Below are 54949 nucleotides of genomic sequence, written 5' to 3'. Positions count from 1 at the left end.
AAAGATGTCTCAAACAAAATCAATCACACTAGGTAAACATCAACTAGTGGAAACTCAAGAAGATTTTGAGACAATTGGAGACCATCCATAACAATGGTAGCAACAGTTGCGGTTTTGCAGCAAAACCTCTTACTGGTATTAAATTTAATTATTTACTACATTCTGGAGATAATGCATTCTTAATAATTATTAATACTCATATTAAGTACGCGTATCCAACCATAAGAAGGAATTTCCGCTTCCGTGCTTGATAGAGTTATATGTGATCCATCTGATCATTTTACTAACTAAGTCATAATTTCCCTAAAAAAAATCGAATCTTCACATTCTCATTTGTCATTAGGTTTTCAACATTTGCAGATTATTTTAATAAGTTAAATGACTTCTTTTTATCAAACCTTTTTTATGAAAGTTTTTCTACTAATCTGTATCTATCTAATGATAATAGTTTTGTTCTTATTAGAAAGAATTTTTGGGTTTAGGGCTTGAAGCAAATGTTGAGTTTTGATGTTAAATGAGCATAGCATTGTAGAGCTATTTTAGTTGATCATTTCTATTAGTTTAGTTTTATTTTTGACTGACCTAATATTTTTAAATGAATTATTTGAGTTAAACAGATATTTATTTGTGAAAAATATGATATTTCTACTATGAAACTGTTGACTTAATTATTTTACTTAACTGTATTTGATGTATATTGAATTTCTAATGACTGGTTTTTGAGATTTAAACTTAAGAGAGGATTTTTAAATTTTAAATATAATAATTTTATATTTTTAAAAAAATTGAGAAAAATCTGTATTAAAGTAAATATTTTGAAAGGTTTAAATGAAATTATAGATTGTTAGGATACATGAATTTTTGTGGCAAAAGACTTAATTATGGGTTATGAGAGGTTTAGGTTTTAGCATAAAATTAGAAACTTTAACTTTTATATATTTATATTAGCTCAGGTAATTAATTAAATAGCTTGTGTATTGATATGTAAATGTATTGATTGTGTAGATTAAATTATTGGATTGTTTGTTTGAGCACGGGTTAACCCTGTGGTAATCCTTTTCCTAGTGGGTGAAAGGTAACCACTTTCTACTTATTATTCATACTCGTAAGTTGTTTGTGATTGATTTTGAATTATATGGGATTTATGAAATATTACTGAATTATGATATGAGCTATGAAATTATGTTGTTATCCAAATTTGTCTTGTGAGACTTTCTTTACAAAATATATATGTGTTTACAATTATGATGATCTCATGTATTATGAATTAATTGGGAATTGGAAATTTGAATTGATTTTGATATGTTGATTATTTATTATGAATATATTATTTTGAGTATTGATATGTGAGGGGTGGCGGATGTTGATGATGGGAACTATATCAAACAGGATATAAGGAGGTGAACTATGTACATTTAAGGATATAAGGTGATAGGTCCATTAGGTGTACACTGATTGGTTCTTTGGCTCAATTACCCATTGTAGGGCATTGACACCCCACTGGTAGACTAGAGGGGGAACCCATGGTCCGATCTTGTGCTATGTGGATTTTAGCTAGTCCATATCACTTGATCAGTGAGCTTGTTTAATTACCAGTCACATGGATGAGGATTTAGCCTATGAGTTCAGTCAGAGGATATAAGGTGGGTGGATATAAAGGAGGTGAAAGGATTATTGATTGTACTTTGTTATATGCTTTGACAATATGAAATTTGTTTGAATACTATGAATTTGCAATTGTCTCACTTGACACATCACGAGTACTTACTTGTATGCTTGATAAATAGGATTATTGGTTACTGAGGCTTTGTCTCACCCCGTTGATTTAACTTTTTTTTTTGTCAGGTGATAGTTCCCGTTCAGGTCAGTCAGGGAAGGCTCTAGAAGCTTGAGCTCCTACTGAAAAATACTAGTGCTTCCACCCTTTTGATTGTGTTGAATAGATGTATATTGCTACAATATGGCCCATTCCACATACTCTGATATGTTTGAGATTGATTATTTTGACAGTATACTTTTGATAAATGTTACTCCCTCCGTTCCTTATTATAAGAGACAAATAACCGAAGTACGTTGATCAAAAAAACAGTTAAAGTTAGTTAAGAACAATTAATGTATAAAAAGTATAATTTTTTTCCAAAAATGCCCTCATTAATAAGGAGAGAGAGCATGAGAGAGAACAATTAAATTATTAAAAGAAAGAGAAGTGGGAGGGAGAGAGAGTGTGAGTTGGAGATAATAAATATGGGTAAAATAGTAAATCAACACAAAAAAGTAGAGACAACTTGTAAGTGTCTCTTGTATATAGGAACATGGCATAAGCATCAAGTGTCTCTTATAATAAGGAACGGAGGGAGTATTGAATTGCATGCTGGTAGAAAGCTGAAGACCTCTAGGTATTTGCATGTGATTTTTTTTTTGTATGAGTTGTGAATCCACAACGATCCTTAACATTAGATGACTTTTGATTTTAGGAAGTTATGAAAGGTATTATTCAGTAATTCGTGTTATGGGCTTATAGTTGAAAATAACATTTTGGGTTCATAATGTCCAAAGCCCTATTCATTGTGAATCTTGATTTGCACGAAATTGATTTTGAAGGACTCTTTTAACCATGATAGATATATTTATATATTGGTTTAACTCTTTTATATCATAGTTAATCTCGTGTGCTTTAGAATGTTTATATAATCATGATAGTATTTTTAAATGTTTTACAAAGTTTTTTTCCTATCATGGTTAACTTTTTAATATTGATTAATTTAGAAGTGTAGTAATTTTGTTGTTACACAAATTGTCTAGTCTCACTTGTAAATGGGTTCTCCCACACTTGTTTACTCATGGGCACCTTTTTCAGGTGAAGGAGATGACATGTAAATAGACTAATTCTAGTTGTAAATAAATATATGTATGTTACAAATTGTCTAGTCCCACATACAAATGGGCTCTTTCATACTTGTTCACTTATGAACACCTTCTTCAGGTGGTAAAGGGACTAATTCCAATTATGAATATATGTATGTATGTTGCAAATTTTCTAGTCTTACTTACAAATAGACTCTCTCACTTATATTATGAGGGGCCAATAGCGTTATTTTTTTGTGTGGAATTAATATCAGTTTGCCCCCGTGGTCATACAGTGAAATTTCAGAAAGTTTTAGGGGCTCTTTGAAATTAATTCTGTACTATGGTCCTTAAATGAAATTTTTCCTATCTTTTTTTCTTAATTCATGTATAAAAGAATAGTTTGATCAAAAATATAAATCACTTGAAGAGTAAATAATACTTATTTATCAATTTTATTTCTGCAATTAATGGTTAAATGTAATTTTTTGTATTTTTTCCTCCAAGCTAACACAGTCTGATATCCAAACCTTTAGTCTAAGTAGGACCTCTTTTCTCAACTCATCAATGGGCTACTTTAGGACTCTCAACTTTGAATATCAGATTTAGGATAACTGGAAAGATTGTCACTAAGCACACCTTAATGAATCGTGGTCAGATTCCATTTCTAATTCACAGGATCCTCTTAGAGAAGCAAGTGTAGAGTATACTTAGGATCTCTGGAGACAAAAGAAAAATATTATAAGTAAGGCCTTCAGAAGAAGAGAAGCTTAGAGAGAACTCATGAGAGAAGCACACTGATATTATACAAAGGAAGTGATTACAACTCCTTCTGCCTTTCACTGATGGCAGCTTTGATTCTAATGCTTCCAATGTATTTATTCTTTAGATCTACCCTACACTATTTTTTTTATTTTAAACACAACGAAAGCATTAAAAATATGAAAAACACATACTACGGCATAATTTTTGCTTGGCCAAATAGCACCTTTAGGCCTCAAATCATGAAATCTTTCAAACAACAACTCAAAACCACTTGAAACAACCTTGAACCATTGTGTTTTAACAAGATATAACATCAAAACTTTCATCTCCTAACCTTGTACATTTCGGCCAGCAACATTAAAGAGGGAAGAACAGATTTTTCGACTGTCCAACTCAAGGAAACAAAGCAAAAAACAACATAAAACAACTTATTAACCTTAGATCCAAGCTTGGTTAATCAAAGGGAAGTGTTTTCCTCTTGATTATACTTCAAGAAATTAAATTGCAAGAGTTTTTCCTAGTATTCTCATGTTGGCTGAAATAGAGGGGGAGGAGAGGCTCTATTTTTAACCGAAACTTTGGTTTGAATGAACCAAAATGCCCTTGGTAACTAATAAAAAGAGTAAGGGCAAACTTAGAAATTCAAGTAGACTTTTGCACCATCATTGCATCACCTTCTTGCATTATCCTTACATCATTCTTCTAGAATGTGCTAGGTGTCAACAATTTGGTAGAGGAGAAGGGAGATTAAATCTTAGCTACTGGATCAAAACTTACTCCTTAAATTTCCTTTTAATTTATTTGGCCCACGTTTGTTTAGGCTTTCTGGAGCTCAGAAAATTCTTCTGCCTGCTTCAAAAATTCCTTTTATCTTTAGAGAAAATCTATGAATTTTCTCAATTCCTTTAAGCCTCGTACAAAATCATTTACCAAAATATCCTTTTTATTAACATAATCGGATTTTCATTTTATTAAAGCCATTGCACTAGCCTTTTGTTTGCAGCACTAATTTTATAAATTAGTATAACCTTTCAACTCTTTAACCTCAATTTTGCATACATTTTTTAGATCTCTTGCTATCTCAAATAATTGTCTCAGTCGATATACTTTTTACCGATCATAAACTTATAAATCCCATTTAAGCTGGCTAAGGGGTATTTTTGTCATTTATCTTCACAAAAAAGTATTAAGTTATTATTTTCCATTTTTTGAGATTTTTCTGAAATTTTCTGTATACTTTTCATTTTTATCGCTGTTAACCGTAACTTTATGAATTTGCAATTTAGTCCCTGCTTGGACTTAACCACATACAGTCATTCCTTTGAGGTTTCTAACTTAACCTTCGGCCTATATTTTATCTCTTCTCTTTCTAGGCCTTTAAGACTTTACTGAAACTTCTGACTTGGATTACACTTCAACCCCTGAAAATTTTTACTTTGCAGTTTAGTCCCTATTCTCATTCTAGTTCCTTTCACCTCTTTAAGACTTCTACTCAAAAAAACGTGATAGCCTACTTTCTTTAAGCTACTTTGAGGGCCCCTAGACTCTAAAAATTGGGATGTGACATTTCTCCCTTTATGGGTAATTTTGGTTCTCGTCAAACATTGCAAAAACATACGTCTCTACAGGTCCAGGCCTCATCAAAGTGCCTCTGTTAACATGTCGAATCAAATTGTCTAGGTACGTCCTCACATTATCGTAGGTAGCTACAAACGCCTCATCAGAAGGCCACCCACTCTTCGACACGACCACCTTCACATACCCAATCTTTGTACTATCCAATGCCGCGTGAATCGATTCCAACATGGCATTGAACAGATTCTGGTACCCCCCTTGAATCGTCCTGTACCACCATGTTTAGAGTAGTGAACAGAGCATATTTCTAAGATATGTTACGAGGGTTATCAGCATAGCTGATGTAAGGGTATACATTAGCCAACAATGGTGCGTTTGTGTAGAACAAGTAGCCTATGATAGGGTCCAAGTATGATCTAACATCGTTCCAGAAGCTACCCTTGGACAGAGGTAATCTCTTAACAATCAAAAGAGAGATAATCTCTTAACTATCATTCTTTTAAAAAATAGTTTTTTATTTAAAAATAATTAATTAACGGTTATAAATTTAGATCGTTTAAATCGAATATAAACAGTTCAAATCTAATGAGCTTATGGTGCTCATAAGAGTGATGAGCACCGAAACTGGTTCCATATAGGAGTGCTTCACTTTGCACACAAGAGTAAATTTATCTTGACATTTATTTATATAGAAGAGATACCACATATCGTAACTCTAACTAAGTTCATGAATCATTCCAATTATTTTATCATCTATATATGGACTTAAATCCACTTACACTTTGAACATCCTAATAATTATGTTTCCAAAACAAGCATGAACTTACATTACACAATATCGTTTTTTTTCTTCCAGGATTGCTATATCCATTATGTATATTGAAAGTGCAATGGGATCCTCGTCATTTTGAGCATTAAATTGAATTGGATGTATAAGGTTGAATCAATATTGTTGCAATTTGCAAAAGCTTTCCACCATTATACTAGCTCTAATCTTTAACATAAGAACTACATAATTAACTTGAGTAGATTAAGAAAGCTTGTTAAGTTAGTTATTTATAATAAATAGGTATTGTTTTTTTCTATAATATCCTTACTAATCAAATGTATTGGCTAGAATTACTATTATTACAATGACTACCTTAAAAAATAGATAAATATGAGAGACAAAGTAGATTATAGCTTTATATTTAGGATGAAAATAAAAATTAAACAACTTCTTATATTAAATACCGGAGATATTATAATATACTATTGAATAAGCCTGGTGAGATGAGAGTTTCAAGAATACGCTGACTTGTGAAACTGAAATATCTTCCCTCTTTTCAGCAGCCACACGTAGTGCCAAGCCCTCCATTCCCTCCTACATGTGCATGATTCCAAGCTGCAGCAACAATGCTCCAATATTCATCCATTATGTTCATAACCCATTGAGCAAAAACTTGACATCATTTATACTTCTAAGTACTCCAATTGGCCCATTCCATGGAAGTCATCCATTACTATCATTATAGTGCTCTTTCTAATTCGGTCATGTATTCTAGGGAGAAGTACCAAAAAGTCTCAATAATAAGGCGGCTATTGTCATTCTTTACATTGGTTTGAAAGTTATTACTACCTCCGGTCCTTGATATAAGAGCTTATTGGCTACTTTGAATAGATTAAGAAAATTTATTAAGTTAATTATTTGTAATAAATAGGTGTTGTTTTTCTTAAAATACTCTTGCTAATAATATATATTAGTTATAATTATTATTTGATGAAATCTTTTAACCCGTTTATATTTGTTCAATGATTGTTTTAAGAATTTTAAATTAAGCTTTTAATTGAAAATTTTGTTTATATCTTAATATCCCATCTTCATTAATATATAAAGTGAGGGTGTGTCTCCCTAGTGACAGAGAGTTAAAGAAGCTATTACTTGATGAAACTCATAGGAGCAAATACATTATTTACCTTGGGGTGACCAAGATGTACCATGATCTAAAGTGAAATTAGTGGTGGCTTGGTATGAAGAAAGATATAATTGAGTTTGTCTCTCGTTGCCTAACTTGTCAAAAGATCAGGATGAACACCAGAGGCCCCAGGATTATTGCAAAATCTAGAGATTCCAGAATAGAAGTGGAATAGTATCTCTATAGATTTTATCATAGGTCTTCCTAGAACTCAATCTGGGCATGACGCTATTTAGATGATTGTTGACAGACTAACTAAATCAGCCCATTTTCTAGCTATAAGGAGGAATTACTCAATTGAAAAACTAGCACAGATTTATGTGAATGATATCATCAGGTTACATGGCACACCAAAGAGAATTATATTAGATCAACATCCACGATTCACTTCAAGATTTTAGAGATCATTGCAAGATATGATGGGGACATAGTTGAGGTTTAGCACTATCTACTATCCCCAAATTGATGGACAAATTGAGAAAACCATCGAAAATCTTGAGGACATGTTAAGAGCTTGCACAATTGAATTAGGAGAAAATTGGGATGATCACCTACCTTTAGTGGAGTTTGCTTATAATAATAGTTTTCAGTCACGTCTTCATATGGCTCCTTATAAAGCATTGTATGGAAGAAAGTGTAGATCTCCACTTTGTTGGACAAAATTGAGCGAGAGAAGTTTGATAGGTCCAGAACTGGTGAATCACAACTCAGAGGATTGAGATAATATAGCAAAAACTACTTACTGCCCAAAGTAGAAAGAAGAGTTATGCAAATAGGAGAAGGCGACCTTTGGAATTCATGATATGAGACTATATATTTCTCAGAGTCACATCAATGACAGGCATTGGCAAATCGATTTGAGCAAAGAAACTGACTCCTCGTTTCATAGGTCCTTATGAAATCTTAGAAAGAGTAGAACTGGTGGCTTACAGAATTGCCCTACCTCCACAACTAGCAAACATTCATAATCTATTCCACATGTCACAACTCAAGAAATACCACCCAAATCCATCTCATGTGATTGCGCCTAAAAAGATCGGGTTACAAGAGAATCTTACTTTTAAGGCCGAGCTCGAACGCATTCTTGACTTTGAGAACAAGCAACTTTAAAATAAAACTATTCAGTAGCTTAAAATTTTCTGGAAAGGAATGTCTTCTGGGGATGCTAGATAGGAAACAGAAGAACAGATGCCGCAGGACTTTCCAAACTTGTTTGATTAGGAAGTATTATTGTTGTGTTGACTTTGGTATTTGTGTTATAGTGATACTTGTGTTATATTGATGTGTAGTGTTGATGATAGTGATTGTACCTATTGCTTGAAGTGAATTTTTTTTCCTTTCCGTGTTTCCAAATTTTGAGGACAAAATTCTATTTAGGTGGGAAGAGTTTTAACACACTATTTAAAAAAATTGTAATTTTAAAATGTATATATAATTAAAAAAATAGTTTTTCCACCGACTAGAGCATTTATTAAAAAGGGAGAAATTTGGGAGGAGAAGTATTCAATCAAGTTGAAAAATGGGGAGTATTAATTGAAGAAGGAAGAGGAGGGAGGACGCAGTTGAATAAAAAGAAATAGGGGGCAATGTAGGTTGAAGAAAAATAAAAGGGAGAAGTAAATGCGAGTATGTTAGATTCTTTAGAAAGGCAGAGAGGGAAAAAAAAAGGAGAGAACGAGCAGAGTAAGAGAGAGCATGAGGCAGAAAGGTAAAGAGAGCGAGAAGTTGAGTTGCACAGCACCTGGTTAGAATGTTAGGATAAGATTTGTAAATCATTTAGGTGTATAAATATACTACTTTTTATCATTTTTTTTGTGAATATTTCTTATATATTTAGAGCTTTATATTGATAGTATTATTATAATATTTAGAGAAAATTTTACAGTTTAAGCATGAAGTAAATATGGATTTTTGATAATATATGACCGTAGAAATTTAAAGATATATTATTAAGGAATTTTAATCTGTTTATATTTGTTCAATGATTGTTTTGAAAATTTTAAATTAAGATTTTAATTGAAAAATTTGTTATTCAAAGACATATAAAATTTTTTACCGATTAATTTAAGTTAAATAATTTATCTGAGTTAGTTAATATATCGTTGAGGTTTTAGTCAGTTTGAATATTGAATAAGTTAAAGATCTATTATTGACATAATTTTTGAAGGCTTAAAAAATTGTAAGTTGAGAATTTTAATATAAAAATATTTAGATTTTTGGTAATAAATATATATTTTTTTAAGTTATCGATTTACAATATTGTCTTATATGACAAAAAAGTTTTATTTTCCAATAATATTGTGTCTATTATAAATAGCTAGATCTAGGAGAATTAATATATTTTTATGATTTTAGATTAAAGGGTAGGCTCAAAATTTTAGAATAATTTTAAATTAATTTTTTTATATATTAATAAATATTTACATGTAATTTAGTAGACTCTTGAGAATTTTGGAGTAATCATTGTGTGAATATTTGTAAGCGAAAGAGTAGGAGGTAACTTTGAAAATTCTTTTATATACATGTGAATTGTGTATAATTATATTATGGATTTTCTAGTTTTTATTATATCATACTGAAATATTTTTATATATAATGAGCTTTCAAATAAATGTGTTAATATATTACTTTATTTTGTTAGGATTTATTACTATTAATTTTTATCAATATTTAAATATACTGATAACTATTGAATTATAATGAATTGCCGTTAATTGGTACATAACTTTTATTGCTATCTTATTTTAATAATATATTTACGGATGTATTTTTGATGTAACATTATCTACATATCACATATGCATTGTTGGGTTCAGAATAGAAGGAGATATACATGGATATAAATTATCACACGATATGTCATCACTTGATGCATAGTGGATGGCACTTGTCAGGGCTACTTCTTCTATGTTTTTCTTTGGTCGGGAATTTGTTGGAATTGCGAGACATGTGACACCTCCTTATTTTATTTTCAAGGGAGGGGAGTCATAGTCCAAACTTAAGCTCTATATCTTTAGCCAGATATATCTTAAGTATCGATGAGCTTGAAATAATCCAGTAAAATGAATTTGCTTCTATTGAACTATGTGTTCGCCTGTGGCTCTAGTCAGCGGTGTAACGGTGGATAATGATATAAGAGAAGTTACATATTGTATTATTTTTGGATGTATTGAAAAAATGATATTGGTATATTGTTGAATTAGAAATGAAATTGAGTTAAATGTATAAATCCGTGATTTTCATACACAAATATATATATACACACATGTAAACAGATTCTTGTTTGTCATATATGATTTGCCTGTATATATTAGAATTTCAATAGTTACTGAAACGTTGAATCTCATCCTTTATATTAACATTTTCAGGTAAAGGATCTAGTAGAAATCAAGAGAAGGTTCCGATAGAGTGAGCCGTGAAGGCTTTTGTACTCTTCAAATACATGTCATGTTATATTTTTATTTGCTATAACTATAAGATTTCAATGTTTTATTTTGTTATGTCTGAAAAATATTTTGAAATTATGACATGTTTTGAATATTAAAAATACACATGATTTTTAAATGAAATATTTATGGTATTTAAGGATATAATATGTTCCATTCAGATTACAATTAATGGCATGTATTAGAAGCGAATCATTCAGAATACATACATACGTGTATATTATATATATGTATACACGTTTCCGCGTGAACGAGGGAGGATGCACAAATACGCCAAAACAGACAGACTGAGCCATCCCTGTTTCATCGTTCGGATTCCAAATCTCATTCATATCACTCATCATTTTTCTTTTTTTATTTATTCTGTCTGTCTAAAGGCTTCACACATCTCACAATTAGCTGCAAAACTTCCCCTTCTATTCTAATCACACACCGTGTTCAAGTATCAGCTTTATTTCGTCCATTATACCTTTTTAACACTTGAAAATTGAAATTTAAAATCGAAACTGAAATTCTCCACCACTACTATACTAATCTATAGATGTGATGTATAATTAACTTGCTTAACTGCCATCCATTTCATTCTTTCTTTTCACAGCATTTTTATCAATTTTTGAATATTATAATGTATATGCTTAGATGCTTGCATTATTGTAACCGAATTTATTACAACACACTTACAATTTTTTAAAGAGAAATTGAAGACATCAATTAGAACTCCAAGATACAAAAATTAACTTGCGAGGAAAACAAATATTTTATAAATTATAACGTAAGACGTATATGCTCATCATTCGAAAACGAAATCTCAGAGAGAGAGGACCATACCGTGCTTATATCATTACTCACCGTTAACTGAATATTAGTTCTTTATAGAGCAAACGTTTCAACTAAACAGTACTACCTGGCTCTTTAATATGTAAGAGCTGTTTAACTGAGTGTGTACACAAACACATATATATATTATGGGCACTCTTGTGCCCCAAAACCAAAGGGGTACTTGTTCTGTTTGTTGGGATAGAGGAGCCCAAAATGTCTCTCTGTCTCTTGTCCCACCTTCTTATTCTCATCGAACACAGCGAAAAGATATGTCTCCACAGGTTCAGGCCTCATAGGAGTAACTGTGTTAACATGAGGAATCAAATTCTGCAAGTACGTCTTAGCATTCAACTCAGTGGCATGTTCCTCACCAACGGAAGGCCACCCACTCTCCGACACACCCACTTTCACCGGTCCAATCCTCGTGCCATCCAAAGCTGCATGCAACGAATCCAACATGGCATCGAACAGATTCTGGTACCCTCTCGAGCCATCCTGAACCAACACGCTTGGTTCAGTGAACAAAGCATAATTCAGAGGTATGTCGCCTGGCCGGCTCCTACAATAGGCGAAGTAAGGGTATATATTGGCGAATAAGGGCGCTTTTGCGGACACCAAGTAGCCTATGATAGGATCGAAGTATGATCTGACGTCATCTCGGAAGCTACCCTGAGAGGGAGGATATGAGTTTCCTATGAGGGTCATGTCAATGGAGGTTGAGACCTTGATCTTCTCATGAAGGCATCTCGCACATATGGCTTGATACACATTTTGGATCGCCGGAAGGACGTGCGGGGCGTACTGTCTGTTGGCGCCGTCGACGGGGTTCACTTCATTTCCGACGGCGATGTATTTGATGTTGACGGAGGGGTAGAATTTGGAAACGCTGTTTTCAACCCATTCACGGGCGTCGTCGGCGTTCGTGGCGAGCCGGTGAAGGTCGGTGTTTGGGACGCCGAGCATGAGGTTGATGCCAGAGTCTCTGAGAGCTTCAAGAGCTTCTTGGTTGGGATCGTACAGTCTCATGAGCTTAATGTTGTTGGCTTTGTAAAGATCCACAACCTCGCGAGCAGATGGCAGATCATTGCCCAGCGTGCCATAGCAAACACCTATTTGGCCACCTGCTTTGCCGCAAATTTTTGCTTAATCAATCACTACCCGAGGAAATGGACTTCTTACCTAATTATGTCAAATACTGGATAATGTTTGTAACTTCTTCTGAGTAAGCAAGTCTTTGCTTTTAGTTAGGCCACTAATATCAATGTTGATTTCTAGCTCTAATCTAATTCTGTTTCAAAGAAAAGAGAAATTAATATGCATATATACCCCAGTAAAAACCATTATATACTTAGAACAATTTCATGAATATTGATCACTTGGCTCTATATATATATATTACAAAAGGCCAAACATACAGACTAGCTAGAATTTTCTTCGACTCTATGTAGCTTTAATTGCAACCGAGCCTGCTATGCATATGTTTATTTCTGTGCTGTCTGAGTTGCATACATACATCTATATATATATATATATATATATTGATGGTTGCAGGGAGTAATCTTACAAGAAAATAGCCTGGAAATCAGATGAGGACCTGTGATGCGAAGATTTGCTGTGAAGAGTGCTAATAGGAGCAGCAGCGAAGCCGGATCGAAGCCATGAATGTTATGTTAGTGCTAAAGATATAATATGAGTATACATATACGCACAGTGACTGAGTTGTGTCTGATCGATCTCCATTGATACAGGCCTTCTATTCTTATGGGCCATTTTCATATTTATTATGAATCACTACAAAATTTAAGCAGCGTTTACCAATTCAATGGGTTCTTATCATCTATCACGCTCTACTTTCATAATCTCTTATATCATTTTCCTTCTTAATTAGTAGTATTTCCCACCATTCATTCTCGGTCGCCAACAAGACAAGAGGTGAATACTCAAATATTGATGCATGTCTTTGTTTATTCTGTGCAGTTATTTCTCAGCATCAATTATTTTGTTATTGAAATATGACTATTCTTTTAAATTTCATTTTTTTTTAAAAAAAACCTCAAACTTTGAGTTATATATAAATAATCCTCTTAACTATATTATATAATTTTAGTAAAATAAAAGATAATACTAAATAGTAAATTAAATACTGCAATTTTTCTTTATAAATTTTGTATGAAGGTACCGACCTGATAATGGCGAGATTAAGAGAGACACTCCGCGTGCTCGTTGGGACCATTAACATATGATCGTCTTGGTTCCAAAACGACATGCATTCATCGCTTATGGTGCAAATAAAACGACAAGACGATTCAATAATGCCAGTAATATGAAGTCATCGCTTAAACGATTTATTTGCTTTTGATTCTTCTAAAATGTATTGTTTAACTAGGCTTTCTGTCCCCGTCACATAACTTAAAGTCTTGAACGTTTATTAAGTTCTGATCAAAATTCCTTAACCAAGTTTTTCAACCTAGATGGAACATATCCTGTAAGAGATACTCAAATTTATAAGATGATCAGTAGTTCAATACAAATCATTCGAACAAGGAAAAAGAAAAAAGAAAAAAAAGAGAGAGAATTCAGTTTAATCACAGCATATGCTTGAAACATCGATACCTAGATATTTCGAAAACAACATATATATTGTCCAATGCTTTTTCGTGCCACGTTGATACGCCACTGCGAAACTATCATAACGAACCTATCATTATCGATTCAGGTCAAAAAAACTCTTATCATTATCAATTACAGAATCTGCTTCCAAGAGGCAACTTGCGGACTTAGCTTCGTATTCAAGCCATATGACATGCAGTGAAGATCTGATTTTGGCCCTCTATATATAAAAGGGGCCAACTCCCTTACAAGGTAGTGCGTGCAGCGCAGCAAGGAAAACCCAGAGAAGTTGTGCATAAACGTGTTTCCGTAATGGCACGTTTGGTTCTAGGGTTAGCCGACTTCATAGATGGTGGTGATCCTCAGAGCAAACATGCTGTAGAACCTCAACCTCAATCCATTCCCAAAATACTGAATAGCGGCTCGCCACCATCTTCACCTGCTCCCCTCAACCGGCATAATCAAAAGCTTATTGGTTTAAGCAACGACACCAACATCAAATCCATGGCGATGGTAATGGAGTTCTCAAGGCTCCCAGCCTCATTAAGTGATCCCATACCAGTTACTACTCTAGGTGCTTAAAGTAACTATATTATAAATAAACACCATGTACTACTCACTTGTCAGAGAAAAGGCCCAGAAAATCTCTGCTGCGTTTGTGATAATTTATCTCAGCAAGTGCTTCTGGGTAACTAAGTTAATGATATTCTCTACTAGCTAAACTGATCTTTCAGTAACTTGTACCTTATTTAGTACTCCTCCGTTCCTTATTATAAGAGACATTTGATGCTTATGGCATGTTCTTATATATAAGAGACACTTAAAAGTTGTCTCTACTTTTTTGTGTTGATTTCCTATTTTACCCATATTTATTATCTCCAACTCACACTCTCTCTCCTTCCCACTTCTCTTCTCTTTCTTTTAATAATTTAATTGTTTTCTCTCATGCTCTCTCTCCTTATTAATGAGGGTATTTTTGGAAAAAAGTATACTTTTTACATATTAACTGTTCTTAACCAATTTTAACTGTTTTTTTTGATCAACGTACTTCGGTTATTTGTCTCTTATAATAAGGAACGGAGGAGTACCATTTTATATTTATCTTTAGACTTCCCTCCTCCAGTTCTGAAAACTTGGGAGTTTGAGAAGAGAAAAGAACGATGAGCAGAAAGAGTTCTTGCCATATATCCTCTCCCGAATACCACCTCCAGTTTCATATATCATAATCTGTTGTCTATTTTGATTTAGTCAGCATTTACGATAAAATTATTCACATACAAAAGGTTTTCAATATTTGTCGATAAAGCATCATATGGCTGAACGATTTGTTCTGGGAAGTGCAGTTAAAAGCCCCCAATACTTGAGAATGAATTTCCTCTCATCAACCAAGTTTTACATGGCAACAAACAAGAGTGATATGTTAGATCTCCAACCTCGATTTGAGAGGGTAACATTTTCAATCTCTCCACCGGTGGCCACAGTTTGGGCTGCAGCAAACAAAAAAGTGTCATACCTTCTTCCCCTCTGGCCGTCGCCTGCATAAATTCAGAAACTTGTTAAACCAAAGTACTTCTACATTCGTGTTTTGAATCTGCAGAATCAAACAAAATATTGCATTACTCCGACTTCTGTCTAACACGACAAGCTTATGGGCATTGGCGGTACTGGAACAAATCTTTTGTAGCTCCCTTCAACTAATTAGAAGCCAAACTCTATAAAGAAAAGTGAAAATCAGAGTCAATGCCATAGAAAAAGATGGCCAAACCAGTGTACCTAAAGCATGTTGTGTTCTAAAAATAAGTAAATCACCCTAAATCATATTTCATCCATTTTACCTGTATCATGCAAATAGACACCGTAACAACACCCCTCAGATTTTGACATATATGCTCTTTTTATATGCTATTGTCTTCCTACGTCATTTGAGAATCAAATTCAACTGCAAATAAAAACCATGTTCTTATCGGTTATAATAGATTTTAAATCATACGTGGGTGTGCGCCCTTAATTTTAATTTATAATACGTACATTTGATTATTACTGATTTGACTACTGTCCAACAACTACTAAATTGTAAAGTAGTGCTTTTATCAGTTCAATAAATGAACAGTCATGACATCGTATCATCCCACTTCCGACTAATTAAGTATAATGTTATTAAAAACGCTATTTCAATGTCAGGAAAATTTTAGCATAGTCTGTATCTTCAGGCTTAGCTTTGAGTTACAGTTATTTCTGTCCAAACCTGAGCAATGTTGTGTGTTTCCACAACCGAAAAAGACCTAAATAACAGTTCTCCCTCCACTCCACAATCTGCTTTTCCCAACTTTAGGTTAGACCATATAGTGCTAATATTAAGGAAGTTATCAGCTTCATGCTGTTCCCAAGAGCAGATTCATGATTGACCACAATTGTTATATTTTTTTTCTTAGGATAATATATTTTTTATTTAAAATAAATACTATAATGATATATTTTATGGGTGATACTAAAATATGAAAGATATTATAAGAGTATAATGGTCTAAAAATTTAGTTTCCCTCTAAAAACTCTCAATTTAAAAGGAGTTAAAATGGAGGGAGGTAGGGTGGAAGGAAAGAGAACATTTTGACTTCCCCTCTTCTTAAAATTTTTAACTAAATAAGAGGAGGGATTCATTTTTCCCTTCCATCCCCCACCCTTCCCTCCAACCAAGCAAGAGATGAACTTCTAAGAATCTGGACCGTTCCTTCCTCCCCTGAGGGAACGCATCCGAAGCTTATTATTAATGGCCAGTGGCTATTTTCACATTAATGTGCAATAATGTACTAGCTCTGATCTTTAATATAAAATCTTATTTAATTTTTATTTTGATCCTAAATATGAGACCTCAATCCATTTTGTCTCTCATATTTATACATTTTTCCCAATATAGTCATTTTAACAATAATAGTTTATGGCTAATATATTTGATTAATAAGTACTACCTCCGGTCTAATTATAAAAGCTAGTTGACTAATTTGAGAAAATTAAAGAAATAAATTGAGTTAGTTATTTATCCTAAATAAGTGTTATCTTTTCTAAAATATCCTTACTAATAAAGTGTATTGGCTAGAACTATTATTGTTGGAAGGACTACTTTGGGAAAAAATATATATAAATATGAGAGACAAAGTAGATTGAGTCTTATATTTAGAACCAAAATAAAAGTTAAAAAATATCTTATATTAAGGACCGGAGGTAGTATATTTTAAGAAAGACAACACTTATTTATTACAAATAACTAACTTAACTTCTTTTTGTAATCTTCTTAAATCAGTCAACTAGCTTTTATAAATAAAACCGAAAGTAGTAGCGTTCTATGTTTACCAAGTCAACGTGGGAAGTCATGTCTCATTGTCTCTCACTTCAATTATCAATTACTACCTCTAGTTCTAATTATAAGAGCTAATTAACTAATTTGAGGAGATTAAGAAAATAAGTTAAGTTAGTTATTTGTAATAAATAGATGTTATCTTTCCAAAAATATCTTTGTTAATCAAGTGTATTGGTTAGAACTATCATTGTTAAAAAGACTAACTTGAAAAAAAAATCTAATTATGATAGACAAAATAGATTAGAGTCTTATATTTAAAATAAAAATAAAAATCAAACCACCTACTTTCAAAATATCTTATATTTTTCTTGTTTGATTTCACTTGGTAAGTTGTCAGGGTAGGTATCATGTGTCACTCGAAATGTTATGCTTTCCGCCCCTTCACTATTAATCCTGCCATGTCCTATATCCTACTGATGTGGCCATAGGTCCAATAAACTCATAAATACTTTAAGTAAGTTAGTTCCAAGTAAACGATACTTGACCCCAAAAAAAAAAACAAGTAAACGATACAAATGAATGCATATTCTGCGTAAAAAATTAGCTAGAGATCGGTATTGATAAATGATAATCTCATCAAATTATTTTAAATTAAGACTCAACTTTTTTCACTTTCTACGACCCTAAGATTTTGATGTCCTTTCTTCGAAAATGATTAGATCAAGTAAAATAAATAAATAAATAAATATTGCATCAGATAATGGTGAATTTTGCATTCATGCAAGTGCTGACAAACTCAAATGGGGAGATTTTACTTTTGTATTTTTTGCCAGAAGGGGAGAGTTTATTTATATTTATGATTTGTATTTACGGATTTGAACCCGTGACTTCGTGTATAAGTGGTCATAGCCTCTTTTAATTACTACCTGATGGAACTCCTTAATTATATTTTGCTTGTATAAAATTTATGGGAGTTTAGAGAAATTTTAACTGAAAATAATAGGAAAAAAATGATATTTTGAGAGTTTTAATATTGTTTTAGATATGCAATTTTTGTAGGGGCAAACTGGGCAAATTGTTTCAGACACGAGGAATAGTGGAATACTCTTGCCTTGGACCATGAATTGGAGTTGGACGGAAAGAAAGAAGAAGCGGGGACCGGATGAGGATATGAATATAATATACATATTATTCAAAAGAAAAGGGGACGTCGACACTATTAAGTCTACACTCTAGTAATCATAGTTGGCAACCCCCAGCACAAGGGTGGATCAAGTTGAATGTTGACGGAGCTTTTTCTTCTCTTCACATGGCCTGTGCATGTGGTGGTCTACTGAGGAACGCGACTGGACAATTTGTTTGTGGATTTATTCACAAACTTGATAATGGTGATGCACTCCATGCAGAGCTATGGGCGTGCCTGCTTGGGCTTAAACTTGCTTGGGACAGCGGCTATCGTCGAATTATACTGGAATCTGACTCTAGTAATGCTATGGATTTGATCTCCACCCATCCGGAAGAACACCATGCTGATTACGACATTATTAAGGAGATCCACCAGATGGTTCATTGGGACTGGGACGTTCATTTTCAGCATGTGAGTAGGGCGCATAATACGGCAGCTGACTATCTTGCAAAGGAGGGGCTTATGGCGTTTAATGGATTTCATATGGTGACTTCTGCTCCTAATGCTCTTTCGGATATTTTGCGTGCTGATCGCATAGGTATAAGCGACGGTTTGATGTGAGGATTCCTGTTAGTTATTAAAAAAAAAGGGGGGGGGGGGGACGTCGACACTTCTTGACTTCATTCTCACTTTTTCTCTCTCCTTCTCTCGGATTTTCTTGCTTTCTCTGCCAAGCCTTCCATCGCACTGGTTCGTCAATGGCGAAACAAATTTCAGAGTCTACTAAAGCGACACTTGCAACCATGAGGAGGTAAATCTTCTTCTTCTTTTGGAGATTAACCGAAGCCTAAGTCATGGAGCTTAAAAAGGAGTTTGCTCATATTATTTTTCTAGATTTGGAAATACTCGGCTCTGTTCAGAACCTGTGATTCCTGATCTTATTAGCTGAGTTTCTATACTTTCTTTGTGATTGTTGAATCAGGATTTTGAATTTGCTATGTGTTTAGGTGTCTAATACTCTTTGTTTCAGAGTAGATTCAGTTTGTGATTTTTGATTTGTTCAACTCAGATTTGTGACTAAGTTGATTAAAACTTATGGATGCTGTTTAGTATCAAGATTTAGTTTGTTTATATTAGAAGAAAAATCTGAATATGCCTTCAGAGATAATTTATTGAAGATTGTGTTAACTGATTTTCAAAGAATCTTAGCTTCTCAAGAAATCAACCTAGGACTTGCATAATTTCCTACATATTTTCTACAACCTAGAATTTTTGATAAACTCCTACTTCAGAGTCCATTACTACTACTCCCGGTCCTAATTATAAAATCTTATTTGTAGTCTACAAACAAAATGTTATAATTAGAACCGAAATAGTACTAACTAGCTAGGATGAACCTCTTATTGATATTAATTTAATCTACTAAATATTGAAGATAATATTTTTAACAATTATTAATTACTCATATGAGCACCCGTTTTCCGACATACCATTTGATTTACTAATGAAGTTCTCCCCGTTGATGAGATCCTTCACATCACATGCATAAGGCTGATCTCATGCAGCAGAGGGCCCTTTAAACAATTGAAACCTTACAACTGAATATTTAGAGGCGGATCATCATGATGAATAGTCTCCTGATTACATACCGTGCACACACTATACATCTAATAATTAAGGATCAAACCATAGTAATTAAAGGGCCAATACTAGCTAGCAGATCATACAGTTCTCATTGATTCTCTTAGTAATAAAGATAGATAGATAGATCACCATTATGAGTTAATTAGCGTTCCATTTTCAAAGTGCTTCCTTTGCCTCCATTTTTCACGGTGCTTCCGCGGCCGTTGCCATCACTTTTGTGAACAACGTTGCTGATGTTGGGTTGGCCAGTCGAATTGTAACGGTTGCCGGAAGAAGGGCCGTTGTTGTTGGTGACGTCTCCGAAATTTTGAACGCCTGATCCTGTGTTACTGAATGAGCCTTGAGTTCCAATGTTGTAGCTGCCGGCTGCCTTGCTGGGTTTAGGAGGCGACTCCATTTGATCTCAGTGATTATCTGATATTGTAGAGTTTCCTTGTTTTTCCGATGGGTTTGCTCGTCTCGCTTGCGTCGCCTGCTTTTTATGGCCAGTGGCTATTGGCACATTGGTCAACGTGCCAAGTCATGTCTTATTTCTCTCACTTCAATTATTAATGCCTTTCAAAATATCTCACCCTTTTCCTGTTTGATTTCACTTGGTAAGTTGTCGGGGTAAATATCATGTCTTCCGCCCCTTCATTATTAATCCTACCATGTCCTATATCCTATTGATGTGGCCATAAGTCTAATAAACTCATAAATGCTTTAAGTTATCCAAGTAAACGATACAAATGAATGCATATTCTGCGTATAAAATTAGCTAGAGATCAGTATTGATAATCTTATCAAATTATTTCAAATTAAGACTCAATCAAATCATTTCAAATTAAGACTCAACTTTTTTCAATTTCTACGATCCCAGGATTTTGATGTCCTTTCTTTGACTTCAAAATGAATAGTGAAAAAAACCTTGTCGTGGGGGCTCTTCAAAAAAAACTAGATTAAACTAAAATGTAGTATAGTAATCTAACCTAGGTTGATTTACAAAAGAGCCCTTTTATATTATAATTCCTAAGCTAATCTACAAGTTAACAAAGTCACCTGGTAAGGCTAAACCATCCACCTCCAATTTGATAAGTCATCTTGGAGTTCGCTAATGTAGTCTTTTTCACAACGGGTGTTTGGACTTTTGGTGCAATGAATTGCCTCAATAATGCAACGGAGCACACGCATGCTTCCTACTTTATTTGATACCCCAGAATATGCGGATCTTTTTTTTCCGGTCAAAAAAACAAATATGCGGATCATTTTTAACATATACACCACTTGGCAACGTCACTCGTTTATATTTTCATTTCTATTAATTTTTTTTAATGTTGAGGTCAATTAACTGCATCATGAGTTTAATTTGTTAACTAATAAAGCCACTCCAAAACAAATAGTTGTCTTGTAAGTTTATATGCACAAACTGAAAAGAAATTGATTCTTCCTCCAATGCCCTTAGTATAAATTCAGATTGACCAAACTTGTAAGTCCTATGGATTGAAACAACTCAGGGCTGCTTATAGGGGGCTCTCATAATAAAACGACATCATCATGGTATTAAAAAAATACAATGTGCACATTAATTATATCATTTCCCATCTTTTTTTTTAATCAGTACTGGATTACAAAGCATTATAAACAAAGTCCAACAAAAACCTAGTTTCCTATCTCAACCTCCTCCTCCCTCATAGAAGGTGGTTGATCTAGAATACAAAAGTTACTCTCCATCAAATGAGAGAGTTTGGCTAAATGATCCGCCATGGGGATCTGTTCACTGGTGGTATGAATCGGGACAACAGCCTAGTTCCTATGAAATAATAATTTAGCATCATTAACAATATCTTTAAATGGGTAATTTTCATCACAGCCTCTACAAAACAAAGACATGGCCTCAACACAATCAGTGTATATCGCTATCTTCCTATAGTCTCTGCTCCAACAAAGTTGCAATCTATGAATCATGCCAAAAAGCTCAGCAACAACTAGCAATACGGGGATAGTCTTGCCGCTAAAACCCCCTATCTATTGTTCATGATTGTTGCAAACAACACCACCACAACCACTTCTTCCATTTGGTAAGACTAAACCATCCACCTCCAATTTGATAAAGTCATCTTGGAGTTGGTTAGTGACTCAGTGTAGTCTTTTTGGCAATGAGTGTTTGGACTTTCAGTGCAATGAATTGCCTCAATAATGTAATGGAGCAAACGCATGCTTCCTACTTTATTTGATACCCCTAAATATGCGGATTTTTTAACATATACACCACTTGGCAACGTCGGTTGTTTATATTTTCATCTATTAATTTTTTTTAATGTCGAGGTCAATTAACTGCATCATGAGTTTAATTTGTTAATTAATAAAGCCACTCCAAAACAAATAGTTGTCTTGTAAGTTTATATGCAAAAACTGAAAAGAAATTAATACTTCCTCCAATGCCCTCAATATAAATCACTTGTAAAAGAATAGTTTGATCAAAAATATAAGTCACTTGAAGAGTAAATAATACTTATTTATCAATTTTGTTTTTGCAATTAATGGTTCAATGTAATTTCTTGCATTTTTTCCTCTCATCCACAACATCATTTAATATGAATAAAATTAGAAAAATAATTTTAATTTGAATCACATTTAATGAATTTAATAAAGTAGAGCTCAATAGAGTATGTGAAAATTTAAATAAAAAATAAAAAGAATGGAAGAGCCACGGTGTCCGTGTTTATAATTCATGGATAGATAATCTCAATTGTTAGAGAAAAAAAATAATGTCAATTAGTGATTATTATTATTATTAGTTTGATTGATTATATATACACTTTGGGATTAAATATTTTCATAATAGTGAGGTTAGAGGCTTATAAAAGCATCAGCTGTCGGCGGCGTCATGTAAATAAATATAATTGCCGTCACAATATATAATCCATATAATTAAGGGAAAATGACACTAAGGTCCCATACAACACAAAATACTACAAAAAGGTTTCAGAAAATTTGGTAACAATTCTGAAGTCCCAAAGGGACTTGAGTGCAATTTGGTGAATTGTAAAAAGACACCTCTGTTCCTGGTGAGATGCACCCACACTAACTGAAAGCTATCCTGTTTTTCAGTCTGAAAATCGGCACTCCATACGTAGGAAGCAAGAGGGAAAAACCCAAACTTCATTCTGCTTTTTCCCCCATTCCCATATGAAAATCTCATTCACTCCATTAATGTCAATCATTGGCAAAAATCGCTTGTGTTTTTTGTTTGGTGTGTGTTTGGTCATTCAAGTTGGGGTTTTATTACAGGTGGGTAGGGTGATTATGGGTGTTTTGTTTCTGGGTATATTGTGGGTGAGTTGAAGGTGGGCTTGCTCTGTCTGGGCATGGTTCAGGGGGAATTGATGAGAAAGATGAAGGTTGGTGTGGTTAGAAACCCTTACTGCGAAATAGGAAAATATGTAGTTAATATAGACCACGACAGTTGTCAATATAGCTCATTGACTTGTCAATAGTAACAACATTGTACGGATTTACATTAACTGATTTTTTAAATTTTTTACACAAAGGCCATGACCTTCTGTACTCTTGACTCATTGGTAGAGGCCATAAAAGAGGAAGAAGAGGCAATAAAGAAGGATGAATAGTTACACGAGACAAAAGGAAAAAAAAAATCACTTTGATCCTAGACAAATGAAGGCAAAAGAATTTTTTCGTGAATAGAAGTGACAAATTTTTTTTGTAGATGTCACAACACACAAAAATAATTAGTTTGATACTGGATACATGTAACTATATGTTTTTTTTAGTGGGTTATTAAATCAGTATAATTACATTTATATGAGTTGTAAATGAAAGTTAGCTGTGTATTACATTCTGATGCATAGTTAATTGTCATCATCCGCACCCTTCATTGTCAATATATGCTTCATCACTTGTCACTCACTGCACCATCAGTTGTCAATTAATGTGCTAATATAAATTTAAAAAAATATGATTTTCGTTACATAATGTTATACAACGTCATACAATATCACTAATTTCTCAAAACTAATCCATTTTTTTATAATGTGATAAAGAATAGTTATTAAAAGTCAATCATCACTGATATGAAGTCATAAAATCACTTGTCATGAACAACATATTCACTTGTTAATGGTTTTGCTCTGTTCTGATGTTAGTTTAGTGGCAAAAGAAGAAAAAGATGAAGGTTAGTGTGGATAGAAACTTTTAGCATGAAATGAGATATTGTGTTGTCAATCAGGCTGCGATAGTTGTCAATGTGTGCCACAACAGTTGTCAACATAGCTCCTTGACTTGTCAATGACAGTTGCATGATTCTCAATGCAGGTTTAAATTATTGATGGCGAGTACATCTAGAAAGCATCTATTTTGCTTTATTCACATAGGGGGAAAGTTTATAAATAATGGAGAAGATGATATGAGATATGTAGGAGGTAGTGTAAGAATAACAAATATAAAGGAAGGCACAAGTTCTGAAGAATTGAAGGAAATTATATCATCAATTGCTAAAAAAGAAAGTAACTTATTTCTTTTGAAATACTCAGCTGTGTATAGCTCAACAGCACCCAATGTAGAAATTAACAACCTGAGTTATCCAAAATAACAAGTAATATAACAGGAGTTAATAACAAGTGATGTAACAATTTCATAACAAATGAATGTGTGAATATTAACAATTGATATTCAAAATTTTTACAACTGAAGGTGTCATTTATTTATAATGTTAAGTAATATTTGCATTAAAATATAATTATTAAGAAGAAGGTGTTACTCAAATTTATGTTCAATTGATAAGAGACAGTGCCTTTATTAGCAAGTCATAGTGTTCTATTGGCAAGTTACAATACTACTATTGACAAGTCATAGTGCCACCATTGACAAGTTAGAATGCTATCATTGACAATTGATAATTTGCCGTGGCTCCCCCATCCATCCCAAGGAGCTGTCATTTTGTGTAAGGCACCGAGGCGCCTGATCATATTCACCGCAGCACCTAACCCTTTCAAGAAATTATTTAACGAACAACAAGCCACAGTACTACCATTAACAAGTTACAGTGCCACCATTGACAAGTCATAGTGCGACTATTAACAAGTCATAGTGCCACCATTGACAAGTTATAGTGCTACCTTGACATTTTATTAATAATGATTATATATGACAATATAATCAAAATATAATATGACAGAGTAACTGAAAATATCATATGGTACTAAAATAGGTTATATAACTTGAATTCATATTGTTGACAACTTACATCAACAAATTAATTGACAAGTCACAGTGCTCCATTGACAAGTCATAACAGGTCCAATGACAATGCAAGGTGCAGGTAATAACAACTGAAATGACAGCAGCATCTAACATGTCAAGTTACACTAAAACCATTAACAAGTGAATATTTTGTTTATGACAAGTGATTTTATGACTTCATATCAGTGATGATTGACTTTTAATAACTATTCTACATCATATTATAAAAAATTGATTAGTTTTGAGGAATTAGTGATATTGTATGACGCTGTATAACATTATATAACAAAAATCATTTTTTTAAAATTTATATCAGCACATTAATTGACAACTGATGGTACAGTGAGTGACAAGTGACAAAACATATATTGACAATAAAAGATGCGAATAATGACAAACTATGCATCAGAATGTAATACACAACTAACTTTCATTTACAACTTCATATACATGTAATTACAGTGATTTTATAACCTATTAAAAAAACATATAGTTGCATGTATCTAGTATCAAACTAATTATTTTTATGTGTTGTGACATCTACAAAAAAAAATTTATGTTACTTCTATTTATGAAAAAATTCTTTTGCCATTATTTGTCGAGGATCAAAATGGTTTTTTTTTCTTTTTTTTTCTTTTGCCTCATGTAACTACTCACCCTTCTTTGTTGCCTCTTCGTCCTCTTTTTGTGACCTTTACTAATGAGTCAAGAGTACAGAAGGTCATGGCTTTTGTGTAAAAAATTTAAAAAATCAGTTAATGTAAATCTGTACAATGTTGTTACTATTGACAAGTCAATGAACTATATTGACAACTATCGCGGTCCATATTGATAACATATTTTCCTATTTTGTAGTAAGGATTTCTAATCAGACCAACCTTCATCTTTCTCATCAATTCCCCCTGAACCACCAACGTTAAATCTCGTTCATAGCCAGACTTGCTCTCTTAGGCCTCACCTAATTCTCTTAGGTTTGATCCTGCTCCATTGTTGCGTAGCAATAGAAGCCTGCTCATGCTGCTCCATTAAGATCTAATATTCCAGATAGGAATGATTTAGCTCGACAAAGGCCTAGACAGAGCAAGCCCACCTTCAACCCACCCACAATATACCCAGAAATAGAACACCTATAATCACCCTATGCACCTATAATAAAACCCCAACTTGAATCAGCAAACACACACCAAACCAAAAACACAAGCGATTTTTGCCAATAATTAACATCAATGGAGTGGATGAGATTTTCATATGGGAATGGGGGAAGAAGCATAATGAAATTTGGGTTTTTTCCCTCTTGCTTCCTACGTATGGAGTGTCAATTTTCAGACTAAAACAGGACAGCTTTCAGTTAGTGTGGATGCATCTCACTAGGGGCAAAAACGTCTTTTTACAATTCACCAAATTGCACTTAAGTTTTTTCAGGACTTCAGAATCCTTCCCAAATTTCTTGGAACTTTTTTGTAGTGTTTTGTGTTGCATGGGACCTCAATATCATTTTTCCTATAATTAATTTGCGAGGAGGCTGAGCCAGTTGGCACAGGTGCCTTCGTGCTAAAAATGGTCCGATTTGCTAACAAAGGTTGGACAAGACAAGCAGATCATCTATAGACCACATGTCGAGAGCTGGAAAAAATAGAAATAAAAGAGGGATTTTGCGTGGATTATATTCGTATCTTAAAGACACTCAAACTGCAGACACTTTATTTTTCTTCGCATTCGAAATTACATCATGTTGGAGTATTTGTCATATATCAATACTCAAAACCTTATTCATTACTCCCTCCGTTCCTTATTATAAGAGACGAATAACCGAATTACGTTGATCAAAAAAGCAGTTAAAATTAGTTAAGAACAATCAATGTATAAAAAATATAATTTCTTTTCCAAAAATGCCCTCATTAATAAGGAGAGAGAGTATGAGAGAGAACAATTAAATTATTGAAAGAAAGAGAAGGGGAATGGAGAGAGAGTGTGAGTTAGAGACAATAAATATGGATAAAATAGGAAATCAACACAAAAAAATAGAGACAACTTTTAAGTGTCTCTTATATATAGGAACATGCTATAAACATCAAATGTCTCTTATAATAAGGAACGGAGGGAGTAATTACTAGCACTCTTATATCTAGGACGAGCAACATATGCGCCAAAACCAGGAGCAAGAGCAAGGAAAATACCTACTCATATTTTACTTTCAGTGATTGAATGGAAGCCAAATACTCAAATTTCTCAAGCTGAGCCCAGAAAGAATCAACTAAATATCTCACCAACAATTTTAGATTCTCCTGCAGCATACAATGTTATCAGTACATAATTGCTTCAGACATTTAAGATGCACAGTACATAGGTATAAAAGAAAGAACCTTCCGGATATACTCAAAAAGTTCTAGAACTGCAGAGTTTAGCAGATTGTAGCGATGGCCATTGTCAACAAAAGCATCTACAATTGGTTTGAGAAGGTTGTTCCTAACAAAATTATTTATCAGATGCTCGTCCTGCAGGTCAACACTCCAAAATGTTAAGCAAAATGCTTAAAGGGGGTCAGCCAGCAGAAAATGGCAGCAAAACCAGAATAACATGGAAACAAAAGGAAATATAGGACACTAAACAAATTCAAACCATTCTTAACACTAACCCTCCTCCAAAAGCTACCCATAAAAGTGGAGAGCCTACTTGAACACCCTATTGAGGGTCCTATGCTACTTTATGTGAGATTTAGGCATCCCAATAGAATCTACAACACTTCACTCATCTTCCTTGTTAGTTAAATCCTCCAATGGTTAAAACCCTCAATAGGCAACCCTTTCCAGAACCAATGTCCATCAACTTTGATAACAATTGATAGGTACTCAAGTAAAATGAGAAACCCTCCCCCAAAAGTTAACTATTGAGGTTGGAGAGCCAATCTACATAGTGCTTGTTTGGAATGGCAGACGAATTCTTCATAATCAACTTTGCAATCATAATTAATGAAATATGAGGTAAGTATGTGAGAGGTTTGTTTCAAATTATGTGAATAAGTGCCTTTGAGGTGTCCAATTGTGATCCCAAACAAGCACATAAATACTGAGTAAGCACCCCATTACTACTCAATTTTGAAACTTGGATACCCTACTGCTCACCGCAAGATTTTGGCATAACATATCACCTAAGTGTCCATTAAAAAAACCATCAGTAATCTTACCCTAACATGAACTTGGGGATCAATGGACCATTAAAATTAACAAACACTTGCTTCTCAACTCCACCACCATACATTCTGCATTTCCCTAAAATTCATTGAACATTTGATTAGTGCAGATATTAAGACGCACATGACGAGAGAGGATAGTACGAACAAATCGAACAGCACCAACAACAAAGTATTTTTCCCTTCTTTTTGTCAAAAGCAAAATTTTGTCACTCACATTGTTCAAAAGGAAGTTGCACCTGCAAGCAACAGAAAAATTCACGTTCAAAATTAACATGAGTGGCAACAAATTCCTAAAGGTATATAAATCACATAATGCACAGCAGCAACATACTTTATCCTGTATGGGTGATGCAGCACACAAAAGCATAATAATTCGCATATGTTTGATAACATATCACCTAAAAACAATTGAAGAGAAACCTTGACTGAAACGATATTTTTTTTTTGGAGCAAAAAGTCCATTTATTAACAGTCAAAAAAAGTCACAACCACTAATAGCCCGGGGGCCAGAAACAAACACTCAAAAAAAACCTATCATACAACCTAACCCACCAAACTCACCAAAAGGAAAAAACAATATATTATTGTTAGTAATAATAACATGAAAGAGGAGGGTTGAAGAACCCCCTAATTACATGTCTTGTACACACTACAATTAAAAAGCAAACCAGCAATTAAAGGTCTAGCTCACAGCCGCACCACCCTTTCTATAATATCACACAGTTCTTATTAATATGGAAATAAACCACCAATATAGGTTTTGGTTGGAAGGAAGAGGGCTTCCATTGTTGACAATGCTTCCGTTGCCGTTGCCTTATGTAATGCCACCGTTGTGAACAAGCTTGCCGCCGCCGGCGATGTGGTAGGAAGGAGACTCATAACGGTTGCCGCAATTAGGGCCGTTGTTGTAGGTGACGTCTCCGATATTTTGAACGCCTGATCTGCTGCCTTGAGCCTGGGCCTGGGTTCCACTGTTGTAGCCTTCGGCTGATCCGCTGGCCTGAGCCTCCTGAGCCTGAGTCCGAGCCTGAGCCCGAGCCTGAGCAGGCTCCTGAGCCTGAGTCCGAGCCTGAGCCCGAACCTGAGCAGGCTCCTGAGCCTGAGCGTCGTTCTTCCCCACCATCCCCTTAGCTTCGTTCTCCCCCACCATCCCCTTAGCTTCGTCCTCCCCCACCATCCCCAGACGCCTTCTCATCGTCACCAGCACGGATCCCATTTGATCTCACCGATGGCGTTTCTCACTGATACAATACTTTGATTTTTTCTTTTTTATGGCTTTTCGTCTGCATCTTATAGATGGATAAGATGCACTGCTAAGAATCTGGGCCGTTCCTTCCTCCTTCTGGAGAACGCATCCCAACGGCCAGTGGCTATTTTCACATTAATGTGCAATGATACCCTAGCTCCGATCCTTAACTTTTATTTTGATACCTCAGTCTATTTTATCTCTTATATTTATGTATTTTTTTCAATATAATAGTAATTATAACCAATATACTTGATTAATAAATATATTTAAAAAAACAATACTTATTTATTACAAATAACTAATTCAATTTTTTTTAATAAAAGTCTATGTTTACCAAGTCAACGTGCGAAGTCATGTCTCATTGTCTCTCACTTTAATTTTCCTATTGTTGTAGCCATAAGTCTAATAAACTCACAAATACTTTAAGGGGGTGTTTGGCAAATGAGCCAGAAGTGCTTCTGGACCCCAAACCTTGGTTTAGAAAAGCTGATTGCCAAACACCCCTTTTTTTTTTTAAACCAAGGTTTCAGTCAAAACCTTGGTTTTGGCCAGCAAAACCAAGGTTTCCGGTAAGCGAAAATTTGTAGCTTCTGGAATGCAAATGTCTGATCGGATGGAGTAATAATTGGTCGGATGGAGTAATAATTGGTCCTGTCAGAAGCTCCAACGGTGAGAAATTACTCTGCCTCTTCTCCCATCCGTCGCCTTCAACCGATCTTTTGCCTCTTCTCCCATTCTGTCGTCGAAGATAGCACCGAACTTCTGCCTCTTCTCCCATTCCACCCGTCGCCTTCGACCGAGCCTCTTCCACCCGTCGCCTGTCGCCTTCGACCGAGCTTCGACCGAGCTTCTTCCACCCGTCGCCTGTCGCCTTCGACCGAGCTTCGACCGAGCTTCTTCCACCCGTCGCCTGTCGCCTTCGACCGAGCTTCTTCCACCCGTCGCCTGTCGCCTTCGACCGAGCTTCTTCCACCCGTCGCCTTCGACCGAGCTTCTAGGCACAGGTGAGATAGCACCGAAATACTCTGCCTCTTCTCCCATTCCTTTGCCGTCGCCTTTGACCGAACTTCTGGCCACAGGTGAGATCGTGTTGAGCTCGTGAATTTCGGCCCTGGTGAGGTGTTCATCGGCTTGGCAACACAAGATCATTCGGATCGAATTTCTGATAGCTGCGGTGTGCATTTCGTCCGGTCAGGTAACTTCTCCCCTTCATTTCTGATCTGATGCAATGAAGATGACTTGTTCATTTATCTGATCATTTCTGGGTGGAGTTCGATTAGCCATTACCGCCGGTGTCCTGTTTTTTTTTTTTTCCGGTCGACTGGTCCTGTTTGATTTTTTCCGGTGTCCAAACTCAAAGGCGTGAAGAAGATGCCTCATGGAAAACACGAAAAAAAAGATCAAAATGGGACCGGACTGGTGTTGGGGGCGGCTTATTAGTATTATGAAAATAATAACAAACTTTCCTGATTATTTGACATTTTGATCTATTTCGTTACTTGCTGGACTTTTTATTTTCACTGATTCTGAAATAAAAGCCAGTACTACAAGAAATGAAATATCTAGGATTGTTACCCAGTAGCAGTGTTTGGTTTTCAGCTGTGTTTATTTCTTGATGATGTTAAATGACCCACAATGTCTCAAAAATCAAACATGCTAAATGAAGTCATATTTTCGGTCTTGCTTTCATTGTAGCATATGGATTCCTGCTTCTATGGATTTTCCTGCTTCTATGGTTTACATAACAGTATAACACTTTTGGTTGAGTAAGATCCTTTGGTTGAAGTCAAACAGGCCTTGATGATGCCCCTCATACTCAAACTTGTTAAATACTATACTTGTTATATCATATCTCTTGGACTGAATGGCATGCTTTTTGGGTTGAACTTGTGATGACTAAAGTGTTGTAATTGGTCTATAGTATAATGAGTAAACAAACTAGCAAAGCTTCATGGGATATAAGAACCACAAAGGTTTTTATTGACCTGTGCATTGAAGAAGTTGGAAAAGGGGGAAGAAAAGGAACTAGCTTGAAAAAACCTGCTTGGACAAGTCTTGTGGACAGCTTCACTGCAAAGACTGGGAGAGTCTATACGAGAATCCAATTGAAAAACAAATATGATACCCTATGAAAGGAGTGGCAATTATGGGATAGGCTGCTCCGTGAGACCAGTTTAGGATGGGATGCCGAAAGGAATACTGTTAGTGCCCCTGATGAATGGTGGGAGAAGAAAATAGTGGTAATGGTTTAACTTTATTTGAGTTTATATTTTCTCACATGTTAACATTTTTTGTATAATGTATTACATTTTTGGTGTTGAATGCGCAGGAAGTTCCTGGCTACGAGAAATTTAGAGAAAGAGGGCTTCAGTTTCAGGCTGAATTGACTCAACTCTTTGGGTCTGTAGCTGCAACTGGACCACAGTCATGGGCACCTTCTTCCATGACACTTCCAAGCGAAGGAGTTCCTGAAGATGATATGGAAGAAGGGTCTGGAGATAGTGATGAACTTTTAGGAGCACCAACTGGCATAAGCGGGGAGTTTAATTCTGTCACATTCAATGACAATAGTGGAGGAAGTGGAGGCAACACTGGGATGAGACAGGAAACCATTCGTGGGGGTAGAAGCACAGGTGGCAGTCGACCTAGTAGCTCATTAGGGGTTAGAAGAAAAGGTGAATCCATGAAGAAGAAACCCACTACCACTATGAAAATAGCAGATGCACTAAGCAGGATAGCTCAAGCAAATGAAAATGACTCTCAGCGTGAACATGAAGAGATTTCAGAAGCACGTGCTAAGAAGGCAGAAGAAGAAGCACGTGCTTATGAGACGTCAATTGCCGGAGTCATGGAGCACCTTAATGAAGTTGATGAAGTTACTGATGATCCTGATCTGTTTTCCCGGTGCACAACACTCCTCATGGACAAGCCAGCTGCAAGGGAGATGTATGTGGCTCTGAAGAACAGGAGGGAAAAACTCCTGCTCTTCTTGAAGCATGCAACCAAGGATTGAGACTTCATTTGTGTTGCTTATCATAGTATTTGACTACTTTTTATGTTGCTTAGAAGATGACTGTGATAATTTGTGTATATTTTTAGGAATTATGTAATCAGCACTATTGTATTATGTGACTTTCAAATTCTGTAGGAATTAAAGAACTTATTTTCTTGTTAAATGTTTAGTAGTTTCATATCAAGGTTTCTAAATTTTATGTCTATGTGCACAGGACAAGACAAAAAATGGATGATGAAATTAAAATTGCGGAAAAGTATCGTAAACGACGGAACAAACGGGTTAATCAAGTTGCAGTAGCGGTTGGTGGATACGCTTCTCTTCATTTGTGTAAAGAGCCCCAGCATACAAGTATTTATACAGGCAAGGCATGGGTAAGGGATGTTTTACAAGGCCATTCCACCCATTGTTATAATATGTTTAGGATGGAAAGGGAAGTGTTTTTCAATCTTTGCACCGAATTGCAACAACACGGTCTAAGGGAAACTAGAAATGTTGGGATACATGAAATGGTTGCAATGTTTTTAAATACTGTTGGCCATGCGCTTAGTAGTAGGATGCAGCAAGAGAGATTCCAACATTCAGGGGAGACAATTAGTAGACATTTTCATAATGTCTTATTGGCATGCTGTAGACTTGCTATGTCCAATATCAAACCAAAAGATCCAACATTTCAGCATTTGCATACAAAAATACGACCCGGTGGTCGATACTGGCCCTTTTTCAAACATGCTATTGGAGCAATTGATGGAACACATATTTCATGCATTGTTGATGTAACTGAGCAAACAAAATTTATTAACCGAAAAGGAAGAGTGACGCAAAATGTAATGGCGGTTTGTGATTGGGACATGTGCTTCACTTTTGTATTGGCCGGATGGGAAGGTAGTGCACATGATGCTCGTATATTTGACCACGCCCTCACAACTCCTTCCATGAACTTTCCCCATCCGCCTCAAGGTATATTTTAATTTGCTACAATTTAATTTATTTATGCTTAACTATTAGAAAACAAAGTTTATTAACACCAATCATATATTTCATGTAGGCAAATATTATTTGGTCGATGCTGGCTATCCGACACCCATGGGATATCTTGGCCCCTACAGACGTGAACGCTACCATCTCCCTGATTTTCGAAGGTCATCTGCATTTGAAAATGACAATGAGGTGTTCAATTATTTGCACTCAAATCTACGGAGCACTATTGAAAGAACTTTTGGAGTTTGGAAGAGTAAGTTTGCAATTTTAGAAAACATGCCAAGCTATGACTTTCCAACACAGGTTCAAATTGTTTGTGCAACGATGGCCATACATAACTTCATTAGATCAACATCCATTTCTGATCCTGGTTTCACTCAATTTGAACAAGAAGGTTCTTATGCAAAAGAAAATAATGATGATGATGGAGTTGGATCTTCACATATACCTTCATCAATAGAATCTTCATCTCACATGGCTCGACTTCGTGACTCAATTAGAGATCAAATTGTTCACTATATACAAGAATAGTCATGTCCTTTTTATTTCCTTTTTTCTTTTCAGATAATATAATGTGTTGTTAGAAAAAAAAAAGTACTTGGACAAATATATTTCGTTGCAACCTCTATTATGAAGACAATTGATATGAAATTTTTGTGTGTGGTTCTTTAATTCTGTCAAAAAAAAATTATGGGATTTCTTCATCTTTAAAATCTTTAAGAAATAATCATATTTTTTTGTTGGCAAAATAAATTTTTTATGAAAAACATATTTAATTATTTTATTAATATATATACGTTTTAATTTTAATTATTTTATTAATATATATTATTTATTAATATATATATACGTTTTTAATTATTTTCTTAAATTATTTCGCAAAAAAATATTTATTTATTTTATTAATATATATACGTATTAATTTTTTGATTAATATTTTGTATTTATTTCAAATTAACATATATTATGCAATATATCTTATATGTAATTATCATTTAAGCTTATGTCCTTTTTAGTAATTTTTACATATAAAAAAGCACTTCTGACAATAACTATCCAAACACTCTTACTTTATCAGAATCACTTTTTCAGAAAAGCTATTCTTTCAAAATCTATTCTCTCCAGAATCTATTCTCCAGAAGCTATTCTCCAAACCATGGTTTGAGGTTATCCAAACACCCCCTAAGTTAGTTAGTTCCAAGCTGCGTATAAAATTAGCTAGAGATCGGTATTGATAATCTCGTCAAATTATTTCAAATTAAGACTCAGCTTTTTTCACTTTCTACGACCTTAGGGTTTTGATGTCCTTTCTCCGAGTTCAAAATGATTAGATTAAGGAACATCTATAATTGGGGTTTTCTAGATGATTAATATATATATATATGAATGAATTCGAATTTGATAAAAAATCATAATTCTTACTTGTGGGATATTCCAGGAACTTATAATAGTCTAATGAATACCATGCGATCAATCGGATTCACTCATATTCAGTTCTATCGTTTCACCTTTGTATTTATTTTTTTGATAAAATATATTTGTTCACTGTTAACTTTTGAAGTCTTGCATAAAATCTAATACAAAAACCAAAAGGAAAAAAAAAGGACTCTTTTTTTTAAAAAAAAAATGAATGATCTTTCAAGGAAGCACCAGTGACTTGGCTTATAACTACGAGCTGATGTGAATGAAAACGAAGTTAGATTAATGGCTGGTGAAGAATGAAGAATAAGGCCTGGGAGTGCGTACGTGTCAGGTCAATGGAGGCTCCCATGACAAAATGAATAGAAAAGATGCTACTTGAAAACCTGGGAACCTCGGCTTAATCGATAATACCACAATTTTCTTGTCCATTGTCAAATTTTACCCAGTTTGAGTGTTTTGACTAGCCACTCAAATTCACGCTTTTTAGCTCATTCTTCAACTTGATGCAGCCACATGGCGATGGCTCTCCCCCGTACATGCACAAGTTAGTCAATATTTTAATTTGTAAATCAAAGTATGATAGATATGCAAGATATCTCATTGATCCATGCATCCAGACATAACAATTTAAGATATATAATTTGGCAGAAATAGAAAAAGAGATGCAATTTGTTTTTCCCCTATAAATTAAAGATGCCAACTGTGATCTATAGTTAATCTGAGTCAATTAATGTAAAAATAACTCTTTTTATGTATAAAATTGCGTAGTTTTTGTAATGGATCTTTTATGAAGTTGTGAGGGATTGAATTAATAGTAGCTGTAAGCCAGCCAGTCAGATACATAAATTTTTTTAACAAATTTATAGAAGTCTATCCAAAACCATGAAAAAGACTCGATCGAAGTTTCAAATCTGATTAGTAAGACTGACCAAACTTCTAAGTCCTATGGACCGAAACAACTTAGGGCTGCTTATACAAGACTCTCATAATAAAACGGCATCATCATGACATTAAAAAAAAAAAAAAACAATGTGCGCATTAATTATATCATTTCCTATCTATTTTGGGAAGGGGAAAAAATAGGTTTTAGACTTTTGGTGCAATGAATTGCCTCGATAATGTAACGGAGTAAACGCACACCTCCTACTTTATTTGATATCCCTAAATATGCGGATCTTTTTTAATATATACCGGTTCTAAACCTCTCCTCTTCCTTTCTTATCCTCTTTCCTTTTTAATCGTTAGATTAATATTTTAACGGTTCAGATTTAAATCTTTTTAAAACTATTATTAAAATATTAAATTATAAAAATAAATAAATAATAAATTACAAACTATATTAAAATTTTCAATCTCTTCACCGGTGGCCACAGTTTGGGCTGCAGCAAACAAAAAACAGTGTCATACGTTCTTCCCCTCTGGCCGTCGCCTGCATAAATTCAGAAACTTGTTAAAACCAAAGTACTTCTACATTCGTGTTTTGAATCTGCAGAATCAAACAAAATATTGCATTTCTCCGACTTCTGTCTAACACGACAAGCTTATGGGCATTGGCGGTACTGGAACAAATCTTTTGTAGCTTCCTTCAACTAATTAGAAGCCAAACTCTATAAAGAAAAGTGAAAATCAGAGTCAATGCCATAGAAAAAGATGGCCAAACCAGTGTACCTAAAGCATGTTGTGTTCTAAAAATAAGTAAATCACCCTAAATCATATGCCATCCGTTTTACCCGTATCATGCAAATAGACACCATAACAACACCCCCCAGATTCTGACATATCTGCTCTTTTTATACGCTATTGTCTTCCTACGTCATTTGAGAATCAAATTCAACTGCAAATAAAAACCATGTTCTTATCGGTTATAATAGATTTTAAATCATACGTGGGTGTGCGCCCTTAATTTTAATTTATAACACGTACATTTGATTATTACTGATTTGACTACTGTCCAACAACTACTAAATTGTAAAGTAGTGCTTTTATCAGTTCAATAAATGAACAGTCATGACATCGTATCATCCCACTTCCGACTAATTAAGTATAATGTTATTAAAAACGCTATTTCACTGTCAGGAAAATTTTAGCATAGTCTGTATCTTCAGGCTTAGCTTTGAGTTACAGTTATTTCTGTCCAAACGTGAGCAGTGTTGTGTGTTTCCACAACCAAAAAAGACCTAACTAACAGTTCTCCCTCCACTCCACAATCTGGTTTTCCCAACGTTAGACCATTTAGTGCTAATATTAAGGAAGTTATCAGTTTCATGCTGTTCCCAAGAGCAGATTCATGATTGACCACAAATTGTTATCATTCCCCTCCCTTCCCATCTTAATGCAAAACTGCCCACAGGTAGAAGAGGGATTTAACCTGGAAAAAAACAGCTTCTCCATGGTTGCATTGAGTACAACGAACAGACTTTGTACGTGGAAGAGTAGGGTCTGCAGCTATATCCTGCAGCACTTGAGTGCGCTCCCCAACAGAATGATGTATCTCATTTCTATAGACACATTTATTATCTGCAGCCTCCAGAAAATGACGAGTAACTGATCAACAGGTATGAGGCTGAGCATACTCATGTGAAATTGGATGCAATTCCTCCATAACAAAAACATCAGCAATTAATTTTTATAAGAAAGCATGGCAGTGTAAAACAAAATTTATAATCGAAGTGCAAAAAAATGTGAACAGAAACACTGGCAATAAAACCAACATGGGTTCAGAAAAGTGCTATAATGAAAATATATTCTAAACAAAAACCACTGCGCCTTAAGTCATAGGCATCTGTGTGGCTACCTTGGACTTATTGGCTCCAAGATTTTGGGCATTTAAACAGTATGGAGGCAGAGCAGCCACACAATACTAACCGACCAAAATAAGTATAACATACCTAGAAGGTTGAGTTTTTCAATCATCAAATAACTTACAGTATTACAAAGTGAGGACAATTTTCCTTTGAATCGACATGCATCAAAATTATAAAACCCAAAATACTAAGAAAGCGTGATTGAGGAATAGAATATCATATGCACGTTTATTCCAAACCAATTAGATTTCATTTACATAATAAAATGAACATGATGGTAATGAAAGTATTCTAATTTATCAACAGCAGTTGGGTTAAATGGTGAGAGACTTGACACAATCTAAGCAAAATCTTGAATTTGAGCTTTGTGGACGGAAGAAAAACCACATTGGAAGAGCTTCCCCCTCACTGGAGCTCAACCCAACTCAAAGCTAGATCAATTGGCAGTATTGGATGGGGATGGTTAATCACCAAAAAAGAAATATATAATTTTGATGCATTTTATGAACATTGAGATGAAGGCTAAAAGGCATCCTTTAACCCTCTTTGAAGCCCAAAAATATTTTGGAGAGGGTGAAATTTGTTTTTAGGAAATTAAATAATGGCAGGAGCTTTATAAGCTGAATCAATTCACATATACCAAAAGACTTGACATTTCTAAAGGACATAATGAGTCAATTTGCATTTGACTTTGGGTAGAAAACAATGGAAACGGCCTATTAATAAGAATGGAATGTGAGTCGCGGAGTGAAAATATAAGAACAGCAGTTCCATAGAAGTCCAATGATTCAGTCCCTTAACTCAAAAATGAATGTAAAGAAGTGCCATTCATATATTTAATGAACCAAGAAAAAATACATCAGATTTCAAAAATTATATTCCATCTTATAAAAAAGAATTGAGTAGATGATCTTGTTCGCATCAAACTCACTGTAGAAAAATGTAGCTCTTCTATAGTGCAATCTTCCATATATAGATTACTAAACAAACCAAGGCGTCTGAGCCTTGGCATTCTAGAAACATTTAGTAGGTAGAATCTTCAAACAAAATTCATAATTAAGCTCCTCAATAGCAAAAATACATCAGAAGGAGTAAATGATCAGAGCAGAAACCCGTAAGTTCTTTCTCTAACGAGGCATATTGCTTCGAGAGAAACATGTCATCAGAGTAAACCTAAAAATAGTTGGATAAGTAACTAGAGTGTCTATTCAGTAAGTCTAACACTTTGCAGCAACGCATGAACAAGAAGGAAGGTTAAAGGGGAGAAAGAGGGGGGGAGAGCGGAGGTAAGCTAAACTAAACAAGAACCTGGTGGTCACAGTTACGGCAAGCGTAGAGGAGAATCTTCTGCTCCTTCTCCTCCTTAGGATACAGAATGCTGTTGCTGAAATCAAGAGATGAAGAAAATAATGTGAAGATGGAAGCCCATGTTCAACGTCGTAAAAGCATCGCAATGAAGGTAAGGAAGACAGGTAGCAACCATTCGCGGCAAAACTTCATAGTACTCATCTTGGAAGGGCCAAGAAGGAGACGCTGGAGATTGGAAGGAGCGAAAACAAAAACTGAAACTTCCGGAGAATAGAGCTCAGGGCTTTCGATTCCCGCGGGTGGAGGTTGCCCTGGGTCTTTTGGCGGGCGCCTATGCCAAGACTTCGCATAAAAACTGGCTAAATAATGCGCACAGCTGAATTTTCAATTTTGAATTTTTAAGGGTATGTGTAGATAACAATTTTTATGCAACCAACTTCATCGTCATCAATTTATCCATTATTTATTTATAAAATGTAACATACAAATGTATTTAAATATGATATCTCCAAATTTAAAATGGCTTTTTGGCTGGCCAAAAAAATAGTGTTTTTTCCCACCAGATTTAAAGAGGTTATCTGCTAAAGAAGTTAAATCTAGAGGCACATATATATATACATGTATAACTTCAAGAATACTGTATACCCACACTGAAAAAAATGTGCTAACTAATAGACCCAAAAAAAAAAAATCTGCACAAACTAAGAAATGAAGAGGATTCGTTAGTAATGTTTAAACAGTAAAAAATTACTTCCTCATGGCTTAAATATCAAGAAAATTTTATATAATTAAACAATAAAAATTTATTGAATACGCGTGATTACCGTGATAAATGTATTTAACCGGTTCATTCATACGCCACGCTTAATTTTGTGATTTTTGAAAAACAAAAAGAATGTTATAGACATATTCCACAAAAAGAAAGTCATGAATACGTCTACAGACTTAATGATTGCTTATAGAAACACTTACGTAGAATTTAAACTCATGTTTTTGAGTCATGAGTCAAACTCGTTACTGGTTCTGTGAGAAGGAGCAAAGAATGAGAAAGACCAAAAATGGAGAAATGGATTCTCTCACCTTACTTAATGGTCATTTGAAATAAACTTTTTCATATCCAGTGATCTAGCATCATGGGGAGGATGATTGAAGAGAAGATAATGCTATCCTAGTTGTCCTTAATAGAAACCAGCTCTGAAAAATCACAAGCTGTGTTTCCAATGATCAAATAACATTATCCATCATTGTCAAGCCATCAACTAAACCTATTTAATTCCAGATTATGGAAAAAGTTGAATCTGTAAAAGGAAAATGAGCCTGAAATTCAATGCCGCTTGTTTCCTCTGTTCATAAAAGCCGGCCTACTCTGCTAAATGCACAAGGAATCTGGGCATCAAAGTAATCTGACCGTGTCATTTTCTGCCAGCATGTTTGGTTTAACGTTGAAAATCATCAAATGCATCATCCAGAAGCCTCAGCCGTCCCATTCAATCGACTTAATTGAATCTAGGCTAACACACAGAACAGATAGATATAGGGTAATAATTCCTTCCAGTTTAAATAACTCAGGCATATTTAGCTTATCATACGTCAATCTTCCCCTTCTTACCGCTTTAGAAGCCACGGAACACGTCGTTTCTGGTTGTGAGAAGGACAGGTGAAGTACAAAGTCCACAACACAGAGGAACGAATTCTCTCAACTCCGTTAATGGTCAGTTGATACTAAGGGGGGGAAAAAATCATTTTCAGAGAGTTGGGATGCTTGAACAGCAGGAATATAACAAGTTTATTAGTTGTTCTCGCCAATTTAGAATTTAGAATTTATATTACATGCATGTCCAGTATTTCGGTTGATCTAAACATGATCCATCATTATAAAGTCATCAACGGAATCTAGTTAATACCAGATGCAAGAGGTTTGAGATTGAATGCTGTTTATTGAATAAAAAACCAGATCATCAGGTAGCTAAATCGTAACAGAAGTACGATTGAAGGGGTTTAATATTAGACTCATAAACGCAAGTATAATAATATAGAGGGATACAGCCTAACAACAATGATACACAGTAATAGAATTGTGATGCCCCAAAAGGATACTTTCATTAAGAAACACCTTGAACCAATCCTACTTGATTGGTGATGCCACTGACGTCTTGCTTTCCTCTGTTGCCAAACACGCCTGTTACTTCCATTAAGAATTCATCACACGCATGCAAATATGAAGAAGCATGTACATAATTAATCATGCAATATTACACCGCAGCAGCTTTGAGGAAGCTGTTGGAGACGCGATTGAGAAGAGGATGGCCGAAGTCGAAGAGGGGAACTTCATTATCAAAGCTACGAAGTTCCTGCGTCAGAGATCTGGAATCCAAGTTCTTGCTGCTCATCTTTACTCCCTCACACTCACAAAGCCAAGCCTCCTCTTCTTTCGTTATATTGTTCCCCAGCCTCCAACAATGCACCGCACACAACTACTTCTCATAACAAGTGTTATCATCACTTGTGCGTGGCTCTTACTGCTGTTGCCAACCCATTTCCAACTTCCTTCTCTGTATGCATTTTCTTTTAGTAACCTAAATTTCAGCCCTTTTCACCCTTGTCCATATTGCATTAGCAACAACTCATGCTTTTTTTTTTTTGTAAATTCCCTGACTGTTTTTAAATTCACCTTTATGTTCATGTTTTTGACTTTTTATGCTGCAAACCAACTGGTTCTTCCGACCCAAAAAACAGAAACCAACTGTTTCTTCCCTACTAAAAGTGGGAAGAGGAACAAGTACGTTCAATTTGCTCTCCGCGCTTAGTCAATCTTTTGTTATATGGGGAAAAAACTCATTTACATTCATTGCTTTTTTTTTTTTTGGGACCTAAAATTTATATTCATTGTTTGAGAGAGAAATGTTCGCTTGATCCAATGTCAGATCCTCCAACGATGCAACATCTAAACATTTTAAATTCATCATTAATTTGAATTAACCTAATGTCGCCACTTTGAATTCGACTGCAACAGACCACACATTAAGATTTTTTTCTGGTAAGCACAGATATCCTTTTATTAAAAACACTATTAAACACTAAATATAAATATATCTTATTGAAGAGCCAATCTACATAGTGCTTGTTTGGAATGGCAGGCGAATTCTTCATAATCAACTCTGCAATCATAATTAATGGAACATAAGATAAGCATGTGAGAGGTTTGATTCAAATTATGTGAATAAGTGCTTTTGGGGTGTCCAATTGTGATCCCAAACAAGCACATAAATACCGATTAAGCACCCCATTACTACTCAATTTTGAAACCTAGATACCATACTGCTCACAGCAAGACTTTGGCATAACATACCACCTGAGTGTCCATTAAAAAAACCATCAGTAATCTTATCCTAACATGAACTTGGGAACCAAAGGACCATTAAAATTAACAAACACTTGCTTCTCAGCTCCACCACCATACATTCTGCATTTCCCTGAAATTCATCGAACATTTTATTAGTGCAGATATTAAGACTCACATAACACGAGAGGATAGTACGAACAAATCGAACAGCACCAAAAACTAAGTATTCCTCCCTTCTTTTTGTCAAAAGCAAAATTTTGTCAATCACATTGTTCAAAAGGAAGTTGCACCAGCAAGCAACAGAAAAATTCACGTTGAAAATTAACATGAGCAGCAACAAATTCCTAAAGGTATATCAATCACATAATGCACAGCAGCAACATAATTTATCCTGTATGGGTGATGCAGCACACAAAAGCATAATAATTCGCATATGTTTGGTAATATTTCTGGTTTTGTTTCCATCTGACACTTGACCATTTGACTGGGATCCACTGAAGTGCTACTTGCACGAGCAACAGAAGGACATGATGCTGTTATTACTAAGATAATGCTTCTCATAGAAGATATCAATAATAGTGTCCCGCTGTCGGGAAGAAAACAAAATTAAAATAGTGAATACAACTAGTCCAGTAATAACAATCTAACGAACTTAGAAAGAGACCTCCATCTTACACGAAAACTGACAAGTTTTCCACCAAATCAGCAGACTCGTGATAAAACACAAGTCAGCATTCAAAATTAAGACCTGCATAAAAAAACTCACACGTGTTGACTCCAACTGAAAAGGCCATTATAAAGCAAGAAAACTAAAACCACCTATTAAACCAAACCGAAACCTTCCACCATATCCAACCCAATAATTCCCCCCTCCCTCCTCCTATCATTTGCCCCCAAAAAATGACATGATACTAACGCTTCCAGTTGGATGCTAACCGTTAACAGCATATGAACCACATACATGACTAACGGTACTTTCAGAACATAGTATATCCATGGTGATTGGAAACATATTGGACCCATACCGAACTAATTAGCTGCAAATTCTGTAAATATTAACCATTAGTATGTGGGTTGGTGGATAATTGCAGACTACATAACAAAACAGTGAATCACACCTTCCTACATAGAAATCACCATGCTCAGCTTAGCTAGGAGAGGACATACTAAAGATGTCTCAAACAAAATCAACCACATTAGGTAGACATCAACTAGCGGAAACTCAAGAAGATTTTGAGACAATTTGAGACCATCCATAACAATGGTAGCAACAGTTGCGATTTAGCAGCAAAACCTCTTATTGGTATTAAATTTAATTATTTACTGCATTCTGCAGATAATGCATTCTTAATAATTATTAATACTCATATTAAGTACGCGCATCCAACCATAAGAAGGAATTTCCGCTTCCGTGCTTGATTGAGTTATATGTGATCCATCTGATCATTTTAGTAGCTAAGTCATAATTTCCCTAAAAAGAATCGGATCTTCAGATTATCACACGCATAAGACTGAGATATCATTGGCAGTACAGAGACCCTAAAAACAATTGAAGAGAAGCCTCAACTGAAACGATATATTTTCTTCTTTTGGAGCAAAAAAGTCCATTTTATTAATACTCAAAAAAAGTTACAGCCCCAAAAACAAACACTCAAAAAGAATCATACAACCTAACCCACCAAACTCACCAAAAGAAAGGGCTTCCATTGTTCACAATGCTCCCGTTGCCGTTGCCTTATGTAGCGCCACTCTTGTGAACAAACTTGCCAACGCCGAAATTTTGAGCGCCTGAATTAGAGCCGTTGTTGTAGCTGACGATTCCGAAACTTTGAGCGCCTGATCCGCTGTTAGTGAATGAGCCTTGGGTTCCACTGTTGTAGCCCCCGCCTGATCTGCTGGCCTGAGCCTGAGCTTCGTTCTCCCCCATCATCCCCACAAGCCTTCTCATCGTCATAAGCACCGATCCCATTTGATCTCACCGATGGAGTTTCTCACTGATACAATACTTTGATTTTTCCTTTTTAATGGCTTTTCGTCTGCGTCCTATAGATGTACTGCTAAGAATCTGGACCGTTCCTTCCTCCTTTCTAGAGAACGCATCGAAGCTTATTATTAATGGCCGGTGCCTATTTTCACGTTATCGTGAAATATGATATCTCAATCTATTTTGTCTCTTATATTTATATATTTTTTTAATATAATCTTTTTAAAAATAGTTGTTATAATCAATATACTTGATTAGTAAGTATATTTTTTAAAAAATAACACTTATTTATTATAAATAACTAATTTAATTTTTTTTTAATTTTTTTAAATCAGTCAACTAACTTTTATAAATAGAACCGCAGTAATAACAGTCTATATTTACCAAGTCAACGGGCAAAGACACGTCTCATTGTCTCTCACTTCAATTATCCTATTGATGTAGCCATAAGTCTAATAAACTCATAAATATTTTAAGTTAGTTCCAAGTAAACGATACAAATGACTGCACATTCTGTATATAAAATTAGCTAGAGATCAGTATTGAGAATCTCATCAAATTATTTCAAATTAAGACTCAACTTTTTTCACTTTCTACGATCCTAAGGTTATGATGTCCTCTTTTCGACTTCAAAATGATTAGATTAAGGAACTTACATAAATAGGGGTTTTCTAGATGATTAATATATATATATATATGAATGAATTCAAATTTGATATAAAAAATCATAATTCTTGCTTGTGGGATATTCCAGGAACTCATGATAGTCTAATGAATACCATGCGATCAATCGGATTCACTCATATTCAGTTCTATCGTTTCACTTTTGTTTTTATTTTTTTGATAAAATATATTTGTTCACTGTTAACTTTTGAAGTCTTGTATGAAATCTACTACAAAAACCAAAAGGAAAAAAAAAGAGGAGTATTTAAAAAAAAATTGAATGATCTTTCAAGGACGCACCGGTGACTTGGCTTATTTTAACTACGAGCCGATATGAATGAAAATGAAGTTAGATTAATGGTTGGTGAAGAATGAAGAATAAGCCCTTGGAGTGCGCACGTGTGAGGTCAATGGAGGCTCCCATGACAAAATGAATAGAAAAGATGCTACTTGAAAACCTGGGAACCTCGGCTTAATCGATAATACCACAATTTTCTTGTCCATTGTCAAATTTTACCCAGTTTGAGTGTTTTGACTAGCCACTCAAATTCACGCTTTTTAGCTCATTCTTCAACTTGATGCAGCCACATGGCGATGGCTCTCCCCCGTACATGCACAAGTTAGTCAATATTTTAATTTGTAAATCAAAGTATGATAGATATGCAATATATCTCATTGATCCATGCATCCAGACATAATTAAGAACTTAAGATATATATAATTTGGCAGAAATAGAAAATGAGATGCAATTTGTTTTTCCCCTATAAATTGACAGATACCAACTGTGATCCATAGTTAATCTGAGTCAATTAATGTAAAAATAACTCTCTTTATGTATAAAATTACGTACTTTTTGTAATGGATCTTTTATGAAGTTGTAAGGGATTGAATTAATAGTAGCTGTAAGCCAGCCAGTCAGATACAAAAAATTTATTGACAAATTGACAAACAAATTTATGGAAGTCTATCCAAAACCATGAAAGGGACTCGATCGAAGTTTCAAATCTGATTGGTAAGACTGACCAAACTTGTAAGTCCTATGGATTGAAACAACTTAGGGCGGCTTAAATGGGGCTCTAAAAAAAAAAATACAATGTGCGCATTAATTATATCATTTCCTATCTATTTTGGGAAGGGGAAAAAATAGGTTTTGGACTTTTGGTGCAATGAATTGCCTCAATAATGCAACGGAGTAGACGCATGCCTCCTATTTTATTTGATACCCCTAAATATGTGGATCTTTTTTAAGATATACCGATTTATAACCTCTCCTCTTTTTTTCACATCCTCTTTCCTTTTTAACCTTTTTTTTAACCGTTAGATTAATATTTTAACGGTTTAGATTTAAATCTTTTTAAAACTATTATTAAAATATTAAATTATAAAAATAAATAAATAATAAATTACAAACTATATTAAAATTTAATTCTAATCATTTGTAAATACACTACATGTTTTCAAAAAAAAATTATAAAAAATTAAAATCTAAAAAAAGAAAAGGATGGGAAGGAACGGGAAGAGGCTACGAATTTTTCAACATGGAGAAGTTAATTAATGACTTCAATCCGTTATCAGAAAACAAGTTTAACTACCATTTTCATTAAACAGATTGAGATATTGCTCAACTTAATTTTCCACTGGTAAACAAAATCAAGCAAATTCACATTCATATACATATAAAGGCACATGAGATAGACATTAAGGGGAATATATCATAATTACCCCATTGAAAGGACTCCTTTCCGCTATTCTTGATCTGAGCAGCAAAAAAACAAAGGTAAAAGAATCAAGACTAAGAAACATTACTGGGGAATAAATGAGCATAAGGTTGCTTATAAACTCACCATGGCCTCAAGAGATTTGCTGTTAAGTCTCTCCTGGGTACGTGCACGGAACATTTAAGCAACAAATAAGCAGAGTAAATTTGAAAGAGAGAGTCAGATATACAAAATTTAGATGGCCGAATATGATGTACCTCCGAGACCAGGAAAACGAGCTCTTTTGGCATCTGAAACATCGGGTACGATGCTGCCACCATTATCAAGGCTCGCTCCTAGAAAATCATTTACATTACAGGTGTAAAAACGGTGACTTCAGAAGAAGAGAGACGAGCGGGGAAGAAGAAGGGAGAAGCATGGCACCTTCGACAGCCGTGAAATAAGCCTCACGGGACATAGCTTGGATAGCTCCTATCTGTCACAGATTGGAGAGACAAGAGGAGTTCATCACATGCATGCAAATATGAAGAAGCATGTAAATAATTAACCATGCAATATTATACCGCAGCAGCTTTGAGGAAGCTGTTGGAGACGCGATTGAGAAGAGGATGGCCGAAGTCGAAGAGGGGAACTTCATTATCAAAGCTACGAAGTCCCTGTATCAGAGATCTGGAATCCAAGTTCTTGCTGCTCATCTTTGCTCCCTCACACTCACAAAGCCAAGCTTCCTCTTCTTTCGTTATATTGTTCCCCAGCCTACAACAATGCACCGCACACAACTACTACTCATAACACGTGTTGCTATCACTCGCACGTGGCACTTTCTGCTGTTGCCAACCCATTTGCCACTTCCTTCTCTGTATGCATTTTAGTAACCTAAATTTCAACCCTTTTAACCCTTGTCCATCTTGTATTAGTAATAACTCATGCCTCTTTTGTTTTTTTTTTTTCCATTCCCTGACTTTTTATATTCGCCTTTATGTTCATGCTTCTGAGTTTTTGTTCTGCAAAGCAACCGGTCTTCCGACAGAGAAAACAAAAATGAACAGTTTCTTCCCTGCTAAAAGCGGAAGAGCGGCAACTACGTTTAATTTGCTCTCTTCAAGACGCTTAATTGTCAATCTTTAGTTGTATTGGGGTATATTTATTGTTTGAGAGAGAAATGTTCGCTTGATCCAATATAAGATACTCCAGTAATAAAAACATCTGAACAGTTTAAATTTACCACTAATTTGAATTAATCTATAGTAGCCACTTCGAATTCGGCTGCAACATTACCTAGGACCACACTTTAGGATTTTATATAGACATAATTATCTTCCTAGTAGATACAATCCAACTCGAGTCCGACACTAAATATAGATACCTCTTCTAATAAGAATTTATCATGTTATGAGAGATTAACCCCTTCTACTAGACCCAACTCTTAATTGGTAAACACCTGAGGATTTTACATCTCGCTCAAGCTGATGTTACGGACAGGACTCCAACCTCTGACGTGTCTTTCATGTAACCCTTAACTTCTTTTTGGAAAGTAATCTGGAGTTTGAAAAATAGTTGCGATCAAGAATGTAACAGAAAAACAGGGGCGCAGGAGTAACAGAAACACAGAAGTAACTTTAAATGTCTGATGGTGAAGACAAGTGTGGTTATCCAGAAATAGAACAACTAAAGTTGAAAAATACATTGAAATTTTAATATTTAAATATACACTGGATTCTTTTAACTCGCTACATTTGCTAAAAATTGACCCTACAAACTCACTGCACAATCCTGTTACCATATCCACCGCAAAAACATTTAAAAAAAAAATGAGAAAACCTGTGGAAGGCAGATATTGATGCCCTGGATCACCAAGTTCAAGCAACCGAAAAAGGGAATGATGGTAACAGGACTCTATCTCCCTCACCCCCATTCCCCAACCCACCCTCTTTTCTGGCAGGATTTATGAAAAGGGCTCGAGTAAGCAAAAAAAAACAGAGAGAGCAGAGAAAGGGAAAGAAAAAGAAAAGATGAAAATTAATGCTGATGAATGTTATACAAAAAAGCAAGAAATTACTAGACAAGGAGCCGGAGGAGAGGATAAGATCCAAGTTGATGGCATTAATATCTTCCCCGCCTCTTAGGTGCCACGCTATGTTATCTCCTCGTGATCCTCTTTGGCGGTATGGTACCTAGCGACATTTCCCCCATGTCCCTTGTCCTTCGTCGTCTCAAAGCTCTTGCTTTGGCAGTCAGCTCACTAGCAAATCCACGTCATAATAGAATAGACTATCCGTGCCTTGTTGTACATGGTTCCAAATACTACTTATGATCCATTTACAGCCATCTCCGGTGAGGAATTTGGTGGCACCAGTTGACGTTCCTCACCATCCAACTGTCTATTATCTTCGTTGCCATGCAAGTGATCAGAACAGTTCCTCGAGGCAGTAGTTTCTTCCTCTACATGATTCACTTCAGCGGTTGCGCTGTTATTATCTGAAGAGTTTCTAGGAGCACTTGATGCCTTTTCTTCACTGTTGTCACTAGAGCTCATTCTCCCTTCAGCTGCGTCAGGACTACCATGTACGTTGATTGCAGTTTTCTTAGCAGGAAGCACGGCCTGGCTCAGTGTTGTTGAACATAGGGCAGAAAAAACACCATCTTTAGACTTTGGATACTTGAACCACTTCTGCTTCTTCACATGCTCGGCTTCTCTGTCTTTGGGAGGCAATTTCCGTTTTAGCCTGAGAGACTCCATAGTCCCTTCATCTTCATCCGAAGCTTCTGGCTTCCTTGGCGGTGGCTTGTAATCCTCATCATCCTCATCATCATCATAGTCTACTAGACCACCAGACCTTGGGCCATAATTCCAAATTAACATATCAGTTTGGAACATATGGAATGCGAACGATTCAATTTCCATAATACAGGAAAATGGAACCTACCTTGTCTGTGAGACGCTTGCAGAACCATTAGATGAATTAGATTGCTGTGGCTGTCCTTTCTGATTGTGGGAAACGGATGCAGAAGCTGTGTCTTCCTCATCACTGATTCAATCAACAGAGTAAGACAACATTATAGATGTAAGAGATCTCCAACAATTCTCGAGAGAGAGAGAATGTACCTGTCCTCGTTGAAGTAGTCTTCCTCTTCTTTCTCTAGAGCCCGTTCATCAATTCGTCTCCGGGGGTCAGTCACATTAACAGTACTTTTTGGCCCCCCGTTATCTAAACACTGCAAGCAAAAATGTAACGTCAGATTCAGGCATTTGCGCCAAAAACAGAAGGAGCAACATATGCGCCAAAACCAGGAGCAGCGGCAAGGAAAATACCTGCTCATATTTTACTTTCAGTGATTGAATGGAAGCCAAATACTCAAATTTCTCAAGCTGAGGCCAGAAAGAATCAACTAAATATTTCACCAACAATTTTAGATTCTCCTGCAGCATACAATGTTATCAGTACATAATTGCTTCAAACATTTAAGATGCACGGTACATAGGTATAAAAGAAAGTACCTTCCGGATATACTCAAAAAGTTCTAGAACTGCAGAGTTTAGCAGATTGTAGCGATGGCCATTGTCAACAAAAGCATCTACAATTGGTTTGAGAAGGTTGTTCCCAACAAAATGATTTATCAGATGCTCGTCCTGCAGGTCAACACTCCAACATGTTAAGCAAAATGCTTAAAGGGGGTCATCCACCACAAAGTGGCAGCAAAACCCGAATAACATGGAAACAAAAGGAAATATAGGACACTAAACAAATTCAAACCATTCTTAACACTAACCCTCCTCCAAAAGCTACCTAGAAAAGTGGAGAACTTACTTGAATACCCTCTTGAGGGTCCTATGCTACTTTATGTGAGATTTAGGCATCCCGATAGAATCTACAACACTTCACTCATCTTCCTTTTTAGTTAGAATCCTCCAACGGTCAAAACCCTCAATAGGCAGCCCTTTCCAGAACCAATGACCGTCAACTTTGATAACAATTGATAGATACTCAAGTAAAATGAGGAACCCTCCCCCAAAAGTTAACTATTGAGGTTGGAGAGCCAATCTACATAGTGCTTGTTTGGAATGGCAGTAGAATTCTTCATAAGCAACTTTGCAATCATAATTAATGGAATAGAGGCAAGTATGTGACAGGTTTGCTTCAAATTATGTGAATAAGTGCTTTTGGCATGTCCAATTGTGATCCCAAACAAGCACATAAATACCAATTAAGGATCCCATTGCCACTCAATTTTGAAACTCAGATACCCTAATGTTCACCGCAAGACTTCGGCATAACATACCACCTAAGTGTCCATTAAAAAAACCATCACTAATCCTATCCTAACATGAAATTGGGGACCAATGGACCATTAAAATTAACAACACTTGCTTTTCAACTCCACCACCATCCATTCTGCATTTCCCTAAAATTCATCAAACATTTTATTAGTGCAGATATTAAGACTCACATGACGAGAGAGGATAGTACGAACAAATCGAACAGCACCAACAACTAAGTATTTCTCCCTTCTTTGTGTCAAAAGCAAAATTTTGTCAATCACATTGTTCAAAAGGAAGTTGCATCTGCAAGCAACAGAAAAATTCACACTCAAAATTAACATGAGCAGCAGCAAATTCCTAAAGGTATATCAATGACATAATGCACAGCAGCAATATACTTTATCCTGTATGGGTGATGCAGCACACAAAAGCATAATAATTCGCTTATGTTTGATAATATCTCTGGTTTTGTTTCCATCCGACACTTGACCCTTTGACTGGGATCCACTGAATTGCTACTTGCACGAGCAACAGAAGGACATGATGCTGCTATTACTTCGATCAGTTGCCCCAAATGCTTCTCATAGAAGATATCAATAATAGTGTCCCTCTGTCAGGAAGGGAAAAAAAAATTAAAATAGTGAACACAACTAGTCCAGTAATAACAATCTAACGAACCTAGAAAGAGACCTCCATCTTACATGAAAACTGACAAGTTTTCCAACAAATCAGCAGACATATTATAAAACACAAGTCAACATTCAAAATTAAGACCTGCATAAAAAAACTTAAATGTGTTGACTCCAAATGAAAAAGCCATTATAAAGCAAGAAAACTAAAACCACTTATTAAACCAAACAGAAAGCTTCCACCATATCCAAACCAACAATTCCCCCTCCCTCCTCCTCTCATTTGCCCCCTACAAATGACATGATACTAGTGCTTCAAGTTGGATGCTAACCGTTGACAGCATATGAACCACATACATGACTAACAGTACTTTCAGAACATAGTAACCACTACTATCCATGGTGATTGAAAACATATTGGACCCATACCGAACTATTTAGCTGCAAATTCAGTAAATATTAACCATAAGTATCTGGGTTGGTGGATAACTGCAGACTACATGACAAAACAGTTAATCACACCTTCCTACGTAGAAATTACTACGCTCAACTTAGCCAGGAGGGGACCTACTAAAGATGTCTCAAACAAAATCAACCACATTAGGTACACATCAACTAGTGGAAACTCAAGAAGACAGAAGGGAATGTGGGGAAGTGAATAACCACAGTACAATGTCTTAGGCCTCACATCTCCCACGACATTCTTAATTGATTCCTTTGTAAGGGGGTACTTTCACTAGGAATTCTTCTTCAGAAGCAACTCAAAGTTTTAATCTCCATAACATTTAACCCCAAAACAAAACCAGAGTTTGCACTAACTGAAAAGACTTCAAATTAATTATAATTAGCAAAATAAATATCACTTAAAACTACAAGCGACCATGATAAATTAGAAAAGTATATCAAAAAACTTGTACAAGAACACTAAATCAAATTTCATGCATTGCTAAATAAATAATAAATAAGAAACAGGAAGGCTATAACTGTGATACATAATGTTTTCCGTCAAGAAGAATGTAGGTCATATGAATCCGATCGAAAGTTTAATTTAGGGACCAGACAATTAGAAAGAAGAGAACCTGGGCTCCAGATAACGTGCAAGAGTCCAATAAACTGCGAAGAATCTCAAGAAACTGGCAATGCATGTTATCTCCAAAATCTGTTATCATTCCTTTAACCTGTCCATGAAGGAACAGCTAATAAATACCTTGTGAACTGACCTTCAAAAAAAAATCATAGCTAAAGTATCATAAAAAATTGTGAAAGAGAAATACAAAGCACCAAAAGAGTAAACACTTGGCCTAAAAATCAAGGAATCAACATGGTTTTCTAGTAATTAGGAAAAATGCCTGTGTGTACACTATGTGCGTGTATTGATGCATCATGTGCCTCATTCAAATGAGGGCAAAACAAAATTCGGGAGACACATCAATGACGGACCACAATATCTAGAAGTTTAAGTTGTTGAGGGAGGGTCATGAACAATTTAACGTAAAATCTCAAATACACCTCGTCATACAAAATCCTGTTGGGCTTGAAATGAGGCAAAGCATGGGCTCAGCATACCTTAGACCAAAAGGTACTCCCTCCCTCCAAATTTTTCTCACTCTCACCTACCCACTTATAATAAGGACATGTCTGGAAAGAAAAGTATATTCTGCATATTTATTACTTTGAACTAATTTTAATAGTTTTCTTAAACCAAGCAATTTGATTATCTGGATCTTATAATAAGGGACGGGGGGGAGTATGTAATGAAGAGAACAAAGGGTGCCAAGGGGACGGAGGGAGTATTTAATGAAGAGAACAGAAGGTGCCAAGGATTGAAACTTCAGACTACTTAATCATAGAGGCTTTTATATTCTGCCATGGACCCCTTCAACCAAAGGTTTATGCTGTTAAGTGAACATCCATAGCTAGTTATTTTTCAAATCGCTATCAGAATGGGAGCAATAACGGAACTCTTTCAAGTATCGCTACACCCATATTTGATGAAGGGAAAATCTGTTCCCACCCCATCTCCCCGGATGAAAAATTAACCCTTCCCCACCTCTAGATGAGGCACACTCAACAGGGATCACTGTGAATAGAGGGAGACGCCATCTGTAGCATATCATAGCAAACAATGCTGTGAGATAAAATTTAAAAAAAAAAAAAATAAGACAACTCATTTAAGAGATGGTGGGGACCAAGGAAAAATGGAAGCTTGGGAAGAAAATATGACTGCAACAGAGCATGGAAACAAGTACGAACAAAATAATGAATAGGGCAAACTCAGTAGTTTCAACTCAACTACAAAAAAACTCTGGCTGGACTCCACTTCGCTTTATTTTAAAAAAATTAAACTAGATATGTTTTCCTGATGCATTGCATGGAGCCTGTTTATGGCTTGACATTAATAACGTTGTTATAGATTTATATTTTTTTTCATTGACATATACAAGAAGCCCAAACTCCACAACTAGCTCATACAAAGCAAGAATACCCAAAAATGTAGCCAGGTATATGTCAACGGATTTAACACTTGAATTGAAGACAACATTAGATTTCAAACTGCTCCGGCATATTTTATGTTATGTCAAGTTGCATTGGCATTGTTCATGTGTTCTTCGTAGACCAGACAAACCTTGACTTTTGATGAGCCTTTACGCATTTGAAATCTCAATCATGCAGGATCCAAGAGGATTTAAAACAAAAAAAAAGGCCTTACAAAGAACAGAAGCTTTAAATTAAAAAGTTCCCACTTGATATAGGGTCTCATTTTAGAATAAAACAGGTTGTTGGCAAATTACTACAATAAGTTATCAACTAAAATGCTCGCTTTCCTCCAAGAGATGGCTTGATTATACTGCCCAGCAAGGACGTACTTCAGCTACATTACTTTGCTCCTATTCATACTCTATTGTAGTAGAATTTCCTGTCTTCAATTTACACTCAAATTGATCCTAAAAACAGGTTCACCAACAACGTAATTAAAATTCAGATCCTTTATACGCGCATGCCATCTCGAAATTAAAAAATCTCAATCGCAAGTGAAGCATACCAACAGTCCTAGGAGTGTGAT

General features: G+C 35.3%; 4 protein-coding genes and 2 long non-coding RNA genes across 6 annotated transcripts; 2 read left to right on the top strand and 4 right to left on the bottom strand.

Moving 5' to 3' along the window:
* Positions 1–11548: 11548 nt before the first annotated feature.
* On the bottom strand, positions 11549–20476 carry LOC114746069 (glucan endo-1,3-beta-glucosidase, basic isoform-like). The gene is made up of 4 exons (XM_028934257.1): positions 20254–20476; positions 18772–18838; positions 12999–13051; positions 11549–12525 (listed from the first exon to the last, which is right to left on the bottom strand). Exons 1-4 carry the CDS (start codon positions 20474–20476, stop codon positions 11549–11551), a joined length of 1320 nt encoding a protein of 439 aa, XP_028790090.1.
* Positions 20477–26918: 6442 nt separating this feature from the next.
* Positions 26919–31751, top strand: LOC114746066 (uncharacterized). Its single transcript, XR_003740246.1, has 3 exons — positions 26919–26932; positions 31508–31520; positions 31681–31751. It is a non-coding gene; the product is annotated as an uncharacterized LOC114746066 (long non-coding RNA).
* A 126-nt stretch (positions 31752–31877) lies between these two features.
* LOC114746068 (uncharacterized) lies at positions 31878–32772 on the top strand. The gene is made up of 2 exons (XM_028934255.1): positions 31878–31922; positions 32089–32772. Exons 1-2 carry the CDS (start codon positions 31878–31880, stop codon positions 32770–32772), a joined length of 729 nt encoding a protein of 242 aa, XP_028790088.1.
* Positions 32773–36532: 3760 nt separating this feature from the next.
* On the bottom strand, positions 36533–39579 carry LOC114746063 (DNA-directed RNA polymerases II, IV and V subunit 9A-like). Its single transcript, XM_028934253.1, has 4 exons — positions 39460–39579; positions 39288–39363; positions 37544–37699; positions 36533–36604 (listed from the first exon to the last, which is right to left on the bottom strand). The coding sequence occupies exons 1-4, from the start codon at positions 39486–39488 to the stop codon at positions 36533–36535; spliced, it is 333 nt and encodes a 110-aa protein (XP_028790086.1). The 5' UTR covers positions 39489–39579.
* Positions 39580–47200: 7621 nt separating this feature from the next.
* Positions 47201–47636, bottom strand: LOC114746064 (uncharacterized). Its single transcript, XR_003740245.1, has 3 exons — positions 47559–47636; positions 47419–47470; positions 47201–47330 (listed from the first exon to the last, which is right to left on the bottom strand). It is a non-coding gene; the product is annotated as an uncharacterized LOC114746064 (long non-coding RNA).
* A 1028-nt stretch (positions 47637–48664) lies between these two features.
* Positions 48665–54946, bottom strand: LOC114746067 (serine/threonine-protein phosphatase 4 regulatory subunit 3B; the record flags this gene model as incomplete). Its single annotated transcript, XM_028934254.1, has 9 exons — positions 48665–49832; positions 49923–50024; positions 50102–50211; positions 50309–50416; positions 50495–50626; positions 51445–51559; positions 51655–51866; positions 52965–53063; positions 54929–54946. Coding segments are annotated over 9 exons (1425 nt in total), but the record flags the coding sequence as incomplete, so codon positions are not given.
* Positions 54947–54949: the final 3 nt, after the last annotated feature.

Source organism: Neltuma alba, unplaced genomic scaffold (genome assembly GCF_004799145.2).
Source record: "Neltuma alba isolate B1F8T4 unplaced genomic scaffold, ASM479914v2 tig00004876_pilon, whole genome shotgun sequence".
Lineage (NCBI taxonomy): Eukaryota > Viridiplantae > Streptophyta > Magnoliopsida > Fabales > Fabaceae > Neltuma > Neltuma alba.
The sequence above is the reverse complement of the archived record's forward strand: the minus strand, read 5'-3'. Positions and strand labels throughout refer to the sequence as shown.

Bases quoted from the DNA above. Each gene is read 5' to 3' on its own strand.
- LOC114746069 (XM_028934257.1), bottom strand. From the start codon at position 20,476: ATGGAGTCGCCTCCTAAACCCAGCAAGGCAGCCGGCAGCTACAACATT. The intron at 13,052-18,771 runs TCGACGATAGCC...TGGCTTCGATCC, and splicing joins GAGTCAGATTCCAGTATAAT to GGCTTCGCTGCTGCTCCTAT. The intron at 12,526-12,998 runs GTCCTCATCTGA...GCGGCAAAGCAG, and splicing joins AGCAAATCTTCGCATCACAG to GTGGCCAAATAGGTGTTTGC.
- LOC114746068 (XM_028934255.1), top strand. From the start codon at position 31,878: ATGATACCCTATGAAAGGAGTGGCAATTATGGGATAGGCTGCTCC. The intron at 31,923-32,088 runs GTGAGACCAGTT...TTGAATGCGCAG, and splicing joins ATTATGGGATAGGCTGCTCC to GAAGTTCCTGGCTACGAGAA.
- LOC114746063 (XM_028934253.1), bottom strand. From the start codon at position 39,488: ATGAGTACTATGAAGTTTTGCCGCGAATG. The intron at 39,364-39,459 runs GTTGCTACCTGT...TCTTGATTTCAG, and splicing joins ATGAAGTTTTGCCGCGAATG to CAACAGCATTCTGTATCCTA. The intron at 37,700-39,287 runs GTTCTTGTTTAG...CATTTTCTGGAG, and splicing joins GCCGTAACTGTGACCACCAG to GCTGCAGATAATAAATGTGT.